Source organism: Eleginops maclovinus, chromosome 9 (genome assembly GCF_036324505.1).
Source record: "Eleginops maclovinus isolate JMC-PN-2008 ecotype Puerto Natales chromosome 9, JC_Emac_rtc_rv5, whole genome shotgun sequence".
NCBI classification, from domain to species: domain Eukaryota; kingdom Metazoa; phylum Chordata; class Actinopteri; order Perciformes; family Eleginopidae; genus Eleginops; species Eleginops maclovinus.
Genome location: NC_086357.1, coordinates 22451586 through 22523057, shown reverse-complemented (window position 1 = coordinate 22523057; position 71472 = coordinate 22451586). Strand labels below are relative to the sequence as shown.

The 71472-nt window shown below is 41.9% G+C and overlaps 4 protein-coding genes across 7 annotated transcripts; 3 read left to right on the top strand and 1 right to left on the bottom strand.

Moving 5' to 3' along the window:
- Positions 1-17957: 17957 nt before the first annotated feature.
- foxq2 (forkhead box Q2) lies at positions 17958-19643 on the bottom strand. The gene is made up of 2 exons (XM_063892300.1): positions 19021-19643; positions 17958-18332 (listed from the first exon to the last, which is right to left on the bottom strand). Exons 1-2 carry the CDS (start codon positions 19504-19506, stop codon positions 17958-17960), a joined length of 861 nt encoding a protein of 286 aa, XP_063748370.1. The 5' UTR covers positions 19507-19643.
- A 5162-nt stretch (positions 19644-24805) lies between these two features.
- Positions 24806-35750, top strand: pias4a (protein inhibitor of activated STAT, 4a). The gene is made up of 11 exons (XM_063891566.1): positions 24806-24912; positions 26567-26948; positions 27066-27150; positions 27255-27296; positions 27528-27618; positions 28725-28853; positions 30323-30428; positions 30590-30663; positions 30840-31000; positions 32018-32169; positions 32379-35750. Exons 1-11 carry the CDS (start codon positions 24886-24888, stop codon positions 32642-32644), a joined length of 1515 nt encoding a protein of 504 aa, XP_063747636.1. The 5' UTR covers positions 24806-24885; the 3' UTR covers positions 32645-35750.
- A 1275-nt stretch (positions 35751-37025) lies between these two features.
- map2k2a (mitogen-activated protein kinase kinase 2a) lies at positions 37026-45744 on the top strand. Its single transcript, XM_063891627.1, has 11 exons — positions 37026-37679; positions 38316-38526; positions 39471-39617; positions 39726-39803; positions 40215-40266; positions 42244-42368; positions 42961-43174; positions 43373-43437; positions 43557-43618; positions 43779-43824; positions 43942-45744. Exons 1-11 carry the CDS (start codon positions 37591-37593, stop codon positions 44050-44052), a joined length of 1200 nt encoding a protein of 399 aa, XP_063747697.1. The 5' UTR covers positions 37026-37590; the 3' UTR covers positions 44053-45744.
- Positions 45745-48392: 2648 nt separating this feature from the next.
- zbtb7a (zinc finger and BTB domain containing 7a) lies at positions 48393-71007 on the top strand. 4 transcript variants are annotated; one of them, XM_063891362.1, is made up of 5 exons: positions 48459-48527; positions 54622-54896; positions 58975-59538; positions 60395-61299; positions 63388-71007. In XM_063891362.1, the coding sequence occupies exons 2-5, from the start codon at positions 54864-54866 to the stop codon at positions 63821-63823; spliced, it is 1938 nt and encodes a 645-aa protein (XP_063747432.1). In that variant the 5' UTR covers positions 48459-48527; positions 54622-54863; the 3' UTR covers positions 63824-71007. The 4 variants fall into 4 exon arrangements, 3 of the variants coding, with proteins under 3 accessions (XP_063747433.1, XP_063747432.1, XP_063747431.1); XR_010166434.1 differs by lacking the exon at positions 48459-48527 and having other exon boundaries at positions 54510-54896; positions 63388-63912; positions 64010-71007; XM_063891363.1 differs by lacking the exon at positions 54622-54896 and having other exon boundaries at positions 48393-48527.
- The last annotated feature ends 465 nt before the right edge of the window (positions 71008-71472 follow it).

Below are 71472 nucleotides of genomic sequence, written 5' to 3'. Positions count from 1 at the left end.
TCAAAATAAAAGTGCATTTATTTAGAAATAGTGGTTTTAATGCAACAGGCCTGTCTCTCAAATATTTAGGACAACAGGTGCCAAATAAGCCTGGCATGCCGTCCAGAAGAGAAATCAATAATTTAAACTGTAAGATGTTTTTGGATACTTTTCTACATATAAATAACTTTAATATAACACATTTATACACATTTTGGAGGAGAGTTTAGCAAGAAAAGCTTCCAAAAAACTCGCGATGTTGTTTAAAATAAGGTGGGACTGGATAATGAAACAATAAGGATAAGAGTTTGGGTTTTTATTTTCTTAATTTATTGTCTACACTTATTTCCTCACAGATCGACATTTTCACGACTGTCATTTTGCTAATTTTTATCTAAGTGTTAGATATGTACGCGGCCTAAAATAAATCAAAAACACCCGCATTGAGACACATTTCAAAATATGTATTATTATTTTTCGTCATGAAGGTAATTAAAAAGCCACAGATATATATTTTGATCCGGACACGCTGTTAGTGAAATCAGCATCATTCCGGTGTGTTCACATGATGTCACTGCAATCAATAGAGCTACTAATCACAAACACATTCAATAAAGCATCGATCCCATCGGGCTGGATTACTAAATGTGAGACGGATTAACTCGTTTCTCTGTTTGTTTCGGGTTCCTCCAACTTCAGCAGGGAAGGCCTCGGAGTGCTTTAATGAGACGGGGGATATTTATTGTGTTGACAGCAAAAAAAATAAAAACAAGACGAGACTTGAAGATCAGGCCTTTCTTTGACTTGTTTAAGTCTTTGCGGAGTTAAAATAAAATAGCCAAGGTGCAAAGGCTTTATTGTCATATGCACTATAGGTGGAATGTAGTTTTGGCAATGGAAATCTTAGGGCTCCTCCCACAGTGCAACATAAATATACACAAGACAAAGAAGTAGTGCAAAAAGAAACAGAAAATAAACCGTGCAAGATGCAAAAATAATATATTAAAATAATGATACCACTTTAATTTATTTTATTAAAATGTTTTTTATCATTTTATTTTGTAAAAAATAAAACCCTGTAAATGTAGTAAACTACTTTACCTACATATTCCAAATATATACATTTTCAAATATTGAAAATAATGTAATATATCTACAAAATCTGCAAAGATGGAAAAAGTTGTAAAATAATTTGTGTGTGTGTGTGTGTGTGTGTGTGTGTGTGTGTGTGTGTGTGTGTGTGTGTGTGTGTGTGTGTGTGTGTGTGTGTGTGTGTGTGTGTGTGTGTGTGTGTGTGTGTGTGTGTGTGTGTGTGAGAGAGAGAGAGAGTTAGCAGAGATTTAAATATTATTGACATCTTAGATTCCAGATAGTGTTTAATTAAGCTCATATTTCTCATATAAATTGCAGGTAAATTAGGACTTAACACTAAAACTTTCCTATTATTTTATTGTATTTGTGACATAGTTGTATTTCATTTTGACAAGTTGTATAATGTGTAAAAATAGGACAAAGCCTGTCTTGTTTAATTGATAGGGAAAGTCTATTGATTTGAGCTGAACAGATGCAAGTGAACCAAAAATGCTTTGGACTCATTTCTTTTTGTGTGTGTGTTTACGATCCATGAGCTCTCTGCTGTTTAACCGACAGTATCATTGCACTAAGTCATGTCATTTCCCAGCATGTGCAGCTATAGGGTGAGATGTATGGAGAGAGTAACACGCAGGATTACTGAGAGAAATCACAACATCAACACCTTTGTGTGTGTGTGCGTGTGTGTGTGTGTGTGTGTGTGTGTGTGTGTGTGTGTGTGTGTGTGTGTGTGTGTGTGTGTGTGAACGCGTTTAATCAAAATCTATTACAAATAACAATAACCCGCAGTACACATGGTCCAAATGTATAAATATGACTATTTTAGATTCTGCGAAAACACACACACGTTTGTACTTCTTGGCTTTTAGGTTCTGGATTACAGCGCTCATAGATTGTATTGAGGATGTATATAACAGCTTTTAGCCGAGGCCCCTAATATCTATACGTTTATTCAGCTTCATAGATTGTGGCTTAGAATGATTATAGATTGTAATGTGCACGTATTATCTCACAAGCTGGTTAAGAGCATTATTCATTGTTCTTCTCCCCCTGCCCTCCTGCTTTTAAACCACACAGCTTTTCCCCCTCTTAAGCACTGCTATCGCTGGATTTATTAGGCTTAAAGAATAGCCTACACATCTTCCTCAAAGGGGATCAGACGTTAAGTGTAGATCAAAAGGATAAGGTCTTAAAAACAGAACAATGCTTTGTGCTCTACACTTATTCTTATTCCCACATGCATGTTAATACAGGGATTGTACACAGACCACTTTAGCAGCTTTTTCTTTTAAATTGTATTCATGCAACTAACAATGATGCTCATGGCCACAGGGGTGTATTATGTTCCCTGCATTTTATTTAGTTTGCCCCAAGATGAAATGCATGTTTTTAATTGAGTGGAAAACAAATAAGGGGTTATCTAAACTCTGCATATATGCAGAAAAAAACAGTGTGTTAATGAGCAAAAACACCCTGGAAGTTTTTCCTTTCTTTTTCGTTAACCTCTGTGATTTTGAGACAGAAAGCAGGAGGCGTATAGATATATTTTGATTGCAGGCTCTTGTATTTTCTCAGAGACGGCTCTCTGTATGAAGCAGTGACACAGCTGCAGGGAAAGTGATGGACTCTCAGTCGGATTTGCAACACAGAACTGGTGACCTACTACTAGTCATCCTGGCTCTGATATCAAACATTTTGCTACACTTGTACATTCTGTTTTTTTAAGCCCCGTATAAATAGTGAAACATCTCTCTGCCAGTATCGTTTTGTTGTCTTGTAAATCTTTTTTTACATTCATCAGGCGAGCAGTAAAACCTCACACACACGGAGTATGAAAGGGAAACATGTATCAGTCAGAATAAATCTGGAATCAAGTACAATTGGTTTTTGCTTAACCCCCCCACCCCCCTACCCACCCACCCACCAACCACCACCCATACATGCCCCCCTTTCCCCACCCCTCCCCTAGTGAAACTCCCACCCTCCATACCCGATAGAGCACCCGTTGCTAGGTGACAGAGGGAGAGATGGATTGAGGAGACATAGTCGATCAATTCTACTGAGAGAGAGAGAGAGGGAGAGAGGAAGGGAGGCAGGGGGGAGAAAGTGGAGGGAGGGAAGGTAAAAGAAAGAGAGAGGAAGGGAGGCAGGAGGGAGAGAGGGGAGGGAGGGAAGGTAAAAGAAATGGGGAGAGAAGAGAGGAGGGGAGGACAGAATGCAAAGTGATTGCAGTTGTACTGAAGCTCCAGTTCGGGCTGAAGACGCTCTTTTGAAACATCTATCTTTGTTAACTGTATCGTGCCTCCCGAAAATAAATCCATCTGTGCAGCTGTCCTCCCTTCCATCTTTGTCCGAGCGCTTTACTCTAATACTTTTATCACTACAAATTACAGTCCGCACAAGCCGTGTTTAATATTCCCTCACTCAGAAGAGAGTTAATTGTATATTGCATGCACTCTTTCTCTCCAGGCTACCTCTCTTTCTCCATTAGTCACTGCTACACACACACACACACACACACACACACACAAACACAAACATGCAGATGCCCGGCAATACCACATGCCCCTCCGTGTGTGTGTGTGTGTGTGTGTGTGTCTGTGTGTGTGTGTGCAGAGCTGGGTGTTGAGCGCATCGACTGAGTATCGATCCCACCACTCACCTCCCTGCAGTCAGCTCTTGTCCTACATAGCATGCCCTGTCTGATTTCTACCTTAATGGCTTTTATCCAGCTCCAATCTTTATTTAAACTGAAAAGTAGGAATTAGCACCCACTTCTATCCTAGTCTCTCTTACTTTTTCTTTTCACTGTCATCTTGGACTGAGTATCAGCAACCATCGGCTCATTGACCCCTTCTCCCTTCCTCCTCTGTCTCTCATTGCATTCCCACTCAGAGATGTGCAGCTCAGTATGTCGCTTGCAGTCTTCCTGGTTTCTCAGTGTTTGGTGCCATATCTTTACGTGAATCATACACGATTAAGATGCTGCATGTAGACCAGCAACTAATAATGATTTCCATTGTCGATTAATCCTTTGAATAATTTGTCCATTCATCGATTAACAGTTAGGTCTATAAAATGGTAGAAATTACAAGCTCAAGGACACGTCTTCAGATGATGTTTTGTCTGACCAACAGACCAAAACTCAATGATGCTCAATACACAACAGAAGAAGCCGCTATTCTGGGGCATTTTTGCTGGAAAGATTGTTAAATTGTTGACTTGTATTTTTCTGCCGATCACTAAATGATTAAAGGATAGGTTTTGCCTTTCTCAAATCCATGTTAGAGTTACTAGAGAACATGGTAGAAAGTGGCTATGAAACAGTCTTAATGTAATGCTGATCCTTCATATGAACTACACAAGCAAACATACACGCAATAAGATCAGCTTTTTAGTCAATCTTAATGACAGTCTCTGGATTCGATTTACCTCACAATCAGAAGAAATTATTTAAGGCACATGTTGGTTCGTATAAAGGCAAAGTTTAGCAATGAAGTTAAGCAGTGAGTTAAGCGGTAAAAGGAAGAAGGAGGAGATAATTCTTTAGAGGATTCATTTTATGACATATTTTGTTATGACTGATAATGAGGCAGGATCAGTGATGATAGAAACCAAAAGAACAGATGAAAGCTAAAAGCAACCCTGATAGAAAACAGGCAAAACAAGACTCAACCCTGGTCTGCCATCCAACAGATGGAGAGAAATATAGGCTTTGAAAGGATTCAAAACCAATCCTGAAGTGGCCCTCATCCTCCCAGACCGGTGTGTAATATGTATATTCCATGAAGAACATGGAAATGTTTATTAACATTGGTGGCTAAAACAAAGCTAGCTAACCCTTTGGCCACCATCAGTTGAATGTAGCTGACATAAGCCAGATTTGTTGAGCAGAGCTAGCACTGCGCTGACTGTATTAGCAGCACTATGAGCATCTTGCACCAGGCAGTGGTTTGTATAAAGTTGAGAGGCTAAACCACCTAATAAAGTCCACTAATGTATGACGGCTTTGCCCTTTCAGTATCCAGTAGAGTAAAAATGGCCTCAGAGCAATTTTGTCCTATAGCTGTTTAAACGAAAAACAAAGTTATATTAGGAAGGAGTTGCCTTGTGCTTTCACTCGCTTTTGCAATAATTGAACTGCAACACTACCAATTTTGTCTGCCAGCTGAAATCTAACAAACGTTCCTTGCAGCTTTTAAAATAGTAATTCCAATGAAAGACTGAAAGGTGACTATGATAATTACTGAAGTCAATATTACCTGAGGGACACAATCCACAGTCCTTACATTGTGCAGAACTGCTTCCTTATGTAAGGCCACAGTGAAAATTCCTAGTACAAAAGGAACAGAGCATTATTTCATTATCTGCATGCTCGTATTGCAACAACAAAGACAAAAGACGTAGGTATTAAGAAAGACTGAGAAATTGTGAACCTATGCTTTAATGGCTGCAGCTCTATCCCTATGCACACTGTACTCCTCTGTTATTTGAGTTAGACATCATCGATCAATTGTAAATGGGGTCATGTGACAATACAAGTTATTTAAGATGTTTATATCCTCATGCCGGATTGTCATGGCAACAGGGCAGACGTCTCAGCCCTGAAATGAGCAGCATTTATTCTGCACAGACTACTTTTCATATTGATGGCCTTTCCTTGTTGTGATCAGCCAGCCACAGCCTGGGGAGGAACCCTCTGCGCGCCGTCATCCCTTTCGATTTGATTTGATTTGTTGCTCATAGAGCGAAGTGATGGGAGAGACTCTTATCTTGGCCGAGCAGAAACAAGCCATACCAAATAAGACACATTGGACTATCTGTGCTGGCACACACAATGGGGATTAATTGATCCCCTAATACCACAGATAAATCAATTCTTTTCTTCCCCCCTGAGCTCTCTGGCCAATTGCACGGCCCAACCATTTGATCAACAGAGCATCTCCAGCCAATAGGGAGGAGGCTCGCAGGTTGACTGACAGCAGGCACAGAGGTGAGCCCGGAAAGAGGTTAGGGAGAGGGAGTCCATCCGAAAACCATCGGCAGCAGCAGGAGTGAAAGTGATGGCTGTGGTGTTGTGTGAGTGATCCACAGAGAGCATGCACAGAGGCAGAACAAAGCTGCAAAAGAAGGTATAAATAGTATCTCTATGAAGTGGGATTTAAGAACATGCACCAAAAGAGCAATATGCTTTATTGCAGATGTGAAAAGCAGACAAAAACAACTCGATATAAATTAAATGTGTCACATTAAGAGTTCCTGTTTTGATGCATTATCAACACGTTTTTTTTGCAGCCAGTCTTCCTGATATACAGCTACATCGCTTGGTCAAGACATCAGCCATTTTCTCACTGTTACCCCATCTTATCTCCACCTTCGTTTGATCCATCTCCATTAGACTCTCTCTTACACAGCCCACCGCCATCATTCTCACTCTTTCACTTCTATCTCTCCCACCCAATCTTTCTCTTATCAGCACCTTGGCATTTCTGTCTTTCCCACAAACACTGTTTTCCTCACACAGCTCATATAATAACAGGCTAAAAATATGCCTTCTCTTTTTTTTTTCTCTCTTTACAGTATTGATTTTGCCCGTAGCATTGTCTATGGAGAGAGAGCGCGAGAAGGAGAAAGACGCGGGGGAGAGAAATGAAGTAGAAACAACTGGAAAAAGAATCACTTTCTACGTATGTGGTAATGCTCTCACCTTTCCTATTTTACTTAAGTGGAGAACCATACACTACTTTATTTCAGTGCAATATCCCTCAGTTGAAGGCTAACTGCATTTACTGGGTTCCTTTCTCAGTTGCTCTCACCACTCAACCTCAGAGAGCAGCAAAGCACTCACACTGTACGCTTTTAATAACAACCCGCTGAAATTAGAGAAACCTTACCATTGCAAACATGCTCCAGATCAGCTTTTCAGGGAAAATGGTTGGCTCTTTTGGCCCTGGTGTGTAATGGGAATGGAGAGAGTTGATCAATAGGCTATTGATCGTAGCTGGCCAGAGTCTGGGGAATTGAGAGTGAGAATAGAGGGGAGTTAGGGTGGGGGTTGGCTCCAGGTTGAATTTTTAAAATGCTCTATTTCAGAGATGACAAATAGTCTATTTGAAAAGGTAGAGACAAAGATGGAGCGAGAGAGAGCATCATAAAGTGATGGAGAAAGAGTCTGTGCTTGTTGTGCTGAGAGCTGAGACCTCCCCGTTTCCCAGAAGTTACAGTATTTTAGACGAGAGCGGCTGAACTACAAAGACAAAGGGAGCAGGGACTTCTCGGGCTACAGTAGCTCCAGTGTATTCTGGCAGCGAGAGGAGGAGGAGGGGAGCTTATTATAACAAAAAAATCCTTCAGATCTAGGAGGCCGTGCAGTACACAGACAAACACTTTGCAGCAGAATCCTGCAGCTGACATCACATTTAACCTCCTCAAATTTGCCCAAGCTACATGCATGCAGATTGAATGTACTGCATTTTACAGAGCACGTCTTCAATTCTGAATTCCTGCCAATATCTGATTTCTTTGGCCATATCTTTAAACCAATTTAAAAAAGCAAGCCATATTCAAAGCTTGGGTTTACCCTCAGTCACCCGCATAACCCTCAAATATAAAGATACTCTGAAAACGCAGCCAATTCAGAACTGGGCACAATTTGACAAAATAAACATGAAACATGAATAAATCTTTAAATTAAAGGGTTAGCTGGGTTGTGAACCCCATAACAGCACACTACTAGCACTTTCCATCTCTTTTTAGACGCTAAAGACGGGAAAAATACTTAGCATGTACGACTAGAAATCATAATCGTTTCAATTGTGACAGGTTGGTGTATATTGGCAGGTATCCAACTTAAATAGGATGTTTTTATATGCCAGTAACACAGTTGAAACAGTTGCCTATGTTAGAAAAAAAGGAGCTGAAACAAAGTAGAACAGTATAATAAAAAGTACAAAACACACTTACCATTTTCCCCGGAGGTAACTTTCATAACAGATCTGTTTCAAATCTCTTTTCATGTCTATCTGCAAAACACAATTAAATCCCTATTTTCCAAATGCCTCTTTCACTTACAAACATCGAACAATATAACTGTGGGCTTTATGTAAAACAAACAGGCGTGTAAATGTGAGGAAACCAGCTGGAAGCATCACTTTTGAAGGTTGCTCCACTCAACTGTAGGCAATGGAAAGCGGTTAGAGTACTAGTCTGTAAACACCCCTGAGAGAAACCTATACCTCAGTAAAAATTCAGCTGTAAATAATGTATTGAATGCAAACTTAAGGTCTAGGGGGAGATATGGATAGGCTCATTACTCTTTTAGTTTGCTGGGCTTTTACGTAGTCCGCACAGCTCTCAACAATCTCCCCCAGATGGTCCCTCTCTGTTTTGATTTAAAGATGCTTTTACCTGCGGATATTGTTATGGATATAGGTATTGTTTTTTATTCTCCATACATCGCCTTGAGGTTTGAAGGCTGTTAACTCATGCACCCACCCACATGCTCTGTGCCCTGTTAAAGCAGGTGTGTGTGTGTGTATATGTGTGTGTTATCTGTGGAGGTGAATATGCGGCCTACGCCTGTGTGCCCTGTCCGGGATGCATTGATCTCGAAGCAGGATGTCAAACATTTTAGCGCTGATCTTGTCCTTGTTATTGCCTCGCACAGCCGGGGTTGTTAATGCATTAAAAATCGTTTGTCCCTATCTTTCCAAACTTATCTCACCCTACTGCCCCGAGCAACACAAGAATACCCCTCACTTGTATCACTCACACCACTCCCGCCCCCCTCCCTCCACCCTCTGTTTCCAACCACCTCCTTCCATCCTGCGTCTCAATCAATCTTTACGACACCCGGTTGCATCTCTCTAATGTTTCCGGACTTGACCGTATCCCCGTTCAAAAATTCTTAATTAAGCCCGTTCTGTATGTTTACCGTTGGGCAAATTACAATCTGACAGGGCTAATAAAACAACATTGGCGAGGGAAGGCCGAGAGGAGCATGTGCTATGACCCTCACCTCTTTCACCTGTTTCTATCTCCACCTCAGCTTATCTCCCTCCATCCCCACCTCTTCATATCTGCCTATTTTCTACTTCACAGGTTTTGAGGAGGAAAGGGAGGGGATGAGAGAGACAGAAAGGCGCTGGTTTGGCACCAGTTGGTCGTGGTCTTATATCCATCGCTGTCAACGTGGCTATTTGTTTTAAATACTCACATGTCATATCTTGGTAATAGCATTCAACATACTTGTTTCTCATCTCTGATTATTAAGATTCATGAACCTGCCTGCCTGCATGTCAACTCTCACAGATATGAGTCATATATCTATGTTCACATCAGCATCTTTCTTCATTTAGGTATTGACTCATGCACTGTTCTCACATTCTGCGATCCATAGCCCACACAGGGTGTATATTATATCTCTATTCCTGCACAGTTTTGTCTGGTCACTTGAGAACTGCCGTTTGCTTTGTGCTAAAGCATGATGGAGAGGCAGGCCATGTCACAAGCATCTCTTCAGCTGCTCGGCTTAATGTTAAGCACTAAGAAGAGCCCATTTAAATGACCTTAGTGTCTACTACACACATAAAGGTATGTAGAACAAGGACGCAAGGAAACCAAATACCAAATGGGAAAAACCAGAACCCACACTCAACACAAATTCTGGGTTTAGTATGGTGGTTGATTTTTGAGTGTCAGCTGTCGATATTCTCCTACAAAAGGAATGGAGAAGCTGCTTACAGCTGCATAAAAAATTACATCAAGTGTGGGTGATCGTCATAAAGCTCCAGAAAGATTAAAGCGGAGACATGATGCTCATTTTGAGGTTCATATTTGTATTCTGTGGCTCTACTGTGACATGTCTCCATGCTTTAATGTTCAGAAAGCTCTTTATTTTTCTCATACTGCCTGTTCTGCAGCCTCTTTTCACCCTCGGTCTGAAACCAGAGCCCAGTCTGCTCTGATTGGTTAGCTAAGATAAGATAAGATAAGATAAGATGTACGTTTATTAATCCCTGTGGGGAAATTCAAGCGTTTATGCAGCAACAGATAGAGATAAGAAAAAACAGAACAGATTGACACAAAGATATGAAATAAAAAAATTTAAATGATGTACAGCTCTGTTGTGATTGGTCAACCTCTTAGAGATGTCCCGCCCCTTAGCCTATCACGTATAATGTGTTGGAGAGCTAGCCAACATAGTGATGTCACTAAGAGCATATTGAGAGCTGCTAAATCTTCCCCAACCCAACCAACCAAATCAAACCAACCATCAAACATACTTTACTAATCCAAACCAAGTCAAAATAAAGCCAAAAATAACTCAACAATAGTTGACCGTACTTAACCATAATGTGTTCTAATTCCCAGTGGAGGAAAGTACCAGTGGAGTGTTAATCATCGATTTGATATTTCACAACATAAGCGCTGCTGAGAAGCATGCATTTACAGACTACAACATATTGTATATTGTTACTTTCTTACTTCTGTAGCTCAGAGGCAAGCGGAGAGATGTGTGCATCTCTGAAGACGTACAAACTGGCAGTTCTACACATATACTGTAAGTGTTGTGTTCAGACTGATGGTAGTAGTGGTTTAGTGAGTTTGCATTAGAGTGACAATGTATGCCGGTGTGTGTGTTCTGCAGTTTGTATGTAGCACCACACCACCTGACAGGTGCAAAGCCCTGTGGGATGGCACTGTTGTATCTTACACTTGGCTGAACATATACAGCACATCAGAGGTGTAACAAATCCATTCCTGACTGCCAGAACCTTTCAGAGAGTTTCTGAGCCTGTGAACAACACATCTTCAGGTTTCCACACCTCAGAGCTGATGTGTGTCAGACAGACAGGAGTGTGTGACTTTGAGGGGAGAGAATGGGATTCGTACGGACGCATCATCACCATGAGTGTGTGCTTATGTTTCTGTGTGAAGCATCCGTGTCTCAATGGCATCTTTAGAGAGGCTAATCAGAGGAGAGGTTGAGGAGAGTGTCAGGCTGGCTCTGGTGAAGAGTCCTCGAGCCCTCTCTCTTTCTGTGTTGACACCTCTTAACCTCAGTCTATCATCTCTCACACTCACACACTCCACTTCTATTGACACTCGCTACCCCGCAGCTCTCCAAAGACCCGAGGAGAATCCACTACAGTGATTGTCCGTGAGAGGGGAGCCTCGGAGCCTGCTGAGAAGAAAGGATTATATAATGCACCGACACAGAGTACAACAAGATGTGAGCAGATTTTAGTGGTCTATTCCTGACTTTCCTGTACGGATGAAAGGGAGGAGGGAAAAATCACAGATAGGATGATGGATCCACATGTTGAACAAAGCTGTCAGCCCCCGACAGAAAATGCTGAATCCTCACATGCATCAATTTGTAAATGAACCTCCCTCTTTGTTTTCTCGCACCAGGAAGTGTGCCGGACCTGTGTGTCCAGCACTGTCACTGGCTAGTATAAGTGGGGTCAGAAGCTTGGGGTCAACTGAGAAGATGTCAAAGGTCATAGAGCAGTGGGTCTTGTTAAAATACCTTTTAGCCTCCTTCAGGGATGTTATGTAATGGCTCTGGGAATACGTTAGGTTCCAGGTTGACTGTTTTGTGGTGGACACTGGATGATATATGTGTTCCTCTTTATGCCAGATGTATATTCATTACCCTTTTTAAAAAATCAGGATGCAAAGGAAGTGCTGGGAGGTCAAGAGGGGTCACATGTAAGAGGTAGCATTTATGTGTTTTGTAGGGGGCATCTTCAAGGAAACGATCATCTTAGATAACACCTCTTACCAAGACAGAAGTGTCTCCTTCGTGTTACTAATTCAAATCTTTAAAAGCTCTTTTTGTATCACCTATTCTCCTCTTGGGTCACCCTGAAGAGGTTGGCGAAAAACTGGGTTGTGCTGATCAATTTATTGGAGACGTTTGAATATCAATTCAACGAGCGTGCTGTCTTCAATCTTAATTTTTAATATGGTGATAATAAGTGTATTAATTTTCATAACTTTCATTCAATAGCCCAGGAAAATGAGCGATGGTGGCCCATTTTTCACGCCGAATATGCATCTCTCTTCTTTGTGTTGCCATTGATCACCACTGTGCAGTTTCTCCTCCTCACTTTCTCCTCCAGTCTCTCCCCTCACACCACTGCACGGTAAAATTCATCCTTATTCCCCATTTCAGCAAGCTAACAGTGCGCACTACCTTTTATCAGTCCAGAACTGTTAAATTAATAAATTGATATTGACGAGCTATCAGCCAGGGAGATAAATTATTTGGGAGCAGAAGGCGAGGGTCACATGACTTTTAGTACCCACGATTCTGTAATTATTCCCCATGAGAAGAACCATGGTGTGGTGCATTGCCCTTCCCCCCTTCGAAATGAACACACACACACACACACACACACACACACACACACACACACACACACACACACACACACACACACACACACACACACACACACACACACACACACACACACTATAACATGAAGAACTATAAATATCCTCACATACAGTTGATGCATAAGGCATGGAATACTGATGGTCATTACTGCTATCATGACCATCATAATGTGGGGTGTTAGCATGCTGGAGATTGCATTTTTTCAACACAATTTACATTGAAGCTGTGATGGACGCACCTGGAACATAAAGCACTATTGAATGCAAATTATATTGAGCATTGCATTGCCGTGGGCATACAACAAGCTACCTGCTAGCCGAGGGTCCACTCTTTCGAATATGCAAATGAGAGGTGCTAACTGGGCGAGAGGTGAGCACTTTAGATGAAGGGGGGCTAGCGAGGATGTCAGAGTGCCAATCATGGAAGTGCTCTTGTTGCCCTCCGGCCATCGCTGACCTTTTGACACTGGCCATGGCCTAAAGATCAGAGGTCGCCATCCAGGGTCAGTGTGGTCACTGCAAGACCCTGGCCACAGATGCATCACCATGGAAACACTCTGCTCTCTATAGGAGGAGAGATGGGGGTGTTTTGCATTCTGTATGCTAAAATCATGCACCATAAAACACACACACACACACACACACACACACACACACACACACACACACACACACACACACACACACACACACACACACACACACAGGTTGAGCAGCACATCTGTGTGTTTCACTGGAAGTAAAGCTATTCCCAACTGGTTTGCAACAAACAGCTGGGCAATGTGGAAAAAAGCCTGGCATGAACACTGAGTGTTGGGAGATGTACTCGATCCTTTACTGAAGTAAAGTCTAAAATTACTCCAATACAATTAAAAGTCGTGATTTTAAAATGTTACTTGAGTAAAAGTGCATCTCTCTTCAAGCATCACAATGTACTTGAAGTACAAAAAGTGCTCATTCTGCACAAGAGCACATTTCAGAATAATATAAATTACAGATGTATTTTCATCTCAATGTACTTACAGAATTAAAAGTCCAAATATTTATTACGCAGAATAATCTTTTCACCGTATTATATTATTATGGTTACTATATGATATAATACATGAAACAGAATTTAAGTATTGTGGTTGGTCAATGTGGACCAAATTTAAATAATTAAAATAGGCTGTAGCGTAGTACAGTACTGCATTATACCATATCAGCATATCATGTGTGTCATTATGTACAAAGTAACTGTGAGTAAAATGATATGGTATCAATAAATGGAAATACTCAAGGAAAATCCAGAAAAGTATTTCATTACAATAAATGTAAATGCACGTAGATACTTTGTACCACTGTGTTTATGTCAATGAAAGATAGAAGTTGGGTAGTCTAAAGTATTCCTATTAAGTGTAAATAATAAATGCTATAGCCTATATCTTAATTTTAATAAGTGACAATGCTTTAAAGAAAACTAGAAAAAACGTTGTCACATCCGCAACACATTTTTTGGCCTGGTCCATCAGTGGCCATATTTTGTCTGCTTGGATAGCTGCACCGTGCTGCCATTCAGGCCAGTTATAGGGGTCAAAGTGTCGCTAGAAGAAGAAACATCTGTATGTTCATGAATTAAACATTTGGTTAGACTCTAGCTCGCCTAAATTAAGGATAAATAAGGCAGCCTATATCTTTATTTCAATAACTGACGATGCCTTAAAGAAAAATAGAACAAAACTTCCACACATGCTTATTATTTTTTTGGTCTGCTACATCAGTGGCCATATTTTATCTGCTTAGATAGCTGCACCTCCCTGCCATTCAGCCCAATTATAGGGGTCAAAGTGTCACTACAAAGGGAGAAGAAATAGAAGAAGAAATATCTTTATGTTAAGCATAAAAACAGTTGGGCAGACTAAGATTCGCCTAAATTCCGGATAAATAATGCAGCCTCTATCTTAATTTCCACTGCCTATGCGTTAAAAGAAAAGCTAAAACACTTCCACTCACATTAAATGGTGGAAACAGTGCTGGATGTATTCGCTTGCACCTTGCGCCATCTAGCGGCCGTGTGAAGCCTCTCCCTCGGTGCTACTGGCCCGGCTCCTACGCACGGGGAAAGAGGGGGGAAAAACCCCACTAGTCTGCTTTTGTCTCCGGGGAACTGCGGTCGATGCCTCGTCCCACCATATGTCTGATCGCAGCTGCCAATCAACAGGTCAACGCGACCCGGGGGAAGCACACTCTGGTGGGGAGAGATCAAACAGCGGACCCCGGGGATGACAGATGCAGATGAAAAAAAAGGCAATAAAACATTGCTTCAAAGATGGCAACGGTGCACTAGGAGGCAAATTATTGTTAACAGTAATCTGCAGAATAGCGCCTCGCATTCTGATCGATTGACTATTATGGAGCCTTTGAAGCCGAGGTAACGCCAGGCTATTGTTCATGGTGAGACACAACCAGAAAATAGCAGCTGGTTTTGATTCAACTATAGCGCTTCCTAAGCCCTAAACACTACATTTACTTCTGTGCAATCATGCTTTCTAATAGACTTAGCAATTTGGACGGCTCCAGGCTTTGGGCCTATTGAGAGTTGTTCACGTTCAGTTGCAGCACTTTAAAAATAAAAACAGTTACAATTTAGTAAAAGAACGTCAAACGAATAGAAGTTTTACATATTTATTTTTCAATCACGTCGTTATCCATTCAAAACTTTTTACCATCTACTTGGAAAAACAAATTAACTTCAATAATCTAATTTTCTCTTCCTCCTTGGTGTAGGCTATGATTTTCTCCAAAGTCCCTGGTTTTTCTACTGTCATCTTGCCTTTTTATTATTCGTAATAATATGTTGTATACTTGTCTACTACATACAATACCGACATGTGTTTTTTTAATTGTTTTTACAATTTATAGCCTACCTAAAATGGCCTTTAAAGCAGCAATAGTATTTTTAAATGAAATATGTTATAGAGGTACATTAGTGCTGGACCAATTGCACTGCAGAACTATTTCTAAATAAATACAAATGGAACAGTTATACAGTAGCAAGTAAGACTTCATTGGTGGTGATGATTTATTACCATTAGATGTTTTAATGTACTGCAGCTCTATTAAATAAAACAATATGCAGTGTGTATTGTTAAAAGTGTGCTTGGACACATAGAAACAAATCTTGTAATACTTAGGCCATACCCAAGATGAAAAACTGTAGCCATTCCATTTTTATTTTAATAATAACTCCTGTTTAGTATATATTGAAAAAATTCAGCCTGGTAAATTTTGAGAATTAAGACTATAAATAAAATCAAACATTCTCTTGTATGTTATTTACCTGTAATATGTGTCGGTGTAACCACAGTGTCACTGAGTCATCCATTTAAAAGAAGACAGAAACAGAAATACTACAGACTCGTTATTCATTTAGGTGTGGGGTTACATATTTTCTACGGCGCTGCTAACTAAACATACATGTCTGTCACACTAAACGAGCCACAAGCTGAAAACCCACTTCTTCTTTTTGTGAGCTGTGTATCTCTTTGATCTACATACCTTTTCATGCTTCATCCTATGTTGTTTTTACTGTCGTAGTCTATAGTCAAATCAATGAGATACATGTAAGCTAACGGGAATCAGCTTTGGAATGCTGCTGTAAATGTGTGGCATTAAAACACGGCCATAATGTTTCATCGCCATCTCAGCAGGACTGATCTTCTTACCTCACTCTCTGCTAATCAGGAGCAAATCTTTGTGCCTTAATCTACGGCCCCCCTGCACCACGCCGCCCATCCCATTAGATTAGCAAATGACATGCACATATGAACACACACACACACACACACACACACACTCACTCAAACACAGCTTGTGACCTCAATCTCATTTTCGTAGAAAGGTAATTAATTAGAATGTTTATTAGTTTGTCGAACATAAGTTGTGTTTTTCAGTTTTCTAACAGGAAAAAAAGTTACATTTTTGACATATTATTTCCAATGTAGACAAAAAAGTATTATAAAGGTCATAATTCAACACAACATACACTAGTTTTGTTATTTGGATGTGTGTGTGTGTGTGTGTGTGTGTGTGTGTGTGTGTGTGTGTGTGTGTGTGTGTGTGTGTGTGTGTGTGTGTGTGTGTGTGTGTGTGTGTGTGTGTGTGTGTGTGTGTGTGTGTGTGTGTGTGTGTGTGTGTGTGTACACCAAACATATGCAACCAAATTAAAGCCTTAAAGCTGGTGAATTGAAGAGGATTTGATGCACAGTGCAATTCATGGGAATTAAGCAAATTAGGTCTCCAATTAGCCGCTGACATTGAAGATTTGGTAGACAAAATTTAATTAGATGGATCTGTCATTGTTCTAATGAGCATCGCCTGGAAAAAAAACCATGAATAACTCCCTCCCTTCCTCCCTCTCTCTCCCCCCTCTCTTAAGCTTTATCCTTCTGACATATTGTTTGTGGGTTTAGAATCTAATTTCATGTCAAATATCGCCTTATTCAAATATTCAATAATTTGCAAATAAGAAGCCCACATGAGCCGAGACAAACAAACTTCAGAAAAGTCAATGTATGACCTAATCCTCTTAGGCTGGAGCACTGTGGATGTAAATGCCAACCTTTGCAAGTCAGAGAGGAATTTCACTATTGATGTGTGAGGACAGGTGGAAATTGACTTCATTCTTATATATGGCAGCATTTTGGAGTCACTTTATAACTGCATTGTTCCTGCTTAAGAGACCGTTTAAATTGTTATTGTAATTGCAGAATGTCTCTCATTGTTTCAGTTGCTTTATGTTTCTGCCCCAGTTTAGAGACCCTAAATAAGCCCTCCCACCTCTCTCCAATAAATCAACGCCCCCTCCTCTCTCTGCCGTCGTCCCTTTCCTCTGCTCCCTTCATCCCTTGACCTCCCGTGGTGCTTCTCTTTCTGCAGCCGCAGTTATGGATTACACTGTGTGATAAGCTTCCTATTTCTTGAAACTATTTGGGATTGCTCAGATTATCTGGCCTCATATCCTTGAGAGTCGGCTTTGGAAAGCCCGATTTTAGTCTCTTAAGGCAAAAGATTTTGCATCCCGACAGCTTTGAGTAATTAGCATCTAACACCGGGTGGTATTTTAGCATTGGGATCACTTTTAGTGGTATCTGCACTGCAAACACACACACACACACACACACACACACACACACACACACACACACACACACACACACACACACACACACACACACACACACACACACACACACACACAGGTGTAAAATTCAATATGATTTAATGAGATTATACCAAAACATTCTGTGTCTAAAAACACAAATACAAATAGAATACAAATAAAAAAGTGCAGCAGCTGCATAAGAGTCAAACATTTTTACCATTGAACTTCCTAAGGAGTCACTTATGTTTAATATAATGCAACATTGTCAAAAATCACCATTTCAACATCTCCTAAAGAAATATTTGTTAAACTCTCTTTCAGTACTCTATTCACATCAGGGTACAGACGCATGCAGGCCCGGATTGAATCCCGCCTGTGGCTGCAGACCGGACCATGGCCAGTAGAATCTGGGGGCCAAGCAGGACAGAGGGATGGTTTGGGTTTGGGGGCAGCACCAACAGGTCGTCCTGTGGGGCCGGGTGAAGGCAGGGTGGTAGGGCGAGCTCAGGGAGGAAAAGGAGAGCTGTCCAACCACCCTGCGTACCCTCCGCCTCGCCTTTCTGCAGTGGTAGTCCCCCTTAGAAAAGTTCTGGTAGTTTGTAGGGTGAATCGCCCAGAAGTGGCCTTTACCGTTGTCGCTGCGTCCGGCTTTGATGAAGCAATCGTTCAACGACAAGTTGTGACGCACGCTGTTTCTCCAGTTTTTATCCTGTTGGAGCAAGAAAAGAAATATAGTGAGGCCAATAACAAAACCAGAAGAGTTAAAACAATGGGTGTCCCCAATTTAAATTAACATAGGTGTTTGTTAAGCAAACTAATCCTACTCAGGATGCCACGGTTCCTGTTGCTGGCAGGATGTGCAATGGCGTGTCAAGACCGTATATGATTGCTGTAAGTCACATCACACCCTCAGTTACCTTTTTAGCACGTCAAAACAACTAACAACTTTAATCCTCTAGGCTACATGCAATCTGTTGTTGCACCTGGTAAACGCAGAGGCGGTTTGCAACCTAGCAACAGGATTACTTTATTTGTGAGTTTGCCAACAAGAAGATCATCTAGTGTCCCCGAGAGCACCTAATTGACTAACTACTCAGACAGATTATGCGTGCCAAGCAGGTTGCTTTACTTTTGAAAATGGCTGCCACGTTGTTCTTCAGCGACTGAGTGAAACGCGCTTCATACTTTTGGCCAAACACTGGTTCTCGGTATCTGTCTTGTGGTCGACTAACAAATAGTCCTAACTGTGACTGGTTGACAAAGCGAGATTCTTTTAAAATTGGCCTACAAACAAAGATCCCTGTATTGTAGCTTTTACATCAACTATCTTGTTCTTGCAGTGCCCTCTATGCCTGCAGAGTAACTATATTATCACAAGAGAATTGACGTGAACATACCTTACTCTTGAAGTAAGGGTAGTGGTCCATGATCCACTGGTAGATGTCACAGAGCAGCAGTTTCTTCTGCTCTGACGCCAGGATTGCCTTGGAGATGAGTGCGATGTACGACTGGTTGGGTTTGTCCTCAGACTTTTCTAGACTTCTATCAGTAGAGGTGGTGGTCGTCACTTCCCCCTCCCCTTCCTCTTGTTGCTCTTCATCCTTTTCCTCTACTTTGACTTTCCGTTCTTCAGTCTCTGACCTTTGTAGTCTCTTCTCAGAGTGGATCCGAACCTCTCCGGGTTTAGGATTCTGATGATCTAGCATGTTGTTCGCTGTCTGCTCAGCTGTACGACTTCCTGTCGCTTCTTCTTTGGAACCTTTGACTCCTTTATTGAACAGAAGGTAATCAATCGTGAAGCTCAGCCCCAGCCTCTCTCTGCCGCCAGCGTGGCTGCTTCTGTCCTCCATTGTCATCTCTGAATTCAGGTATCTTACACTCATTACAGATGATACAAGTGATAAATGAAAAGTCTCTCTTCCCAAAAGTCCTTCTTTGTGTCTAAGTTTCACAGCATGGCTATGTTTTAAATGCTGGACCGTTTATGAACTAACCGCCTCGATTCCATTCACTTCTTTCTTGGAAGTCTTCCTGTTGACAGGATCACAGATAAAGATGAGCCTCTCAACTGTTGTTAACCTTGATGCGCTTACGGGCGACACAACCTCAACTTGTGGAAATGACGTCAGTCAATTAGAATTACGGCCACGTTGTTTAGCAACACATTTTAATGAAAAATGTTGGCCTCAATGATAAACCTACAATTAAAACATATTATTTTCCTAATATCCAACAGCCTTTTCGCTCTTGACTCGAAGAATTGTGCTTCACGGTTGTGAAATGCCTCTATTTATATGACTGTGAATTCATCCCTCACAGAAAGGGGTAAAGAAGGCACACAGGAGGTCCATGTGGGGGGTCTCAAATGAGGCGGATTATTTTTATTAACCTAACCAAATCTTTGTAATTAAGGGAGATTAAACACTTTAAGATTTAGTAAGACATGGTGTGCAGAGGATGGGTGCCGTACATTAAAAGGCTTTTCAGACACCTTTATTATCCTGCTAAAGCTGTTTTGTCTAATGGGACGCTTTGGGGAAACTTCAATTACCATAGAGCAGTAATTAAAGGGCCATGTTATTTGAGTTTCCCTTACAATAATTTATCATGGATAGAACAAAAGTAATTGTTACAAATTAAAGTAATATAAATCCACAAAATCACATGACACTAAAACATGTATTAATTGAGGGGTTTTATTTCTATATTTTCTACTGCCTGATTTAAACATGTTCCATGTAACACAAGAGCAGCGGTATTGTCAAATAAATGATTGACTTGTTTTGTTTGAAACAGCATCATTATTTTAAAAAATAAAGAATAATTCAATGAATGAACAAAATGTTTTATATAGCTCATGTTTACATTCATCTGATTGTATGTGCCTTTCATGTTCCATTTTCAATTCTTAATGTCAATGTTTTGGTAAAATTAGTAATGTGGAAATCCTGACTCAAGGGAAGTTTGCATGAAGTGTTTATAATAGAGAGAACTAAAGCAAGTGAGAACGGTCTATATTTTATTTAGCTTAAATTATATATTTACACAGCCAACTAACGTATTGATCATTATGAAAGCCAGTTAGTTTGGGTGTCAGCGAACGTTAGTTGACATTGTTGAGAAACATGTAGTGTCTGTAAAAATCAGTAATATCTTTTTCTACATTTTTTCATTTTAGCGTCAGACTGTTGGGGAGATATCCTTTTTGAGGCATACTATATAACATTTTCCTTTTAGTTTCAGTACATTTCAGGGTGGCAGCAGTAACAGTCTGGGCAATTTCCAAATTATCCCTTGGCAAACAAACATATAGTGAATATTCATTATCATTAGCAAATGTTTTCCAGCTGTTACAATGATTTTTTAAAAACTTTTGTCAATAAATGTAGGGTTAACTGTAGCATCTACAAGCACTTATTCATTAGTACAAATGAAGCAAATATGTTAGCTGCAGGGGCGTAGCCAACGGACGGTTCCTAGGTCCTAAAGATGCATAAGCCCCCTCAGTTAGGATGGAATTATTTAATTAAATACTAAAAAATAATACGTTATTGTTTGTTAAATTGGTTGATAATGTCACTAAAATATCACCACAAAACGCTCCTTAAATAAAGAAAATGTGTTCGATTTTTTATTTGCTTGTGTGTAGTGTGTTCAACTAACTTCTCCAGCCAGTTGTTTGGAAGGTTATGAAGTTTCGCTTGGACTAGAGTTTACTTTCTTTTCTGTAATCCCTTTGGTGAGTAGCAGCAGCGATGAAGAATTCTATTAAATATTACTTTCAAAAAGCCAGCACTGACACAGAGTGTAGTGGCGTGGTGCTGGCAGCAGATGCTAAAGCTTATTCACAAGCCGTTGACGAGTCCAGCCAGCTAGCTAGCTCTGGCTCTGGTCCATGTCCATCAACCAGAACTCAGCCATCACCCGACACCAACCCGTCAGCTGCAAGTCCTCTGCAGGAGTGCGACCCAACAGCTCAACTCATCCAGACACAGGTTTCTGACCCAGCTGATGAAGGATGCCCATCTACCTCTGGAAGTGACTGCAGCATCGAGAGTGGGAGAATGATAGGGCTGCCATCAGCTCTGTCAGGAGTACATGGACTAGCAACCCAACCACGTCTTAAAACATTCTCTACCAGTGTATCAAGCCGATAGTATGACGAATTCAATTGGATTGAGTACAGTAAGACTAGGGATGCAATATTGTTCAAGGCATGCAGGCACTTTCCTCACAATCATATGCTGGTCATATCTGCACATGGGTATGCTAATGTGGGATTTTTTTTCTCTGCCTGCGGTGGCAAATATCTGTGTGTATGTGTATATTATATGTTTCTGTTAGGCTAAGTGAAGGTTGGACTTTGTGGTGACTTCTCGACTCCTGAACTTTGTGTGTGTTGGATTTAAATCAATCGATCTTAAAGTGTGCTTGATCCAATGACTGTAAAATAAGCTTGATCAATAACAATGTGGTTACAGATTCCATTTCATTAACAACGGTAGATTGGACAGGCTTGGTTATTAAGTACGCTACAGTTGTGATAGGGGTTGTCTGACCTGTCTTTCAGTTTAGCAGTAGGTTATAAAGATTAGGCTTTAGTGAGGTGGACCGTGAGTCGTGCCCGCTCACTTTTGCCGAGGCCCGTCCGAACATTTCTGGCTACGCCACTGGTTAGCTGATTGCCAAATAAACTTAGCTAATGTTAACTAACTAACACACTCACGTGTATATGGGGTATGGTCCATTCTCCCTCCATCGCTTGCTTTTGTGACATTAAAAAGTCTTTAGCAACTTCGAACTCAGCGTCAATTATAGTCGATTGTGACAGGTCGAGAATATGCTTCACAGCTGGTAGGAGGGGCATCAATGACCGCTAGGGGGGGCACGGCCCTCGAAATCCGCGTCATTTCCCGTGTCACTTCTCGCGTGTAGTCGTGAGAAAACGTAGTTTGGAGACCAGACAGACTCCTCGGGGATTTCGGACACAGCCATGGTGACTGATCGTGTGTGTGTGTGTGTGTGTGTGTGTGTGTGTGTGTGTGTGTGTGTGTGTGTGTGTGTGTGTGTGTGTGTGTGTGTGTGTGTGTGTGTGTGTGTGTGTGTGTGTGTGTGTGTGTGTGTGTGTGTGTGTGTGTGTGTGTGTGAGACCCCCTGTCGCCGTTCAATCGCGTAGTGTGCACACCACAACGATTTAAGACTCCCGAGTTAGTTGTGTAGTGTGAACTGGCAAGCGATCGTACGACTTTGAAAGTCGTGTAGTCTGCAAGGCATAAGCTAAAGGAGTCGATGACGTTCAGTAGTTTATTTTGCATGTATACAGTTTTACAATTATCGGACTACATAGAACTCTTACATTTCTATGCTTGAATAAACTTCTGAAATGTTATAATTCGTACTATGATGATGTTTAATTGTCAACAATAAATGTATGTCTTTTTAAAAAATGTTTATCTGAAACAAAGTCGAATTGTTTATGTTGTTCAGGTTATGATATTAAAGTCATCAATCCTGTGAACAACACTTTTGAATTTTGACATAAATTGTGAATTTTACATTTAAACACAGGTAATATTATAACCATTTTACAGTGAAATAAAGCCAAGAGTGATCACATGTTTTTGATCAATTGTGAGGTGTTTTTCAAGATAAGATCAAATAAGATGTAATGGTCCTTCATTAATCCCTGTAGTGAAATTCAGGTGTTAAAGCAGCAACAGAATAAGAGTGAAATACAGGACACTACATATAAGAGTTCACACAAGAATAATACAATTAAATTATATACAATTATATAGGTAACTGTTCAAACAAGATATAACAAAAACAAGGCAAAACTTTCCTCATGTACCTTAAAGGGGTAAATTATCAATGTAAATTATATCCATGTGTCTATACTTAAAATGTGGGATCAAATACTAAATAAAGGTTTAGGTTTAACAGTGTTTGCATGAGTTAATACTGATAGACTTGTTAACAGCGGTGTAGTCATAGAGATTAACCCCCCCCCTAAATAATTATTAGCCTCCACATTTTCAACTCAGGCGTCACATTACCATAACAGTGTATTATTTGGTACAGTATGTGCTTTGTTTAGTGAGTGAATTAATTAAATGACAGTGAGGTCAACTCATGGACCATATTGCCCTCTTCTGTTAAAACAATGCAACATGTCATGCATACACAGCAGAGAGCAGTATCTGCTACCATTTTATTAGGAAGCCTTTAATAAGTAATAAGCTATATTAATAGGTAATATAGGCTTATGGTTATTGTTTTTAATCAACTATATTAGAATTGAGAAATAATAGCCCTTACTATAGAGAACAATGAAGTAATTTAGGTCTGCACTTTTAAACAAAGTTTACATATAAAAAAAGGCCAACTGAATCCCATATTCCATATGTCCTATATATTTTATGTATGAATCATAATCATAGATCCACATCAAGCAGTGCAGTGGCAAAACCAGCTGATCTTTTTTTAATACACAACATTGTTTTTTTGAAGTTTCACATCCAAAGTTAGGCTAAAACCAAACAAAATATGTTATTACATGATTGCAATTCCTTCAATTGATTTTTGTGTTTCCATTTCTTTGCCACATATGAGGGATTTCTGTAAAAGCAGGGCTGGATTACCAGAGGGAGTATACATGTGTCCTTATGATACCATTTTTTCCATTTTGCAAAAAGCTTGACAGAGAATTGTAAATTGGGTTCAGCCAGGGTATTGCTGCTCTACACTTTTACCTGTAGTCGTATATCGGTAATTACACGTTTTAATTCAATTATGAACATACCTTAAACAAAGCAATGCCTCCACATGTCCCGGCTGGACGAAGGACCCGAAACGGAGTATTTTGCTCGGACGGGACTTGAACACACCATGTGACCTCATCCACTTGACACACCATGCTTTACATGCATGTTGAATTTAAGCAATTTTCAACACACACATTCTCAATATCTCAATACTATTAAACAGAAATGTCAAGTGTATGAAACATGATTGACACGTGATATCATTAATTGACTCTGAGGCCTATTGTGGAAATGAGACCTGTCTCTTAGTGTTTTTTAAAAAGTTGCACTGTAACTTTAAAACGTGGTTGTCCCGCCCACTTTGTGTACAGTTCTTCGGGCTCCGGAAAAACACGCACTATGATTGGCTTAGGCAAGCCGTCAATCAAAGCAGGCTCTGTGTTTCATTGGTGAGAGACTAGTCGTCGTCTCTGACTCTCGCGGTACTGCTGCACGAAGATGGCGGCCGAACTGGTGGAAGCGATGGCAAGTAGAGCTCGTTTAGCTTTGGTTTGATGGGAGGGAGGTGCGGGAATGTGGTTTTAGAACTCAACCCGGCTAGGGGAAGCTGTGGGCTTTGTGTCAATATGATTACGAGCCCGTGCTCTTAGAAATGCAACGTATTACATTAACGGCGAAATGAACTAGCTTCTGTTGCTAACGTAGCTAGCCTGCTAGGTTATGTTAACCAGGCAAGTGCGTTGGTTTGGCTAGCCTCACGCTGGCTCTCAAGGGAAGAAATGAATGATGTGACCATAAAAACACTTGAGGGGGTTGCTGCCAGAAATCCTTCCCTGCTCGTTACCATTTGACGTTATTTGGCTTGATGTCTGTTTGTATTCAGCCAGTTAGTTTATGAAGATGTGCACCTGTCAAAATGTCCAGTTGCCATGATTGAATACCGACAGCTCACTCTATAGAGAAGCTAGCCTGCCGATTAGCACAGGCTATATTGTTCAAGTGAGGCTAAAGAAATGGCAACCTTTCTGGCTGCATACAACACGTCCATAAGATGCCTCATGGACAGCCCCGTTTTTGTGCAAATGTAGTTTAGACACAAAGCATTTCTGCCACTGATGCACAGTAAAACAATGTCGGAGAAAGCTAAAACATGTAACATTGCTCAGGTTTTTTACCATAATTTAAAAAAAAACATCCTTCCACATGCAAGCTGTTTTTGTTTTGTTCCTAGTTTTAAAATAGCCGACGCCACTTATTTTGTAAACACTGTAGACATGTTAGTGTAGCTAATCGAAACAGGAACCCATCTTGCCGAATAAACGATATGTATGATATCCATTGGGTTGCTTTATATATCCTTTCATTCATCGAGGAGTAAACTATGGGCTTATGATATTTTGACTTCTGCTCGAAGTTTGATTGTTACTGATCCACAAACGAGTTCTCCCGTAAACAGTCGATGATTTAACAGTAAATCAGATATTATTTACAAACATCGTGTCCATCATTTATGGAGCATATTGTAACATAACTGCATTTTGTGTAATTGTTTTTGATATGTTGATTTATATCCTTAAGCTTAACAGACTTTGGTGGGTCATGCCTTTCACTTTCCAGGCTGTAGCTGTGCCTTGTTGTCAGTGGTCAGATCAAGAAGGACAAGCGAATTTGAGCAAGAATCTAATAGTTTGAGACTTTTATTTCATGTTAATTGCACACAAATTAATTGTAAATAATAATGTATGGAGCCAGTCATTGTCAAAAAATACTATTGTGCTATATATTATGCTATTATACACGATTTTCCACAATGAATTCCTATTTCATTTTGACATTTGTTTTTAAAAGAAGTTGATACATTACTGAAACAATTCACCGAATATTGACATTGATACACTTTAATTTATTTTCCACTTTGGTTTACAAACTTATTCAGTGATTGTTTCTAGCAGAAATAGGTACCTTCATAAGCAGATAATGAATAGTCTACACGCAGAATAACTTAAAATGATTGAAAAAGATACCAAGAGACCAAGAGACCAAATACGTTAGCACTATTGTAGTAAATGTTTTTGAATATCAAGTATCAATTTATGGTATTGTGCTTCAAACATCACTCGTATAAAGACTTTATTGTTCCTGTATTGTGGTTCTCATTTTTATCTTGTCCTCCTTCTAGAACATGGTCAAAAGTTTCCGGGTCTCAGACCTGCAGACATTGCTGGCCTCGATGGGCCGAAGCAAAAGTGGGCTGAAACAGGATCTGGTGGGGCGAGCGCTGAGGCTCGTGCAGACCGAATACAGCCCGGAGCTCCTGAAGAATGTCAGGCAGCTCTACGAGTCGCGCTTCCCCAAAACATCCGGCTGGCTTGCTGCAAGGCGCCCAGAGGGCGTCCCAGTTGCATACTCGTCCCTCAGCTCCTCCCCCACTGCCACCTCTCAGGGCGCAGACTACCTCAACGGCATTTCCAAACAGATAACCACACCTGCAGCGGAGGTCAAGTTGGTGCCACTGCCCTTCTACCAAACTTTGGAGACACTGTTGCAACCAACAGAGCTAAGTTAGTAAACCGTTTGAAGTTTCTGTATTCCTGAATTGAAATCATTTGTTTTGCACCAATGTTATGTCTGCATGTCTTGCAGTTTTAGTGATACATTTTCTATAATAATATTTACAGTTGCTCAGAACAACGAGAAATTGCAGGACAGTCAATGCATATTTGAGTTGACACCGAACCAAGCAGACCAGATCAGAAATGCAACGTAAGAAAACCTTTTTCCCCGCATCTCCATTGTTAACATCAGCTACATTTATAAACTCTGTAACTAATGCTCGATTTAAATGTATGTCCTTTATATGTTCTTAGAGAGCTTCGTCCAGGAATCAGATCAATCCAAGTGGTTCTTAGGTAAGTCCCCACTTATTCCCTTTGAAGACTGAATAGGCAATTCAGATATAACTGGGCTTTAGTATTAATTTCCCCCAAAGATTCTAAAGGGAAAAAAATGTTATGCAATATTTGAAATGTCCCTTTTTTATCATCTTCTTTGAACCTGTATTATCTAAATCATTTATCTGACCTGTACATTAATGCTCGAGTGATGCTAATTTTTCTCTTTTGTATTTGTCTCTGTTACAGAATCTGTTACACAGACTCCATTGGTGTCCAAGAGGACCAGTATCCTCCCAACATTGCTGTCAAAGTCAACCAGTCCTACTGTCATGTGCCGGTGAGTTGATTGATGGCTCTGAGACATGCCACAACTTCAGAGTACAAATCTAACTCCGAGCTTGCCAAATAATTTCTGTCATTCATTTTAAATACAGTGGTTGAGTTACTTTGGGTGTCAAATTCAGGAATACTGCCTGGTCACGGTCAAGCTGGTGTCAGGACGCACCGTAGGGATGAGTAAGTCAACCTAATGGAGGTGGATTTCGAATAATGCAAGGACAAATAAAATCCAGGCACAGGTATTCTTGGTTAGAGTTAAAGTTGTTAATTTGCAACATGGGAAGCAAAAACAACCGAGACAAGTGTTTGCGGATGCATTCTTGTGTTCACAAGGTGTGTCGACTGAAACTCAAACTAGAAAGACAACTGGCAAAAGTCAAATGTTTTGAAGAACAACAAAATGGAAATTCTGACGCTTTTGCATTTTAGCTGTCGGTTGCAGCATAATAACTCAAGTCTTTGTTGTTGTGTTTGAAGTCAAATGTAGAAACAGTTACAGATTTGTTTACTACCTTTCGGCAACAACAAAGCAATGCCAATAGACAGATATGATATCAATTGTGTTTTTATTCAATGTTTTTATAATAACCCCCCAAAGTGGGCAACACGGCAAAAATAAAAATAGTCCTCTTCCTGCCTTTGAATAAGCAATAGCAAGGTAACTGATGAAGAAGTCAGCCGAACAAGACAAAAAAATGTGCTGCTTAATATTGGATATAAAGCATACTTAACAATTAGCTGGGTAAACGTGCCAAAGGTACCCCAATACATTTAAACCTGGCTGATTTTTAAAAAGAGCTTTCCTCGGCCACTGCAGTTCTTATAGTAAAATAACTAAATGTGTTATTGGGACACATCAAATGTGCCATCTAGTAACAGTGGCTCATAATCAGTTGTTATTATTATCGTTAGAGAGCCTGCTTGGCTGGTATGCATTAGATAAACATGAATAATTCAGAGACGCACATGTAGGGAAGAACACAACAACACTGTAGGAGTGACTGAAATGTAACATTCATGTGAACCTTCAACTACCCCAAAGCAACTTGTTTACAATAATATTTGAATTCTTTGAATAGTGATTTGGTATGTGTGTGTTTTCAGGGCTACTACCCCTCTAATAAGCCCGGCGTTGAGCCCCGCCGTCCTTGTCGTCCGGTAAACATCACTCCCTGGTTGCATCTCTCCAGCGTCACCAACAGAGTCACCGTCACCTGGGGAAACTTCGGCAAGGTCAGAGTTTAATCCTGAGTCTTCTGTTTTGGTTTATCATTTCAAGCTAGAACATGATATTTTTTCTTATTTAATCACGTGTGCAACTTAGTCCTGCATGGTATAATTAAAAAAGAAACCTCCTGAGGGCAGAGCGCTACACTACTTTAGCTGCAGCAGGTTCCAGATCCAGATAAGCAGCTGTGTGATGAATACACTTCCTATGTAAACAAATTAGGGATGAGTGATGGGAAAATTGAAATTAAGCAGGTTTTTCTGTGCAGTTTTCTTTATACAAGAGTTTTGGTAATGCCCTAGTCATTATAAATTACAGTAAGCCTGCCCTAAATGCCCCTGAAGAAAATGTAGGCTGCATCAAAGCTCTCATTGGCAGTTTTGTTTGATATTTTGTGCAGTGCACTTCAGGGTTTCAGGCAAGGCAAGGCAAGTTTATTTATACAGCACCTTTCAGCCAACGGCAATTCAAAGTGCTTTACAAAACAAAATAGACAACATTGAATGCAAATGCAGCAGAAACACATTATAAAAATGGAATTGATAAACAGGCAACCAAATGGAGGTGGATTTTGAATAAGGTAAAGAAAAATAAAATCCAAGTACAGATTTTCTTGGTTAGCCAGCTTTGAGTAGGAAACTCTCCTTCCGGCAGTCTTGGTGTTAAATTGTTGATTTGCATCATGGGGAGCTAAACAACCGAGACAAGTGTTTGCTGATGCATTCCTGTGTTCACAAGGTGCGTCGCCGGAAACTCAAACTGGAAAGACAACTGTCCAAAGTCAAATGTTTGGGGAAAAAACACAAAATGGGAATTCTGTCGCTTTTGCATTTAAACTTTTGGTTGCTACATGATAACTCAAGTCTTTGTGTAATTACCATGCAGACATGGGAGAGAGGCGTGTTATTATTGATCTGTTCTGTCATGAAGGTTTGAACACATTTCAGCATCCTCCTTTAACCCACAACATGATCAAAAACCTGCAGTTTTAAATCAACAGCCGCACTAGAAGGGTGTTTCACTTGAAGAGTGTTACTGATTCAAATCAGGCAAAACAACCTTTTTTAGTTTGTTTGAAGTTGAACACAGGCTTAGAGAATTGATCGCTCGGCATACTTAATCAATGTGTCCATAACCTGGTGGGTGGCTCACAAGTGGGAGATTTCAGTCCATCAAAAAGCATCGAGGCATATTTGCATTTCATCTAAAAACCGTTTCTTCTATATATTCCCAGTGTTTAAGGATTCATAACAAAGATCCTACATGTGGTTACCATTCATTATAAGAAATAATTTGCTGCGCTACTTGTGCCCATAAAATGAAAAGAGGATATGTTGTGTTTAATACGTTTACGTGATCAGGACGGTTTCAGAGTGAAGACTTGCCTTGTGTGGGGTAAGTCTCACTTGTTTTTAACTGGCTTCAAGGTTCATATTGAAGTAGTTGCTCACAGCCTGTGAATGTGTGTTTTCAGCGGTACTCTGTGGCAGTGTATCTAGTGAGGGTCTTCACTGCCGCAGACCTCTTCAGCCAACTCAAGCTCTGCTCCGTCGAGAGTGCAGAACGCTGTCGTGAACGCAGTAAGTGTTGCCTCCATACTCTGCCAAGATGTTATGCAAAAGTGACTTTGATTTTTTACACTAGGGAGACTCGAAACTGTGTTGTGAGTTTAATTAACGTTATTATTATTACTGTACAACTACCCTGACACTTCTCTACTTTGTCTATCATTTATGTATAGTCCAAGACAAACTACGCTTTGATCCAGAGAGTGAAATCGCAACCACCGGCCTCCGGGTTTCTCTCATCTGTCCAGTGAGTACACTTCCATAATTCCTGACATGTGAAGATGTGGATATGTTAGGTTTCGTTGTCTTACATGCTTTCTGTTACAGTTCAGCAGTACCAAAGACCCGTTTTAAAAATGTTTGTCCTACTTTGAAGCTTGATCTCTTTAACATGACTTTGTTCTCCCTCCTCCCTCTCCCCAGTTGGTGAAGATGCGTCTCGGTGTGCCATGTCGAGTTTTAACTTGTGCCCACCTTCAGTGTTTCGACGCAGTCTTCTTCTTGCAGATGAATGAGAAGAAGCCCACATGGACTTGCCCCGTCTGTGACAAGCCCGCTCCCTTTGAACTGCTAACTATTGATGGGTAAGGAGACCGAAACATGCTCTGACTTGTCCCGCCCCCGCAGCACCATCTCCCCCTCAAAGAATTCTGGAAATTGACAATTTATGTGTAATTCTAGCAACCTGTGCGTTGAAGTCAATGTGTGGAGAAATATTCAAGCTGCTCAGAAGTGGGTGCATTTTAAGAACAAGTTGAAACCGACCTGTTTTCATTTGCATGAGCGGGTGGTTATCTGCTGTGACTTGTTTTCTGACCTGCCTTGAGGTTTTAAAATCCCAAATATTTGACTTTTTATGAAATTGGCGGCTTATTATTGATTTTACTTGATGTAACAAGGCTATAGATGAGAACCATGTAATTGTGGGACTAAAGATGACTCAACAGTTTTTGGTTCTTACTGTAGTCATTGCTCAAAGTGATTCTCAACACAAATAGTCATTTGTTCTGTCAACAAATGAAAGAACGTGCTTCTCCTACGGTATAGGTGCAAAATATTAAGCAATTACTGGTCTGCAGTGTGTTGGACAGCCTTTGAACAGCATTTTTTTTAATTTTGTATATTTGTATCACTGTAGAAAAGCAGTAAACACAAATAAAGCTGCAGTTTAATTTATAAAAAAATCATTGGTGACAAAATACTTTGATCCCCATCCCTTTGGGCATGTAGTTTCCTGCATATTGTGAGCAACTCACAGGCACACCCTTACTCTCACTCAGACTGAACGCATTGTGTTACGTTTTGGCTCGAGGTATATTTTCATTCCTTGTGTGAAAGTCCCTGCTTAACTCATGTCTAGATTTCAGTCTCAGCAGTTTAATCACTTAATGTTATTGAGCGGTGTTTTGGGGAATAGGCTATTACAGCATTAATATTCAGGTGATATTAAATGGCTTCATTTGTTTTTCTTCATGTATTTTAATTGTGATTTTTAAACTAAGCAATCCAACCCATGCTGACCTCTGCTCAGTGTATTGTGTTCCTGCTCTGGTGTGAAGTTTGTTTTGTGAGGCGCCTCTAACCAGCAGTGTGTGTTTCAGGCTGCTAGCTGAGATTCTGAAGGAGACGAGTGAGGACATTGAGGAGATCGAGTACTTAACCGACGGGTCCTGGCAACCGATCAGTGACGAAAAGGAGAGGGACAGAGAAAGAGAACGCAGCAACACACCAGATTATCCTGTTGTTGATATATGTGAGTGACAAGCCCTGTCAATTTCAAGAGGCCCTACGATGCTTTTCGGGGTTTTCACTTTCCTGTAGTGTGTTACTTACAATCTCAAGTCTAGAAAGGCTAAAATCCAAAAGTTCCCGCAAGAGGGATTTTAATGTTTGGTTTTGACGTGTAGATGTCCGTTAATTAGTGTAGATGTTTCCATTCTAAAATGTCCTTCATGTCTGCAGGCATTCCTGAAGCAAACGGTCATTCACCGGCCCACAGCAGCACCAGCCTGACGGGCAAATCTGGAAGCGGTTCTGTGGCGGGGGGCACAGGAGGACCTGGGGCGCCGGGAGGAGGTGCGGTGGTAGATCTGACTCTTGACTCCTCCTCAGAGGAGGAAGGGGCTGGGGCAGGGGGAGACAGTGAGGACACTGAGGATAGCGCCGACAGTCCCGCCCCGAAGAGGGGCCGGTACAACTACGACAAGGACCTGGTCACTGCCTACTGACCCCACAGCTCTCGCCCCTCATAGACTGACACACACACACAGACAGACAGAGAGGCAGGGGGCTCGAAGGACAGGAACACAGGAATCCACGAGATGCAATGACCCTCCCGTACTCCCAAACGTCGGAGCCTGTTAGCAGCTCTGGTTTCTACCCAGTCAGAAAACACACAGTTCATCATGCACTGTTAAAGAATCTTCAATCTAGAGTGATGAGGATTCCTCTTTGTACTGCTCACCACTGGAAGTTACTCTTTTTGGCCAACCGTCACCTTGCAGTGAATATCTGTACCGTCCCGCCTCTTCCTAAGAGACTGAATGGATCGTGCATCCCTTCGCTCCCCCCCCCCCCTCCTCATCCTATCTCTCTCTCCAGACTATTCCCTCTCTACCACCTCATCTCTCTTTGTATTGACTTGGAATCCCAGGCTCTTTTAGCCATGGGCGTTCGATGTGTACGTCTCAGATTTTTGTCACATTTGTGATGAACGGGCAAGTTGAAAACAGAAGCTCCTCTGCAGTTTTTGGTAAAAAGGTCAGAGACAACAAATGGAGTAAGGGCCTGAAAATGTGCAGAAGGAGAAGGCAGAGATATCAGGAGTGTGATGCAAATTTAAACTTCTCTTATTGTGTTTATTTCTTTTTCCAGAGAATTATTTCAAAGCTTGAAAGGTTTTTTTTTTTCAGGAATATATCCTTTTTAATTATGTAAGGGCAGAACACAAGTGTGTAATGCTTTCCATTTTATTTGTCCTTTTAGCTAAAGAGAACCTACCTCAGTCATAAAAAAAACTTAGCAGACTGATCAGAGCGTAGCTAAGAAAGAAGTGGAGGACAGAAGAATCGATCCTTGAAGCCAATTTTACACTGGAGATAACGTTTTCATACATTGTTCTTTCCTTTCTTCTGTTTTATTCCATCTTTCCATTCAGCTTTGTTCCCTCTGCAGCAACAACACCTTTTGTTAAGGAGTTTGTGGATAGCCAGGCTAAATGAAGGTGTCACTGAGGCAAGTGGTTGTGGGTGGGATTATGCCACTCTGTAAAACACAACTGCAGTTATTGTGCTGTTACAGGATTTATATATCAGCATTGCAAATTGACGTAATTCGTATTAATTAAAAATCTATTTTAAGAATTCACTGACAGGAAATGTTGTGAGGTTTTGGTGCCTTTTTTGGGGGGGGGAGTGGTGACGATTTGATTAAATAGTTTTAAGGCTATATGAGCTCCGACCAGCAGATGAGATCCCAGTCTGACAGATGGTGTTTTTTATTTCATGGAGGATGTTTTTCCAGAAATGGACAGGGATGTAGAATACAGTGTGCGGTCAAGGACATTAATGGAAAAGCAATTGACAGTGCTCTCTGATGCTTTTGGTGCCCTCTGAAAGTAGTATCATATTTATTTAAATGCCTCGCATTTTTTAACAGTTATGTGTAAATCTACACGATATTTGGTGTGCCGAAAGAAGCTATTGGTGGCAGAAAGCAGGACTCCTCTTCTGCTGTGGTGTGAGTGTTATAATTGGTCCAGGCTAATGGCTGGTGCTGGGGATGAACACTCCTTTTTTTTCCTTCCCTCTGAATGCATCCGACCTGGGTCAAAGCACCACTCAGAGTACTTTGCTACGGTGGATTCAGCATGTCTGACACAACGAAACTTAATGAAGTGTCAATAAGTGCAACCCCACCTCGCTTAAAGTCATTGATTGGATTACAAACGGTCTTGTCTGGAACAAGTGGAGCCGCTTCAACCAACAATCCCCTCGGCCTCCGTTCAATGTAGATAAGGTCACATCTATTTGCTGGAGTAGAATTGGTCTTTAATTGCTACATGCTGTAGGCTTTCAAATAATATTCCTCTGCACCTGCACTAGTTTCGTCAGAATGTGATGGCTGTTTCTCAGAAAGATATCCACGCTGAATTTAGGTTGTGCGTGTGTGAAGGAAGGTAATCAGTGTTTGCGCGAAGATAAGAAGAGATGTTGCCATGTGGCTAGAGCTTTATGCACTTTCATCTGATGCTTCATCACAACTTTAAGGCTTATTTATTTCAAAGCCTTCAAGTGGGTATTAATCAAGGATCCCTGACCATTTTGATCAGTTGTCCTCAAACATCTCATGCGTGGGAATCAGAAAATGTGAAAGTGGTTGAGTAGTGACTCCGATGAGTTCTGTATGTTTCCCTCTCTTATCATCACGCTGTCGCAGTTTGATCAGCTGCACAGAATCTGGTTTTCTTTTGCCTTCCTCACAAACGCAGCGAAATGACATTTACTCATTAATGCGGGGCCTCACTGTCGCTAGCGCATCCTCCGATAAGGTTGATGTTGAAAGAATAGGTCGAGTCAAATCTGATCTTCCATTTTTCTCCTCCTTTTGACACACTTTATAGAATCAATATACTGTTGTAATACATCAGTCTGTCCCTGAGTAGGATCTTCTATATAAGGCGCTTTGAAGAGAAATGATGTAAAGAACTCTAATCTGTCTTTAACAAGGCAAACTGTATTTGTAAGTAACTGCTATACATATTAAACAATGACATTGTTCATTTGTTGATAGGTAAAGAAGGTCATTATTTGAACTCGTCTCCTAAACTTTTCTTTTCTTGCCTTTTATGGTTAAAGACGGCAGGTTGATTTTTTTGGACCTGAGCCGGAACGTCTGCAGGTGTTTGGGAGCTGGAGAGAGCTGAGGGTCTGGTCTTTTTGGTAGTGGCATCTCTTCTTATTATAATACTGCATAAGGTAGCATGGGCAGAGGCTTACAATCCATGATGTAAATGTCTTGTTTGTTGTGTTTTTTTACATGTTCATATTAAAAGACAATAAAATTAAAATAATATTTTATTAAGCCTTGAATCGCCTCCAGTTGTTCACAATGGCAACCGACAATAAGAAGCTGTTTATGAGCGCAGCAGCACCTGAAGCTGATGCCACAGAGGACTGGGAGGTGGAGGTCAAGATGTTCATGTCCTGTACCAAATGCTCAGATATGGGGACACATTTGATGCCTGTTGAGGGTAAAACTGTAAAATTTCAAATGATCGTATTCTAACAGCTGTTATTGACGTGTGGAATTAATTAAAATCAATTCTTAAAAACATGTCTGCCGTTGTTTTTGTTTTAGAATGTCTGTATTTATTAGGGTTGGATCCACATAGGTGCAAAACATTACATCTTATTTCCATCATTGAAGGTCTCTCAAAATGTTGGGCCTTCAATAACTTAAGTAAAGTGAAATGGAAAAAACATGTCTAGTCTTAAGTGCTAGGCTAAATACCAATATATTGATATATCATGTATATGTTTTGTATTCATGATCTGAGACTAGATCTCATCCCACCTTTTGTATATTTTATATATGTTGTCTTTGCCTGGTTTTAAAGACTGCATTACAGTAAAGTTACGTGATTTAATGAATTAATCAGACTTGTAGCTTTTCTATTATTTGCCTTTTACCAACTTGGTCACTAAAATTAAATGTAAAGTATAACTACCATTTCCTAGGAGACAATGTATCCCCTCGACGTATATCATAAAAGAGAAGGAGATAAAGTTTAAACCTAAAGATACCACCACAAAAACTCTTTTGTAGAAGTTGTGGGAAATTATTATTTCTATGTTGCAACATGGATGCAAATTGTTTATTCAAAGCTAAGTTAGGGGAAATACATCCGGCTACATACTCAAGATTTATTCAACTCAACATGAAGCACATTACAACCACAACTTTTGGATATTTCACAACCAGTGATAAGAACATGCAACATGTTACACAACTCCTCTCATCACGCGGTAAAGATGTGTTACAATCCCTGCAGCTTCACATAGCACCACTTACATTTAATATTCAACTACGGACATTTGTTCCAGAAGGATTGAGTTCACTTTGGAGTATGTCATTGTGTATTTATGAGTTGATTCATATTTTGTATTAGCCAATAATATGCAAAGCAACTAGAAACTAAAGCTGTCAAATAAATGAAAAAAGTACAATAGTGACTTTAACATAAAGTGGAGTAGAAGAATAAAGCGGCATCAAATGAAATACAAACGTTAAGAACAAGTACCTCAAAGTATTTGAGTGAATTAAGCACATTTCAATACATTCCACATGATATACTATTGCCACTGGGTGGCAGTGATGTACTGCGCAGATTGTTTTCAGACTGCCATTTGAACACATAAAAAGGGTCAGATAAGATATTGTTAAACTGTGATTTAATCTCATTAAAAACAACATACTGGAGCTGTTATCACAAACTGCAGATGTGTTACATCTCCCATGGGATTTCTGCATCTCTCGTATAAACTAGTCAGATGGTCTCAAGTCTCGCGATATTTCGACGGGCTCTGCCTGTCATACACAGGTCTGATGCTGCAGCTGCTGCTTCCTATATTGAAGCACCACCACACACAGCAAAAGCCCTTTCGCTTCAGAGCCCAGTGTCCGGTACTGAAAGACGCAGGAATCTGTAGCTGAGGTCCCGCGGAGGGAAGAAGCCCAGTTGGTGTTTGGGTAAACCCGAGACGGCCCGGTGAGAAGCGAGAGGCACATTTACGACTCAAAGACGCAGGGCACGATTTTTACTGGAACTGGTGCTAGCTAGTAGGAGCTAAGTGGCTAATGGCAAGTAGCAGCAGGTAGATAACCTAGAAGAAAGCTGAAAAATAGAAATGTTTTTACTCCAAAAGCTATAGGTGCACCAGAAAACGAGCTGACTTTTTAAAAAGCATCTCGGTATGACAGAAAAATACCCAAATATCTGACTGACATGCAATCGAAAGTATACTTACTTTGCTAACGTTAGCTAGCCACCAATAGCTGATCCTGTTGCTTTTTTCAGACAAGAGTTTCTCAGCAGGAAAACTATAGTATAGCAGTTTCTCAGCTTTACTGCAGGTTTGTGCATTATTTGAGAAAGTAGTTTGTAATTGTTGAAATGGCTCCGAAAAGAAGACCCGTTCCCCTGAACATAACGCCCATCGGGGAGGGACAGGCCACCTCCAACACCATCGATGCTGCTTCTGAGTGAGTACTGCTGATGTGATTTAAAGAGAAGGTATAATTCATTAGTTTAAAGGTTGTGAATATTGTACAACACTGCATTTTGGAAGTAGTTTGTGACAAACAACACCTGCAATTAGCATTACACCACTTATTTCCAATGTGATGACACCAGTTTGTGTTCTGTTATCTATTTTTATCTGTTTATATTCATGATGATAGATGCCTTAATACAACCCCAATCGTCATGGTCTTAAATGAGGTTGAGTCTTACATTTTTACCAAATAAGAAGTGTATGTAAGTACCTAAAATGAACTCAGATGTGTGTATGAAGAATTGTCACTACACTACAATAATTATGTATTATTTATTTATTATATTTGATGTAGTTTACCTTCTGATGAATGTATTTTTATTTTGTGTCTGGTTGTACGTTATTCTAACTTAAATAACACAATAAACTCAATTGTTATGGTCTGGTGATAACACGATTAGGAGAGATTGTTTATTAATGCGTGTACACTAAAGTGTGTATGTAATCACCAAGCATTGCCTACAATAATCACAACCATTTAGACAGCATGGTTAAATATCCCTTCAGTGTCCTTTATGTCTTCCTTTGTCTGGTTGTTAATCTCTACTGACACATCTCCTCACAGAGCCAACCTTGAGGCCTTACAAAAGAAACTGGGTGAGTTGGACCTGGATGAGCAACAGAGGAAACGACTGGAGGCCTTTCTCACCCAGAAAGCTCAAGTTGGGGAGCTGAAGGATGAGGATTTTGACCCCATATGTGAATTGGGCGCCGGGAATGGAGGAGTGGTCAACAAAGTCCGCCACAAACCCTCGGGTTTGGTCATGGCCCGAAAGGTGATAGCTAACATTGTTTGAATTTTTTGATGCAGGGAGTTGGAGGCAGCTAAATCAAAACACATTCCAGACGTGTTTTAGATTATCATTGCATATCAGGATTGGTGGTTTGCTTTACTACACCCACTTTTACGTAAAGCACACTGACTTTCTGTGAGAGAACACCCAACCCTGTCCCCTTAACCAAAATTATACAAGAATTCACACAGGTCAGGTTTTCTTAACATAAATTAGAATTTTGAAAGGCAGGTCATAAGCTAATATCTAAGCCAATACCACAGATAAATCACCAGTGCCCTAAACATGATAAGTCAGACAGAAATGTAAATACATTAGTACCAGAAATGTGTTTGAGAGAGTAAACTAGCAATGCGTCATAGTTAAAAAATGGTCTCAATTTTATTTTCATCTTGATTGTTTTTTAAACAATTCAACAACAATCCCTCAAATTTTTTTTGGTTAGTCCATTTCCTCCCCTAATTTGGTCATAATGAAAAGGTGTAGTGTTATGTTAACAAGTCAGAAAGTTATTGGGAACGTACAGACTCTGCAGCAGCTCCTCAAGCAAGCACAATCTTGTAGAGACTGTTAAGCCCTTAAGTGTGTAGTGACATGCCAATTTTTTCGCCCCTAACAGTTTTGCAAATCTTGAGAAACAATTTGGAAATATGAAATAACTTGTCTCTGCTATATTGTGATCCTTCTGATTATGAGTGGCGGTACATTTTAAGACGTGTATGTAGACTCACTTTGTCTCTTGTAGTACTATCTCAAAAGTGTTACTACACACAGACAAACCGCATAGAGATATAGTCTGGCTTTATCCACCACCACCTCTGAAATGTGTTCCCATGAGATATTAAGCCATCGGGGAATGATGTGAATGCTTCCTGTTTTGTTTTTGTCAGAACAGCCGTTTATTTTCTCATACTTTCCCTCTTTAGTTGATCCACCTGGAAATCAAACCTGCCATCAGAAACCAGATTATCAGAGAGCTGCAGGTGCTGCATGAATGCAACTCCCCCTACATTGTGGGCTTCTATGGGGCCTTTTACAGCGATGGAGAGATCAGCATCTGTATGGAGCACATGGTGAGACGGCAGGGCCATCTAATCATTGACATAGAATTGATAGCAGTATTTGGTCTTGTAGTGTTTTAATTGTTTTAAAAAATTAAATCTGCCACTTCTCCTCTACAGGATGGTGGATCCTTAGACCAGGTCCTGAAGGAAGCCAGACGAATCCCAGAAGAAATTCTGGGGAAAGTTAGCATAGCTGTACGTATCACACTTATTCTGTTGAATTTAAACATGTATAGTTAAACATGTTTGTCTGTTTCTGTCTTTCTAAGTTTTAATTTTAAGTTGATCATTTTGAAATGGGTTACAGTTTAAATGTTGCATGGAATTGAGAATTGTTAAAGCCTGTTGCTATACATGTTTTTGCAGATTGCACTGTTTATCTTGTCTCTTTTGGTGTTTCTTAACTAGCGTCGTATAGTCATGCTTGAGTCATTTCTGTAATTTACCCAAATAACTAAAGTCTGTAAACGGATAATAATGTTGGTTTTTTTTCAAAATTTTAACTGGATAACTGCAAGAAGCGTATCTCTTAATGTGTTCCATATACCTTCGATTTGGCTCTTATATACTTTTTTGTCATATGTTTAATTTATGTTTCCTCTCCAGGTTTTGAGGGGATTAGCCTACCTGCGGGAGAAGCACCAGATCATGCACAGAGGTAAGGAGGCTCACTTGTCCCAATAAATTACAATTACTCTCAAAATCCCTGCAGCAACATTTTCATATTACTGCAGAACAAGAGCTTCAGAGTGCAGTTAAGAAAATTAAATAAGTGATTACACTATTTCTGAGTTGTGCGGATGAGGAATGATGTGGATATTAAAGTCTCAGTGCCTTCAGAATGAATAATGCTAAAACCACGTTGCCTTTTTCAAACCGAAGAGTGTTTGACTTCAGAAATCCCGGGAACAAGATCACAAAAAATGTCGATGGATTTACTCCCAATTATATTTTATGACATAGCGGTGAGTGAGCATGACACTCTAATAGTTTTTCACTACAGGCTCACAACTGTGTATTATGTGGTCTAGGAAGACCGTTAAGCTAATGATTTTAATTAATTGTATTTTTGATCATTTAAATTCTCAAAGTAGGATTTTTATTGCCAAATTGTAATGAGCACACTGACTTCTTATAACCTCGCCGCAGTAGTTAATCAGTACCAGAGGGTATAAGACGAAAGCAAATTAGCCTGTTTTTAATTAATTCTTCCTATTATTGGGATATACCCTTTCTTGGCAGATATTTAGTTAAATAAAAAAGGGAATTTACTATATATTGATATGGCACAAAAGCAATCTTATTTGGATAAAATACATTGTAGATGTGTTAATGGAGTTTTGTTGTGGCGTGATATAGAGTTTCACCCTTTGTGTTAGTGGTGGCTACGTTTTACTAATGCTTGTGAAGCAACCAGCTGAGATTTAGGCCCTGTCTAAGCCTGCTTAGAAACAGGCGCAAACACTTAGGTATAATTGCTATTTCTGAATGTCTATGAACATTTTGTTTTTAGTTAATACCCCACAGTAACTACACTGTCTCCAGTTGTCCGTGTCCTTTTTCCATTACATTTTTTAAATGAATTGTCTTCATGCTTTTTCCTCCATATGCACTGCATCAACACACTTAGCATGCTCACCACAAGGCAAGCTTTTGTTTCACAATATCTCAAGTTCCTCATCATATAAATTTGAAGCATTGCGACAACAATCCTTGGTAAAACCCATTATTTTTGCATTCAAATAAAGAGACACCATAGCAGAGTCTAAGGCAGCCAGTTTTCCATAGCACACCAGAGAGCAACAATGGGTGTGATTTTGAAAAGCACTCTTACATTCAGACCTGCATAGTGCAGTCTCCCTGCGCTAAAGGGTCGGTGGTAGTAGGACAGTTGTCTGTGAGCTCAGGCGGTAATTACAGCCTCTCAGATGTGATTATACAGCAGCCGCGCCCTGCTGACCCCTCCCTCCGTGTCTCCCTCCATCCTTCTCCCGCTCTTTCATGCCATTTCTTTGAGACACTCTTCACATGTCCTTGGTAGGTGGGGGGGGGGGGGGGTTGTCACACCACAGAGGACAGATTGCAGGGCTGAGTCTTTACCCCATTATTTCGCAGGATGTTTTTCAGTGATGAGCGGTATATGTGGAGCACCGAGTCTTGTTTATAACGGACTCAGCTTTAGATGTTACAGTTTTCTCTTCTGCTCGATTAACACGGCACCGCAGATAAAGCGTGCGTGCTGTGCAGGCGATCCGCAGGCCTCATGGCAGACGGTAGCTGTTGTCTAAATGTTTGTTTCGAAAGTCATAATATGTAGCAAAAATATTCTCATTTCATTTAAATACATATATCTTCTATCTCTGAGAACACTACTGTTATGAGATGGAACATCTTTAGCGTCCCTGGAGATTTTCAGACGTAAACTTATGCTTGCATGAAAACATATGCAATTAACAGTCAATACTTTATACACATTTCCCTATTATATTCCACTCGCCTCTCATCCTGATGTCTAGATAAAATGGTAGCACTACGTCGAGTATGGACAACATATGAGATGTGAATGAAGACGCGTTTTAATTATTTTAAATGTAACGTACATTTGTCTATTCTTCACGTCCCCTCTGCCACATAGATGTCAAGCCCTCCAACATCCTGGTCAACTCTCGCGGGGAGATCAAGCTGTGCGACTTCGGTGTGAGTGGCCAGCTCATAGATTCCATGGCCAACTCCTTTGTTGGAACACGCTCCTACATGTCGGTGAGTCAGCTCCACAGGCCTGCGCCCCCACCCCTTTTCCCCTGGCCCTATCCCCACTTTCCTTCTCCTCTTTTCTCACATTGCTCTTGTTCTCAAGGCCCCGCCCTCTGCCTTTCCTTACCCTGGCCCTCCCTCACTCCCCTGCCAAGAACCGAGGGCTGTGCCCAGGAAAGGGTTCTTTGGCAACGAGTGAGGCAACTGTGCTCGCTCTTTCTCGTCCTTCTTTCCCCCTCATACTCTTAGACACCTGGTGGGGGCAGTGCTGAAAGCTGCCTGTCTGTCCCATCCTGTACCCACAAAACACCAGTGCTGTAGAGACCTTTGATCGTAAATCCCAACACACACCTGTCTTTACTCATCCTTCTACCTTAAGCGGTCCAAAGCTACTTTTCATTTCCTGCCAAACCCACCCATCCTCTGTCCTTTTGCCCTTACCACACCCCAACTCTTCTTGCCATACCGGCCCCCTCCCATTATCCATCCCCACCACTTCCTGTGTTTTTCCCACCCAGCCCTCTGCCCAACCCTCTCTCCTGCCTGACATCTTGGCTCTCCCCGCTCCCCTCTGACGTAGATGTGTGTTTCTCAACAGCCGGAGAGACTGCAGGGCACACACTACTCGGTGCAGTCTGACGTGTGGAGCATGGGTCTGTCCCTGGTGGAGCTGGCAATTGGCCGCTACCCCATCCCCCCTCCAGACGCCAAAGAGCTGGAGAACATCTTCGGACGGGCCATTATGGACGGGGCCGAGGGAGAGCCTCACACCAACATGCAGAGGCCCAGACCACCAGGCCGGCCCGTGAGCGGTAGGACACACAGAAAACATTTCCAAACTCGCATTTAGATATTAACCAGCTAAGCATTGTCAGCATTTTACACTCATGTTTTCAGGATAAAGCTTTTAAATATCCTTGAATAAAATAACTCGCTTATATTATGACGGAAATGTATTTGTTTGAGAAAGTGTATTATAATTGTTTCCATGTAATGATGCTACTCCACAGGACATGGGATGGACAGTAGACCAGCCATGGCCATCTTTGAACTTTTGGACTACATTGTGAATGAGGTGTGAGAAAGCACTGATGAACACACATTTTCATCTCTCTTTACACAACAATCTCTCATTGTATGTTTACATAAATTGTACAGTTTTTTTTACCCTTTTTGATTATTGTCTCTCTTCAGCCGCCACCTAAACTGCCACTTGGGGTTTACACCAATGACTTCCAAGACTTTGTGACAAAATGGTGAGCATCGACAATGACATTTGTAGAGTGAGCAACAGACAGAAGTTGGTGTTGACTGAAATTAGCTGGAAGCCAGTCAGTGTTTGAAAACATTTCACTGACGGAAACAGGTCTGTAGTCTCTCATGAGAGTAATCTGTTGGTGTCATTTGTGTCTGCAGTTTGATCAAAAACCCAGCTGAGAGGGCCGATCTGAAGATGTTGATGGTGGGTACCTGAGCTTGAATTATTATTCATCTCATAGTTTGATTACCTGGTTATTTTTCTGTGCTAGTGATGCTAGCAGTACAAGCAATGGTTTTCCTTCCTGTTTGATTTTTTCAGAGTCACACGTTCATCAAACGCTCAGAAGTGGAGGAAGTGGACTTTGCCGGCTGGTTGTGCAAAACCATGGGCCTAAACCAGCCTAGTACTCCCACCCGCGGCACTGAGTGACCCGGGCCCCCCACTGCACTGACACTCCCTGGGGTCTTGCTTGCATACACGTACACAAGCCATCACTCACATTGGCACTTTTCCCCTCTTGCTCATGGGTGAAATGGGGTTGCCCCCCCCCCCCCATTTATTTCCTCACCAGCAGCAGGGCCCTTTGAGTCATTGTACTGTAAGACCACAGCTTCACCATGCCAGTGTCAAAGGGTAGCCGTAGTTCACTTTTCAACACAACTACAGAGGACGTAAAGCACTGAGGGGGCTGCCAATGTGTCATCTGAAATTGCATTGATTGACAAAATTATTTTGTATTGTTGAATATTCTGTATTAATCTTTTCTATGGCAACAGTGGATGGCTTATGGGGGTTGTATTTTAATAAATGACCTGCTGTAGAGATTTCAAAACAAAGAAATCCAAACAAATCACCACCTTGCAAATTCTTAATTTGTTTTATTGATTTCAAAACAAAGAATGCTGCTATGCTGATTTAAATCCTGCTATACTGATTTAAATTCCCTTTGTCATAATTCTATATACTAAAAGCGTTCTCTGCAGAGACCATGCGATTACCAATATGTAATTTATAACATGTATTAGCAGAGTGCAGGACAAATCGGTGTACACAGTCATTTTCACTCTTCAGTAAATGACTGTTCGCTCTAAAGATCACTTTGTGAAAACTGTCACAAACCAAAGAGAGAATTTATGACTAAAAGTTGTTCAATGGCTGATCAGTTTTCTTTTTCGTATGCACATTCAAGAACATCATATCAGTGTACTTTGAATGTTTTCATTTATTTCCTTCAGTGATCTACACTCTGATTGTTTCCTCAACATACATGCCCATCCCACACTGTCTCTCTCAAACAGGAGGAGGCGCTATGCTGTGGAGGCCTGATTTATGCCATAATGTCGTTATTGACATTGAGGAAAAACAAAATGTATTCATGGGATGATATAGCATGGTTTATTATCTTTCTAATAATGTGTATTTTATTTCCCAAGATCATGATAGAGGTTGATTATCTGGTGTTTTTATCAAAAGCCTGATTCTCTGCAATGTCAATATGAAATTTCAATCATGTTGATGGAATTTAACTATTTTTTCCTCTTTGTTGTTGGGTCTGTCCTTTCCCCTGAAGTGTATTTGGTTATGTTTTCACTGTACTGCTACGTGTGGCGCTCCAAGCTTTTTCTTGGGACACTCCAGCCTAGAGGCATGCTTTTGGGAAAAGACGTGGGTTGAAATACATTTGAAAACCTCCCTGTGATTTAACCGAATTAATTGTGGAAAAAATAAAACCCAAAGTTTAAGTGGAACTTCAGATGTTTCCAGTACTGCAGAGGGTATGACTGAGCATTTTAACCTAGGTCAGTGTTGGTCACATGGTGATGGTGGTGTTACTTGCTAGCCTGCCGTTTTGCTAGAGCACTTGTATTCTCTCTGCTTATGGCTTCCCTTTCTTATTTCCCCAAAAATGTGCATTTGTTTAGAGCAAAATGAATGCATTGTCACTTGTATGTGTACAAAGCTATATACAATAATTACAGGAGTACTATTTTGCAGTCTTAATATACAAAATTTTGATTTATGTAAATGACAAGGGAGAAGAGTCATATTATAATATAAAAACGTGTTGGATATGGTTATAATGTATAAAAAAGATTAAAATAAAACTTATTTGTGAATGTACTGTAAGTTGTTTTCATTCATGACAACTATTGATATTCACTCAGTCATTTCCATGTAGCTAAGTCTATGAATGACTTACCTGAAATTGTGACGATACATTTACATCCCCTTTCAAAAAGGAATATTTACTGCACAGACAACCATGAAGAAACACATACTGTTACACATTTGCAAACTACATTTTTAACGAGATTTTCTATTTTATAATATTTTTCTTGATTCATGATTATGATACATAGAAATGGTTGTCATTCGGATTAATCTACTTTGATTCTATTCATCTAAAATGTGATCTCGTCTGATTGGCTGACAAAATCGAATCCGTCGAAGTATCAGCGTGCAAGGTAAAGGAAACCGTCGCAACCTGGGTACCAGTTAGCGAAGTTTACAGCTCGTACCAGTTAGCTAGCTTTCACTAAACGGACTACACATAGTGTGGAAGACGGAGGACGACCATGTCTGGCTTTCTTTTGGTAATTAATGTTTTGTTTCCATTACATGTATATAATTTTTCTTTGGCGCCAATGCAGTTTACCATCAAATTAAGCTAACGTTAGCTTATAGCCGTCACAGGCACATTGAAATCACAGGGGCGGCAAGAACTACAAGTAAAAGTCCTGCAATCAAAATGTTACACATTAATAATGCATTCATATGTACATAAAGATTATTATTTTTTAAATGTACGTTTTGCTGTAGCCTGTCTAGCTTGTGAATTTCACCAGGGCATCAATCCCATGTCCTTGGTGAGTTGGCTAGGCCTATATTTTGTATTTTCAATCAGAACAAAGATACTAGTAGATAAAGTTATCAGGTACATTTGGTCAACAACAATTCCCCTCGGAATTGTTATTCAGTAAATGTAATTAGTTACTTTCCACCACTGATTAATGACTCTTTCAGTCATCAAACACTGATTTGAAAACGGGGATTCTTGTTAGGCCTAATTTAGGCCAAACGTCCTCTTTTGCCCGGACATGTCCTCTTTTTACGTCCTGTCCGGAGCGTCCGGGGGGGTTTTATAAATTCATGAAAACGCCCGGTTTTCACTGTTGGGACCATTAAAAATTGACTGGCGCTTCCCCCCACCCCCCAACAATCGCAAGTGGGGGGTTTTTATAAATTCATGAAAACGCCCGGTTTTCACTGTTGGGACCATTAAACGTGTACTTAAATTGACTGGCGCTTCCCCCCACCCCCCAACAATCGCAAGTGTCCTCTTTTCCGCCACCTCAAATCTGGTCACCCTACCTAACTGCCTCCTTCTTTGAGCCAGTTTTATTCAAAACCATAATTCCGATAGTAAGGTCAAACACACATTTGACATGGGGTGTCTGGACTTAAAGAGGAGCATTTTGTATTTGACTGAAAGACAACATAGCCACAAAAATGTCTGGCATCACTTTAGACTCCAATAGGCTAAACTAATTCTGAGTATGGGTAGTTTGGCCAAAACTGAATAGAGGGCAACTTTCGTAAATATTGTGTTTTTATGTCAAAGTGTATGTCCTGCTGTCTTCATGTGACTTAGGATGTAACTTATCCACCTGCATCCTCTTCATTTAGCTTTGCAAATTATAGCAAGTGATGGCACCAAACCTCCAAATACGGCAATTTATGTGTGTCTCTTCAGTTTGAGAGCTGTGACTCCCTGTGCTTAAACAGAGACAGTGACTATAGTGCCCTCTAGGCAGAGGGTGTGTCACTACCTCACCCTGCCAAAAGCCCCTGTCAACCTGCATGGTTATCTCTGCATTGCAAAGCCAGTGTCAAGCCATGCTGCACTTTGGGACATGACCCCTCTGAGACTGGAGCCAAAGAGAAACAATTCACACGCATCATCCTTGTAAAAAGTAAGTTTTATGTAGTAATTGTGTTCATTAAATGACTTACAGACCGTGTTTTCAGAGGTGTGTTGGGATGGTTTAATGTGCAGAATCAATTGAATACTTCTTGTGCTAAATCCCACTCCATGGCACAATGGCTGGCTTGCACTTACTGAGGGGGCGTGGGGGTGGGTGGTTGAAAGTGGCGCAACATTAAGTGCAGTTGCTCTAATTTTCCCATGGGAACGATTTCCTGAACTGAGTAAGTCATTTTTCAACTAACTAATGTCTTCTCTGATGCCTCACCTGTTGGAGCTTGGTAGGTATTATGTGCAGAGACCAGGTTGAGCCAGAAAGTACATGAAGGGGGTGCTGGCAGCCCCTACTGTATGTGCTGGAATGTGCCATGGCTTGCTTTTGGGGTGGGACACCATGACCTCAGGCAATAGGATGGGTGGGTGCGACTCTACTCACATTGAAAAGGAAAGGAGCAGTGAGAGATGAGACGGTTGAGAAGAATTGACACAAACTACAACTCTTAAACTAACATTTGAGTGTCCAGAGATGCACACATTGGCTTACATTCATGTTAAAACCACAGAGAGGGAACAGCATGGGTTAAAGATTTGTGTCGTCTCTGTTGGAGTTTACGACTTTGACAACTGTCCACTTTTGAGCGCAAATACATTTCCACTTTACTTTTGCTTTACATAGGGAGGAGGGAGAGGAGACGGAGGGGGAATGCTGTTTCTTTAAGAGAGAGGGAGTGAGAGTGAGTGAGAGAGAGAGAGAAAGGGAGGGACCTCTTTGCCCTCCAGAAACCAGGAAGGGAATTGAGTTGATCTGCTGCTGCTTGGTTAGCGCATACGGGGCTTTAAGCTGCACAACAGTGAGAGGGAGAGGAGGAGAGGAGAGGGCTGAGCTAACCCACAACAAGCTTCACCACGGCCATCGCAGGTGAGCTAAAGACACCCTGCCATCCCTGTGCTGACTGCCCCGGGCCTGGCGACCAGGGGGGAGCAGGGCAGAGGAGGAGAGGAGAGAGGGAAGAATGAGGGAGGGGGACAGAAAGGAGAGCAGGGTGGGGGGGTTGGCCGGAGAGGAGAGGTGGGTCGCAGCAGTAGTCCCTAGTCAAGGTTCCTCTTTTTTTAAATCCTGTTAAAGTACTTCCTCTGTACTGCTTTTTACCTCTGTGGGAATCTTCAGATAAAGTTTATAGGATGTGTTCAAGGCATTAACTTTTCAGGCAGGTGGAAGCACTTAGAGGAGGAGGAGGGGGAAGGGGGGGATGGGGGCTCGAGAGAGGAGGTGGGGGGTACTGGACGAGGGTTAGGAGGAACCAAAAATAATTGTATTGGACAAGGTATAAGCCATCACAACAACTTTTCGGGACAGCAGCGATTGAAATGCTCAGTGCGGGACAAGTTGTGTGCTGTGTGCGCAGGGCATGTTGTAGTGCCATTAGGCTGTTTGTAATAGGAATAAGTCATAATTTAGGTCAGGAGTTTTGAAATGTCACTAGAGTGTGAGTCAATAAAGGAATCCACCTCTGTTGTTGCTGCTTTGACAGTTGAATTTTCTTTTTTTTTTCATACGAAGCTCAGCCCCGTTTGATGGCTGGTCTGTACTTTAATACCTGGCAGCCTGCTAGCAACATACTGTAGTGTATAATTCAGCCCTGAGTGCTTACGTTAGAGCAGGCTTGGAGATAGTGGGGGTGGTGGGGGCAGAGAGTGCTGGGACTCGTAGTCCGCAGCAGGGGCTGTAAAGCAGGTCGAATAAGGTTTCAGAACACTATATCCCAGAGTGCTTTGCCCATGGCCATCCAGGAAAGGGAACAGCTGCCAGCCTATCCCGACAAGGAGGTGTGGTGAGTGAGCAGCTGTCAAGCCAATGAGAGCAAGGGATGCAGAAGAGCCGAGTTGTGGGCTGAAAAGGAAGGGGGGCTGAAGTGGTGGTGGTGGTGCTTTTGGGGCGGGGGGGTGGTTAGGTGTCTGTTAGTGTAGGATCAGGCAAGGGCTTGTCTGTATGACTAGGGCCACTTGCAAGTTTCCTGTCTGGTAAAGCTCCAGCCCTGCCCAGAGACGGAGGCAGCAGTGCTGGCCAGCAGGCAGGGGAGGCAGATAGGACCCTGGAAACATTTTATGCCTATTTGGTAAGCACTCCAGAAACATCCACATGCACACACACTGTCTTCAGACTGTGACTGAAAGGAGAAGAGAAGTGAGCAGAGGAAATAAATACCATAGCGTGTTGTGTGTGAAGTGAGAGAGATGGGGCTTGATAGAGTTCAGAGTTCTTGACCCACTTGCAGATAAAGGAGGGATCGGCAAATAGGTCAGTGCTGAGTGTAAGTGCTCAGTGCTCAGAGAAATAGTTTTTGTAGTCAAGTTTTCATCCACCTCAGAATGACTTCCTAATTAGGGGTATTCATTGTGCCTATAAGTGTTGTTTCCATCCTGTTAAAGCAGCATATTCGTATAGCCTATGTGTCTACTGTTGTGATTAAATGGCATTGTTGCTTTTATCTGTTAGAAGATCCACATTGACAGTTGCGCATCCTGTACGGCTTGTGGTGGTAGAGCAATTCCATCAAAACCACTGCATCACGTGTTTATTACTGACATAGCACAGGTGCGTGTTGTGTAATAATCTTTTGAGAAACCAAAGTAAGTGACACCTCTTCTTATTGAAGGGAAGAATATGTGACACATTTTGCGACAACTGACTTTCACTGAACTCACCTAGCCAAATCCATGCAAGGTTATTATATAAATCCTAAACTTTAGTAACTTTGGGAACTATGCTGGACAACTTGATGATTGATTTCAATTTTTCCCAGCCACTTACACCATGGTCAATCTCATGACAGTTTTTTCCCAGTCTACTCACCCCCCTCCTTCCCAACATCTTGTTGATTCTAATCTCGCCTGTCATGTCCTGTTATCTTGTGGCTCATGGTTTAAAAACTTCACAGTAACCCTGAATGTCTTTGCTCGATAACCAGATGCCTATTTTTTGGCTTTGCATACTTGTTGAACCCGTTTTCTAAACGTGTGGGCGCGGAGAGGGTACAAGAAGAGCATGGTACATGAAGACGCCCAAGTGCTGGGAAAGTGTTTGGAATGCTTCTAAGAAGCAGGCAGCAGGCAAGGTTGATGGCATTTTTTATTCAGTTCAATGTCCCAGATTAAATTACTTACAGTAAATGTTTTACAGATGCTACTCTACACTTCTCCCTAGATACTACTATGGAAGAAAACTATGTTCATTCAAGTAAATTCCAGCAAGAGGTTAAACTAGGACGCCATATGTGTTTTTGTGTGTGTGAGGGTGTGTGCTAATGTGCATGCATTGCACGCATGCGTGTGCGTCTGTGTTACCAACAATAGACTCCAGGGGAATTGCAGGGGACTTCAGTGGCTGTGGGCAGGTCCAAGACACCACCCATCAATTTGGCGGTGAGGCTGAATACAGTTTGATATTCCTGTATGTTTGTGCCTACACCACTATGGCCTGAAACGAGCAGGTTCAGACAGACTGAGAAGACAGGTTGCGTGATGTCGCCGTGGCAGTTTGGGGCTTTATTTTACAGTGAAATGTTGGCTGTATACAATGCACTACATGTAACAGTAATTAAATTTGTTCAATGTTTATTCATGTGGTAAAATGATGTATTGTGACCCATATGATGGTATTAAAACTAGAGTTGTTTTGAACTTCATTCCAAACAACATCATATGTTGGCCGCTGTTCTATCCATACTCATTTAAGTTAAAACAGTTTGTAAACTTTCATCTGCCTCCTGCTCGGTGAATGCAGCTTCACTTCCCCCTTAATGTTTGGTTCCCCTGGTCAGCTGCTCAGTATACCACAGCTTCCAGCCCGGCGAGGCAGACAGACAGACCCTTCTCTGTTGTTTTTCTGTTGTTGTGCTGAAGTCTAGGGGGAGTAAAGGGGCTTCTTCTGTTCTCTTCTGGGACATTTATTATGGAGAGGCCAACACAACCTGATCAAATTAGTGGGAGAGGAAGAGGCATGTTGTTCAGGGTGGGGATGAAACTAGACTTACACTTTCATAAATTGAGATCATTTCTTTTGTTGATATGTTAATAGAAGGTTTTTCCATTTTTACTATACTGTCAAAACAGGAGTAAGTATAGTAAGTATAATTGATTGTTATATTGACATTAAACACAGTAGTGCACATGTACCAGATCTTGTTCTAATCAAGCAGAAAGGCCAGCTGATCAGGAAGCGGATATGTGACCAATTTGACACTGGTCTGCATGTTGATTTAGTGAATTGGTTTGGGATGAAACAGGAGAATAGATGGGTGGGTTGCATTGGACGGACGGTTAGCAAGGCACAGGAGGGTGGGTCTAAGATGTGTTGCCCTCTCAGCAAAGGAAAGGGGAAGTGGACGATGTGGTGGGTGCTGTGCAGTGCAGAGTCTGAGACAGAGATGGAGCAATGATGAAATGAGAGCGACAGATGAGAGGAAGAGAGAGAGAGCGGGTCAGACAGTAGGGACAGAGAGAGCGAGCAAGCCGAGAGCTGGTCATCTGATAACAGAGCAGGATCTGTTACACGCCTGTCACAGACTCACAGGAAGTCCTCTTTTCCCAGTTGGGCTGCGCATGCACAAAGTGGTGCATCCAGGGCATGTTGGGCCTGCGGACTCAACAACCCCGCTGGAGTTCTGCAGGACAAGGCTGTTAGTGCCGTCTGAAGCCATGTGTTAGATTTTGTTCCACTTCCTGGTTGGCAGCATGGCAGTGTCAGAGCATGTTACACAAGCTTAAAGGAACTCAGACCCTGGATGTGGTTTTCTGACACTGCAGCTTGTGAAAGCCTACTGTCCCAAGACATGTGCTATAGGAGTCATAACTTCACGTTGAAACATCGTCCAAAAGACAATATTTGACTGGCATGAAATTAAAAAGTGTAGTTAAAGTAGTATAGCTGTGTTTATATTGATATATTAATCTTAACTTATCCAAAACAAAAGTTATGAAATGTATTATCGAATGATTTGGTTGTGTAGTAAACCCCCCAAAAATCCCAAAACCTTTAAAGGGCTATACAACTCATTTATTAGATGCTGTACATACAATCATTCATTTTTGCTGATAGCACTATACTCAACGGCCCTGTCATTTTTCATGATGTGCATTTCAGTGGAGTGGCATTGAACTGATTACATTAATAATAATATTATCATCTCATTTCTCTGTTGTGTCAAAAACTATTCTAAAATGTTAAGTCTAATGTATAAAAGAGGTAATTCACACTGTTGTATTTAATCAACAGTCTTTTTTCCCAGCCTATGGCAATACAGTTGATCCAACTAATACAAACAATTAGGAAAACAAAAAACAGACACGTTTACAACAGTGTGAGAGTTTGCACGAGTGATTACCAGCACATACACTTTTCACTTTTCCAGTCCCCTTGCTATCTGGCAAGGCAAACATAGACCTTTATAACATCATAAAACCCCTGCCTGCTTCCTTACATTATACTTTGCCCAACTTGTGGGTGGTTACCTTCCCTCTTATTGAAGCAGGTTACACCAGGTAACTGAATTAGATCTCTCTGGGTTTATCATTGACATCTGAGCCGGATTCCTAGGCACCATGCGCCCAGGAGTTATGATTAAGCTTTAGAGTTTTACGCCCTGCCTCGCCCACTACCTTTTCATGGCTTTGTGTCTCTGTATTGGCTTTACTTCCTTGCTAGTTTCTAGTAAAAGCATCAGGCCGAGAGCAGCCTATGCAGTTTTATCAGTCACTTGCCCTCTTCCTGCTTCGCTCCCAAAATGACCAATCAGGTTTCCTTCGACTACCGGCAGCAATGAGTCACTTGGCTGTGGCACTTGCTCAAAACCTACTCTTCCAAGTAACTGCCACCCCCTCCCCACTCCGATTATCTTGTATTATGTTGGTCCGACCTTGAACCCACTTGATCTGACTGAAGTGATTCCCTTGCAGCAGGACGGGCTAGACAGGTTTGTTGCCATAGAGCTGAGAAAGTTGGTCGTATGAGGACAGGGGAAGAAAGTCAAACCATAAAGAAAAGTTCATGGAGGCATAGACAAAGGGCAAAGACAATTCTTCAACTTGTTTAATAACCAGATTTCAGATGTTTTCAATTATTTATTTTGCACTTGCTGCTCTTAATACTTACACTTGCATGCATGAAGTCCTCCCTGGAGTAAAATGTGGAGTAACCTCAAAATGATTGTCTTGTAAAAGCTAGTAACACTTCACGAGGTGTTATAAAAGGAACAACTGCTCAGTTACTGAAAGGTGGCACAACCTGTACTCCATTAACATTTATGGGATCAATGATTCAGTTAGTTTAGCTCTGATTGCCCTTGCTTGAAGTTTGATTGCTGAGTAGTTTTGAACTGTGAATTATTTTTTATCAGCCAATCCCTGTTTGCATGCCAGAGTTTTTGAAACTGAACGTTTGAATAAAAGGAAACCTACGCGAGGATATTTGCTTAAACATATACCCACGGTAAAACAATCGTTTCTGTAAAATACAAACATTAAGTTCAGTACCCATTGGAATAATTGATGTTTATTTGTTGGTAGTTTGGTTGTAACTGTGGGGTTTGTGTTTTTCATGAGGTCGAAAAAAACGTAAGAGATGCCATTAGGCTTAGGTATTTACTTAGTTGTCTATCTTAGAAACATCTGAGGTTGCACAGGGTTAACAGTTTGTTCCTTTGTATTTAGGAATGACTGGTATGTGTCAGCCAAAGACAGAGATACTTTCGGAGTGGAAATTCTGCAGTCCTTAGATCATACATATTACGCATGAAAAAAAACTCACTTTCAACTACTGCAAACATGGCCTCATGTCAACGTGTTGTTCGGTGAATGACAAGCAAAGTGGGTGTGACTGCCTAGCATGCCTAGTAAGAACACACACAGCACAGTCATCTGAAGCAACAGCTAAAAGGAAACTGCTTTACAGGAGACCGTTGTGGGTTGTTTCGTTCCTGAAGTGTAATTTTGATATCTGTCCTTGCTTTGTGTAGATACACGAGAACGGGGATAAGGGCGTTACGGATGACATGGAGGAGAAGAGGCAGTGATGGGATGGGTTGGTCTTCTGTTTAAGCAGTTGTTTGACTTGCAAAGCAGGCCTGGTTGCTCTCTGACTGGGCATTGAGAGAGGGCCTTCCCTGGAAGTGGAACACCAGGTACACAGACAGCTGCGGCGCTGCTTTGTGCTGGGTTGCGGGCCTTGTCACCCACAGGCATGAATTAATGATAAGGAATGTTTCAAGCCATGAGGAGGTGTCCAGATCAGGTTTGTTGCTCTGTGTTTCCTCTTTCTTAGTTCTCTTTGCTGGGTTATTCGGGGACAGGTAGCTCTTGCATGCAGAGTACTCCCTCCCTGCTCTGTTGGCACTACATTGCATTTGTGCAGCAGTGTGTGTGTGTGTGTGTGTGTGTGTGTGTGTGTGTGTGTGTGTGTGTGTGTGTGTGTGTGTGTGTGTGTGTGTGTGTGTGTGTGTGTGTGTGTGTGTGTGTGTGTGTGTGTGTGTGTGTGTGTGTGTGTGTTTTATCTCCTCTCAGCTCAGCGTCTTTACCCCACAAAGCCGTGACCCGGGGTCAGCTATATGTACGGGGATAACGCGCTACACAAGCTTGTAGCAAAGCCAGGTCTAATGCAGGTGCAGTGTGTCTGTGTTAGAGGAACGCGGTAGCTCGGGTCTACATGGGCTCACAGAGATCTATTTCCTCTGTGAAGGACGTGACCAGTAGCCTTGCGATTGCCCTTTGTCTTGCTCTTTCTTCCATCTCACTCTCACTCTGCTCTCTCTTCCTCTCTCCCTCCTGTGCCATCTCTCTTTGTCTTCGCCCTCGCCTCCCTCCTCTCTGTATATTCAGATGAGCACTTGGATAATAAAATGTGCTCATGACAGTCCGTTTTCATCTGCGCTCTGGGGACATTAGCAGTGTTAGCAGATGCTTTGTGGTGAGTGCCTATCTAAACTTACTTTAGTTAAGGCAGGTGTACATTAACAGGTCACCCTTAATCACACAAGCAATACTCAATATTTTTTAAATACAAACTTAATTTTTATCCTTATGTTTTGCTGAAATGAAATCATAAGAGGACCTATTTGGAGGATCATAATAAGTTTGAACAAACGTCTTCCGCCTCTGGCTTCACGTTACAGTCACTCGTGGGCAGACATAGCTGACTTGTCGCCAGATCTGAAGGTGTGGAGGAAGAAATCGAAACGCAGGGTGAACATGGGAGAGGGGAGAGGCATCCAGGTTAGGCAGGTTTGATAGTGGGGTGTAACGTACAGACATACCAGGAGGGCTGATCTGAAGGAATGCCATTTGAATGGTTCGCTTTTACAGAGAGCAACACACTCAATGCACCCCCCCCTTGCTGGGTCTCCCTGGCAGATGGAGAGGTGGTGAGGGGGGGTTAGCTGGGGTGGGTGTCCTATATGTCCGCTTATGTGCGTGTGTGTTTTGGCCGTTATTGATGTCTCCCTGATGTTCCAGTATTTGCATGTGTGACTGTGTTAATAGAGAAATCGAGGATGGCTTGTTTGGCTGAAACCCCCTTCCCACTGCGCAGGCTTCAGTCGATCATTTTAATCTCCCCCCACACGTGAGCGAGGGGACAGCCTTTCCTGAAACTTGGCACACAGTACAGGGTGGGGTAACCAGCTCAGACCGGATTGACAACCTCCCTTTTTAATACGGTTGCCTCGCAGCTTGTTGCGTGTCCTCTTCCTCCTCTTGTGGAGTTTTTCCACAGGGTCTGCTCTGGCAGCGCCCCCCCTCCTCTCTTTTCCTCCACCTCCCTCGCTAACCTCCCCAGCTTTCGACTGACACTGAATGAACAAGCTGCACAGTCCATCTCCCAGCATGCACTCTGATCCCCACTGTCCTCTGCCTGTCTGTCCTCCACAACTTCTCACTTGGTTTCTTGCACACACACCCGTAGATTAAGGGATATAAACAAGGAAGCAAACATATAAATAGTACATAAACATATCCAACTAGTCATTCAAACACTCATGGGCTGTGGTCGAGTCATAAAAAACTGTACAGTCTTTCTTGATGGAGACTTGAAAATATCCATGAAAGACATGAAGGGAAATTTATCAAATCATCTTAAATATAAAATGCATATAAAAGAGTACAATTTAAGTCCAAAACTGAATCACAATTCTACGAAAGGATGTTTTTCAAATGTATACATGTGCACAATTAAACAGCAAAAGCGGATGTCATGGACGGCCGAATTGTGCGTCGTCTTTCTCTTTTTGTATAGGATGGTCTACACTATGCTAAAGCATATAGAAACGAAGACTTGAAGCCCCTGTTGTTAGCTTTTAGATTATTCAAGATCTTGTCATGGCTGCAACCCTAAATGCTTCCAGGTCACTCACTCAGTTCCTAACTGAGTGTTAGTTCCTTACTGAGTGACAGTTCAACCACAGCTAGGTTTTTTATCAAGCAAAATGCCTGGTCAGATGCATTGAAAGTTATTGTGAGCTACTATTTATTCAGTGCCACCAGAAACATATTTTACATATTGTCCCACGATGTAGTTAACCTGGAAACTCCTGTTGTACCATAACATTTGCTTTAAAACCAGTTTTAAGCAGTGGTAATGTGGCACTGTGGTTTTACTGTATGGCTTTGATCCAGTGATCTGGGACACTTGGTCAAGACTCTTGAGTCATGTGAATGGGAGTGTTTGAAAGGACTGTTTTTTGATACTATATTGCGTGAGATATTTCTTCCAAAAAAGACTAAGTACAGTGTTCAAGATATCTGGCAACCTCTCACTGTGAAGTTCAGTTTTAGGTCAGGAACTCGTTAGGCATAAAATTAGTTTTTAAAAGCTTAATCAGTTTTTTTGAGTATAACAAACACATCATGGGGAAATGTTTTTATAAGGCTAAGGAATAAAGACGAATATTTTAATATAACTGTGTCAACGCGTTGATGTGAAAATCAGCCAAGAAGTTTCTCTATTGGCAAGATACTTATGAGTAAACATGGCATGTTTGGGAGGATTATTTTATAATTTAGTAACAAAGTCAGTACGCAGTTCACCTGGTTGAAGGTCATTAGCATGCCATAATAGCATAGAGCGAAGCAAAACACTCTACCAAATGTAAATGGGTCATATGACCTTGCACACTAATTATCCATCAACCACCTATATGTAGACTGGTATGCTGCGTGGCAGGTTATAGCTGTGTCTCATCTATTGCAGTTGTTGCCTTGATTTTAAAGATTGACGTATTTAATCTTTTTGTGGTCTCTCCTTTTTCTCAGTTGTGGCATTTTGTTTTGACATGACCTCCATCAACATGCTCATTACCAAACTTGTTTTAGAGCTTGTAACAATAGTAATTGGCACACAACCTGATGTGACCCGGCTTCTTCAGAGTGTGTTTGTTTGCATTTTGTCTGTACGTTGTGCACTGTGCACTAATCTCTAGTGAAAGATGGACTGTATATGCAAGACATGTATACTACTACCTTTGTATCCTCTTGTTTCTTACTGTGGGACTCCTTTTGTATCGTCACCTCATTTGGTTCCTCATTCTTTGTATGTGTTATGAGACAGGCCCTCTTTAGATCTATACAATATTACTTATGAGCAGGGGGTGTTACATCTGTAGGATCGTAAGTCCAGAATAACAAAACTATATGTGAGCTATGGTCTTAACAATAGTTGCCGAGTATCAGCGCTGCAGAACACAAACACACACACACACACACACACACACACACACACACACACACACACACACACACACACACAGATAAGGATCCCAATCACTGGTTATTGGGCTGACAGTTTGAAAATGTAAACATATCATCAAAACTAAGGATAATCCTGCTCGGATCAGTTCAGACTAATCATAATGAGACTGCTTCAAAGGGACTGTTGCTCCAGAGAGCAGCCAGAGTTGGTGATTGTGGAAAGACTTTTTTTTAGTTATACTGTAGAGTACAAATCAAGTGTTTTTTTATGATGATCAGCAGGGTATGAATGCTGCCCTGATTGCATGTTTCATAGTTTAAATCGACATTGTCCTAAACATCTGTTTACCAAATATAAATATGCCTACATTTTTCATTTTGCACAACTAAGTTTGAACTGTAAAATAGATGGAAACATCACAATTGAAGTAAAATCTTCACTTAAAATTGTCCTCTATCAAAGTTTTGTGCTTACTGGTTCTCGAGCATTCCTGTGTATATTTCTGACTGGTAAATCAATTAATCAATACTGCTCTCTGTTTCTTTATGAAGAATGTCATGAACTGATTTGTTATTTCCTCTGTGTCTTCCTCCCTCCATCCCATCCCTCTATCCAACTCTTCTCTCCGCAGACAGGGAGACGGACAGACGGCAGGACGGATACACGGGTGGGGGCTGTGCTAGGCGGCTCGGCGGCAGGCTGGTGGAAAATGTCGTCAGGAGCCGGTGGGAGGGGTGGAAGGCGGCTCAGAGGGACAGCAAGCAGCGGTGGTGGAGGAGGGAGAGGAGGTGCAGGAGAAGCAGAGGAAGGCCCTGTTGGGATCCCTTTCCCCGAACACAGCGCAGACATCCTGGGCAGCCTGAACAAGCAGCGGCTTAGCGGCCTGCTGTGCGATGTGCTCCTGGTTTCCCAGGAACAAGAGTTCCCAGCTCACCGCTCCGTCCTGGCGTCCTGCAGCTCCTACTTCCACAAGCTCTTCACTTCAGGGGCCACCGCTGACCAACAGAACATCTACAACATCGACTTTGTGGTGGCGGAGGCCCTGGGGGCGCTGTTGGACTTTGCCTACACAGCGACATTGACAGTCAGTCACAGCACTGTTGCTGACATCCTCGCTGCTGCACGCCTCCTGGAAATCCCACCGGTCCAGGACGTCTGTACACACCTGCTGGACACCAAAGTGCTCTCCCCGCCGGTACAAGACCTTTTAGAACTAGAAGTGTCATTTGTTAAAGTCAAATTTAAGCGTTTGGTTGAAATGTTGGTTGGATTAGTGACCCCATAATACTATGTAAGTGTTGGATTAATTTAAAGCACAGATGTGTTGTTTTTGTTCTCTTGCTTCAGCCACTTGAGGTGTCTGGTCATCAAACCAACACCTTCATTAAATAGTCAGCATAGTCAAGCTTACATCATAGCCTTTATCAGTCTCTCCCACCATGCCAAACACACTCCCACAGCCTTCGGGTTCAGCACTTTCTCATTGCAAACCAATAGTGTGAATGGAAGACAGCGTGCTATTATGCCAACTACAGACACAGCATATCGCAGCTACTCTTCAACATTATCAAGTGTAGCTGTGAAATGCATGTGCTCATGGTTAAAAGAAACCCCTGATCGTGCATTCAGTATACCCGGATAGTAATCTGCCTGATGTAGATTTAGGGTTTTTGTTGTCAGCCTTCACCTTAGCCAGCAGCTCTATAGCTCATCACTCAGTTGGTCGACAAACATTCACCACCCTTTAGCAGCAACACTTTTTGCAATATGAGGATAACATTTGGGACTTTGTTAGGATGTGTGTGTGTGTGTGTGTGTGTGTGTGTGTGTGTGTGTGTGTGTGTGTGTGTGTGTGTGTGTGTGTGTGTGTGTGTGTGTGTGTGTGTGTGTGTGTGTGTGTGTGTGTGTGTGTGTGTGCTCTTGTTTTTATTTTGTAGTTACTTATTTATTATTTATATATAAGTATTGTATTTTTCTTTTTTTCTTGGAACTTTTCTGACTTTAAATTTGACCTGTACTCACTCTCTATGTTCCCTGTCATATTTCACTAGGCGGGCAGTGAGCGAAGAGATGCAGATGAAGAGGATGAGGGGAAGGGGAAGGGCAGAGGAGGCAGAGAGCAGGGGAACCAGGTTCGGGCCCAGGAGTTCCTGGAGTTTTACCTGAGAGGGGCCCAATGGAGCAGCAGCTGCAGCACGCCAGAGCTCAGGGACCTGCCCACACACCTGCACTTTAACCACGGTAATGGAGGGACCCCCAGCAACGGGGCTCCTGCTGGCCCCGGTGAGTACTACTCCTCCCTGGCCCTCGCCTTGGCCCAGGCCCCCACACAGGAGCAAGACGAAGACGACGACGAAGAAGAGGAAGATGAGGACGGGGAGGCGCTACAGGGGAACGGAGCAAGCCTTGGGTCCGCTTACTACCCTCCATCCCAAAACGGCCACTTCTACCTCCCCCCTGAGTCTAGGCTGGGGCAGGAGCCAGAGATGGAGGAAGGGAGCAGGGAGGCGTTGGCGAGGGAAAGGGGGTCTGCCAGTGCCCTCCTGCAGCATATGATGGACTCCATCGAGAGGCAGAAGGAGCGCGCAACTACCGGGGAGGAACAGGGAGATGGGGACGACCCCGACATGGAATTTTACTTGAATTATTTTAACAGCACGCAGCACGAGGATCCGGTTTCTGCTGCTGTATCACAGGGAGTGCCGCCGCTCTGGTTATCACGGGGCAGAACAGGCCAAGACAGAGCAGGAGGAGGAGAGAGGGGGGTGGGAGAGAGAGGCAGCGGGGGCGCAGGAGGAGGAGGAGGAGGCGAGAGGAAGATGCGCTCTAAGGCCTTCCAGAAATGTCCCATATGCTCCAAGGTCATTCAAGGAGCAGGCAAGCTACCCCGCCACATCCGAACGCACACAGGAGAGAAACCTTATGAGTGCGCCATCTGCAAAGTGCGCTTTACCAGGTAAGCCCAATTAATGAAGCGACTACTCCATGTCACATGTACTAAAAGTCTGGGACTTGGCACTGTAGACAAATTGGCCCAGCAGTGGGAAACACCTCCAGGCCGGGAGTATTAGCACTAACCAACTTAGCTTTGCATTAAGGAGGCAGTGGGAATCCAAGTGTTTACATTGATCATGGGCTGACTGAGTGTCCTTAAACAGGGTTATACAATCTCACATTGTAGACAAATGCTAAGCAAAATGACACGTAGAATAGTCCAGCGCTGGGAGAGGGTCATATGGTTATACAAGTCTGTTTTATTGTTACAGCGTTCATGGCAAAGTCCTGGAATTTAAACGTAGGGGTCCTATAAAAGCAGGGTGAGCCATGGTGGTGTTATCTAGTGAAGAGCTGCTATAAAGTGCTGTGTTCTGATACAGAGGGGGATTACAGGCCCTGGATGGTGCTCTTGATGTTCCAATGCAATAATTTGAACTTTTGATCTTTGGTTAGGTTGATTATCGCCCACGGCAGAGTAGATACACCACACCCCTCCTCTCTCTGTCACTCTTTTACCCCTCTAATGAAATCTGCCCTGTGCCGCTCAGAAACATGTGGCTAGTCTACAGCAGCGGAATTCAGTGCACTTGGTTTCCCTGTATTCAGAAGTCCGGCCTTTTCCTTGAAATCATGCCTTTAATTAATTAATCAGTGGACTTGTGCTGGAAATAGATGCAGTTGGCTAGAAATACCCAGAACCTCTGCTGGCATGGCAGGTAGGGAAGACCAATCTGAATTTGCCTTCTAGCTAAATTCGACCTGCAGTGGGACGGGGTATTGTAATCTTAATCCTGTTTGATCAGGGTTAAGAGTGTGCCTCGCACGGTAATAAATCACTCCTGTCCTTTAAATAATTCACCACTGTCAGCGTGCAGCTTTTTTTCCGAGGCTTTGGCCCGTGTGTATATGTGTGCATTCATGTGTGTGTTCCTCCCGTACATATTGCTTTTTTCCTTTTTTGATTTGGGCTACCATTTGTAAAAACCCTTAAAGGTCGCAGTGGGTCTGTTTGCTTGAATGACAGCTAATCCACTTACATAGCGTGTGTGTGTGTGTGTGTGTGTGTGTGTGTGTGTGTGTGTGCGCGAGTGTTTTCCAATAGAGTTGTCTTAACTACGCTTGTTTGTTTAGGAGCCCTCTGCCCTCAGTGCAGAAGGGTTAGACGATTAAAGAGCTCAGGAGCTGGAGAGATAGTAAGGACTAAAGGGGGAGGGAGGGACAAGAGTCACATCAAGGCCAAGGCCGTCTGATAAAGTCTAGTGGGCAGCAGTGAACCATCACAAAGTAAAACATGTTCCAGGGTGTAATCATATCAATTAACAGAAAGAGAAGTCAAGGCTAGTGATGGACTTGTAGAGTAAGCCTTCCCCATGAGATGTTGGACTTAGAAGTGACAACTGCTCTAATACAAAACTAAATCAAATTAAAGCTTGTGGGGAAAGAACTAGGCTGAGAAACTGATAATATTTCACAGACTCATCTATATTTCAGCACTCCTCCAAGATAAATGACAAAATGATCTTGGAATTGCTCTTCTGTAGAGTACATTCAAGTCCTTATTTTATATTTGCAAAAGAGATGTGTTTTGTTATCTGTCAATTGATATGATGTCATCCCCAAAGAGGAGTTAACAAACAATTATAAAAATGCAAACTGACACAGTGAACGTTGAGCTTTCTCGTCAGTCCACAGTTGGCTCTTGTGTGCAATTACTCAGATAAAGATGTAAAGTTTACGGCTTGTCTTCAGTTGGCCTGGCTGCCCTCACAGAATAATCCACATTGGAAGACATCCAAAAGATGTCTATTTAATAGGAAGTAAAACCATCCAAAGCATATTAACACGTATATTCACGACTGTATGAGGATATGAGAATGAATGATATGTTATTAGGAGTTAAATGATGTATTTACGTATCCTGATAAGTGTCTGAGGCTGAAAATAAGAGTGTTTTATGTTCTGCAGCAATGAGTTTGAGCTGATCCTCTATTGCATTGTATTTAGTTGTCTTTGTATTCTGATGGGATTTTGTTTATAATTTTCCCAGGCAGGACAAGCTCAAGGTTCATATGAGGAAGCATACAGGAGAGAAGCCTTACCTGTGTACGCAATGTGGAGCCGCCTTTGCTCACAACTACGACCTGAAGAACCACATGCGCGTACACACCGGCCTGCGCCCCTATCAGTGCTCCAGCTGCTTTAAGACTTTTGTCCGCTCGGATCACCTGCACCGCCACCTCAAGAAGGACGGCTGCAATGGCATCCCCTCTCGTCGAGGTCGAAAGCCTCGGGTGAGAGAGCCGGGGCTCATTGACGCTCCCCTGAGCCTGCTGAGCCCCGGATCCGACACGGGCCCCGGGCCTCGCACCATCAGGGGACGGCGGCGCTCGGAGGCATCCTCAGCAGCAGAGATGGAGGGGGCTGCAGAAGTCCATGCACACAGTCCTCAACTGCAGGAGTTGGCAGGGGAGGCAGGGCCCTGAGAGGGACCACAAGGACACTGCTGGACACCGTCACTCTGCACCGCCTGTGAGACAGGCCAGTGAACAGAGAGCAGAAAAAACATGCAAAGGCAAACTTAAAAAAAAACAACTAACTATTCCTCTATAAACCAAATCAGGGTGTCACAAAAATTCTAATCTTTATATTTCTTTCTCCTTTTACTTTAGGAAATGGAATAGACTTGCAAGCACTTGAGTCGGTTTATCTGTTAAAGAGCAAAGAACGCTTCAATTCATGCACCCATCACGTCCACTTTCTGGGCCATTTCATTCTTTATAATATTAAGGTTTTTGTACATTGGCATATGTGCTTAGGCAAATGTATGATAGCTAAAAAGAAACTCTGAGCAACTATGCAGTTGATTTCAATTTTTATTGGTTTTGTCCTCACAGCCTTCAAGCTCTAAGCAAGGTGTCTATCAAGCACCTTCTGGCTGCTGTACGGGTGAAGCGAGGACAAATCCTCCCAGTGAAAACAACTCTTTTTCTATTCTTTTGCAGGTGTGAAATGTACAGTTACCATAGAAACAACATTGCCACAATATGGCATATGCAAGGAAAGCTCACCACAATTTTGATGCAACAGTTTTCTCTCTTTAAATGTTCCAGAAAGAATCAGACCAGGGTTTGATTGAAGTGTTACTTACTCTATAAAATGCGTTTTAAGAATCTATGTTTTTGAAAAACAAATTCACATTGAGTCAAATCCAATTTAATGGGGGCTCTTCAATTGCAGGACTAGGGAAAATGAGGGGTGGAGGGTTTGTGTTTTTAAAGCACTACCAATCGTCAATGTATCTGTTGGCTTGACTACGTTGCCTCTTATCCCTCACAAACCTGCAATTTCAGCATTTCTGTTTTCCCTTTTGATTTTGTCTTAATTTGTTGGGTCGTTTTTTCCTTTCTGTTGACTGCTTCGGGTACTTGACACTTTATAATTGTATACATGTATATACAGCAGGTGGTGATATGACATTAGTCCCCTCTTAATGCTGAGGTGTACCAATCGGGTTTTTCCTCTTAGGCTTGATGTCATATTTCTCACAGAGTGAAGCTTGTGGGTGAACGAAAAAAAACCCTGTATGAATGTCTGATAAAAAAAATCACCCATTTGTCCTAAACTTTAAACACTTGACTTGTATAGTTTCTGCCCAAAGGACGTGGAGGTCGGATGAATGAATGTGCTTAACTTTGTGCAGTTTTTTTCGGATTCTGTCCTTGTGTGACAAGGCGCGGGTAGCATTTAACCAACCGCAGGTTAAAGGAATGGCAGGGAGCCCGAGCGAGAGAATGACAAAGAGTACGAAGAAGAGATAGATGAGCACCTTTTTTTCTATGTTTGCACAGCTTTACTAAAGATATCCAACAGAGCGAGAGAGAGAGAGAGAGAGGTATATTTAAAGGAAGAGGGCTGGTGTGAGAGGAGGTATATGTATCATGCTTATTCCAATCCTATGTGCCCGAGGGACCACACAACCGTGAGGCAACCTGTATGATGAAGAGAGCAATAAATACCTGTCCAAGTTGGGAGGCCAAATAGGAGCTCAGCTGCAGCTGGATGATGGGGGAGGGGAACAAGGGAAGGGGAGGGGGATCTCACAATGTCTGTTGCATTCCAAAAAATAATCTCCCCCAGCTCAGCCACGTTTCCAGGCGGGAGGGGATCAAATCAGGCCTTTTCTCTCCCTCTCTCTCCCTCTGTAGTCCTCTAATGCCCCCGAACTAGCCTGAAGGGGATATTATTATATTAGAGCCTGGTGTTACTGTGGGGAGGACGCCTGGTGCGGGCAGTTTAGTGTGGGAGTGTGTGTTGTATGTTTGTGTACATGTGTGTGCGTGGCAGCTGGGGTCGCTCTGGCCACATCATCACTGTGTGAGTCAGCCACGGCCTGTTCAAACATGCACCCTGAGCTGCCAGCCCCAATGCACTTTTTCTGTCTCACACACATGTTCACACACACACACACTCAGATACTCAGCTCACTGGGTCCAGGTATCCCGTGGAGAAGCGGAAAACACCAGCGCTGACATATCTGTTTGAATATTGTAAGTGACTCCATACATCTGGATTTGTTAGTCTTAGTATATCTTAAGCTGCGTTTTTTGTTCTCGGAATCCAATGTTATTTTCCAAACTGGCACATTGAGCCTTTACGTCAAGAAGAAAAAATTCATGTGATTTAAGGTCCCCGCCCCCGCCCTGTAATATCTGCAGTAGAGCTGCAGCTCAGCAATCGGCCCTTTGCACCTTAATTGGAAAGACGCAGGTTATAAATGCACTTTGTTACTGAGGAGGGCACTATTGTCAACAAAACGGGTACTCTGAAACAAACCAGTTGCAAAAGAGATAAGTCCTTTTTTCTGTACGTGGTGGTGAGGTCGAGCTCCTCCACTGGTTCTGATCAGGTTTTGACGACAAGCTGCCATAAAAAATAGAAATATACGAGATCAGAGCTCTCAAAGAGTTGTTCTGTCCACCCTTAAGAAAAGACTAAATGAATCCATGTAACTGATACCACTTGAAGTTAGTTGTTGCTGAAATCTAGTAAGTTGTCTTTATGTCTTAATGTAAAGGACGGGGCTAGAAAGAGGAGAAGAAGAAAGGGCACTGCGTGTGTGTGTGTGTTGGCATGCATTTTTGTTTTGTGCATGTGTTGCTGGCTGGCAGGCCGGAGGGTCTCGGGACAAGCTTGGATAAACAAACTTTGCGTCTGCCCCATCTGCTCACCAGCTCCTCTCATAACTACACGTGTTCTCCGAGGAACCGCAGTGATAATAGGTGCACGGTACCACAGAAGCAAATCTACCATACTGTTAAAACTACTCGATGGATAATTGCTTGTTTACATCACGGCTCTCTTGGTGCAGATTTGCAAAACTCTTTGTTTACCCTTGTTGGTCATTGGCAGTGGTTGGCCGGTCCTGAGAGTCCTACTTTCTATTTTGGTTCTCCGTTATGATTAAGATGGGGTTCATTAATGCACAGTTTGACTCCTATAGGCGGACAGTGCAAGATATATGTGATCTTTATGTAGGATTGGGTATGGACCGCGTAAACCAGCTTTGTCTTGATGTGAAGGTGAAGCTGTTAGCCATCTTAAACATTGGTTTCTCTGAACCTCAAAAGTCTTATACGTTTTGTTAATTAACCAAAGCCCTCAGTCTTAGTCCACTGTAGACTAGAGATATGTCTAATTTATCTCCCTGGCTAAGCCACACACTGATGCCCTCCTCTTGAATACATACGCAGAAATGTGTGTGAAATCATACAGATATTTACTTGAGTTTGCTTTCTCTCGCTCTTTGTATCCTTGTGGACAGTAGAATCAGAGGTTTAAAGATGTATAGTTTATTTCTGTCTGTCTACACTTAAGATAACGTGTTGTGCTACTTTTTTTTTCTAACAATTTTACATGGCTGTGCGTGTGTGTATGCGTGTGTGTGGGTTGGGGGTCATAGTTTTGGGTTGCTGTGCCAGGAGGGTTGGGGAAATGGGTGCTTGGGTGGGGTTATGGATATAAAGCCTGATAGCACTGGAAATGGTGCTTTAGCTGAGAGAGCAAACGTTTGCACTAATGTTAAATGTCCTTATCCTGCGTATGGGAGACGGGCAGGAGACCTCAGAAAGGCCTGCGAGTTTCCATGAGTACAGAGCAGTGTGGTTAATACTCAATGGTCTCATAGAGTCCATGCAACCCCTCCATAGAAATAATAATGTACAGTATATTAAGAAATATACAGACGTCCAACAAATACCAAAGGAGAAGAAATGGCTTGCGATGAAGTCATTGGACATTAAGCTACCAATCTAATGTTGGATTTCTAGAGTTTTATTGTTAGATCTGAAGGCTCTTGAAAAGAGACCTTCTGATGGACACTTTGGTGTGATAACAGCAACAAATGTTTGCTGTTAACATTAAGAAATATTCCAAATATACAACATTTAAGCACTTAGCAAGTAGCGAAGCCTCTCCGAAACATTGGAAAGATTTGAGTTGGTCCTGGTCTGTTGGCTGAGATGTACTGTGTGCAGGTGCAAGAGATATTTAATCAAGTAAATTCGAGATGGGATTTTATCAAGTTCATGTTCAGTCAACTGATGAAAAATAATATGAAATATATTGTTATTGTTGAACACTGTTATTTTGATCCTTGCTGAAATGTTCAGTTTACTTTCTGAAAAAGGTTGAATTGAATTCAAATATTCTAAGCAGACTGGGACTCCGGTGCCTTGTCTGAGCAGCACTAAGCTTTTCCTATTTCATGTTATGTTTCCAGACAGTTGCATTGTGCAGCGTGGGGCCGAGGCTGACTCCCACCAGGTGGACATTGCAAACATCAAGGGCCACATTGTGCCTTACGTGGGCAGGACCCGACAGAACTCACAACCTAATTTCATTTCTTTGTTTCCATAACTAAAAACTTTTCTTCCCACTTATTAAAACCAAAATGCTGATTGGCCCGGTAGTAAAATTGATCATGTATCTGTTTAAGCTTTACTTGAATAAATGAATACGAATAGCCACCTCTTCAGAGCTCCGTCTCTGTCAGCCTCTATGGATCCGCCCCGGTGCGTCCCCAGCCTCGGCCCCACTAAGGTTACTCTGACCCACGCTCTACTGAGACACTCTCAGAACTTTAATGCAAATGTTTTTCCAAATTGACCTTGATATGTTTTTCCTATGCTGTTATCAAAGAGTTTTCGGGAATCTATCTGAGAAGGCCATAAAACAAAGACGACCAACAACTATGATAACAATTATAACTGTAAATAATCGAGCGAGCAGGGCGGGGTGACTGTTAACATTCAGATTTGTGGTGGCCGACGGTGGACTATTTGCTTTGCTTCGTCATTTTCCTGCACACCTGATTTCTCTGTTTGTTTTCCATCAGGCTCTTGATGCACAGCAAGCTGAGCGCAGCATATGTAGTACGGCACTATGCTCAGCGTGGCTCTGGCACTTACACAGACAGCCCTGGGTTCTTCAGAGAGGCAGGCTGCTGTCTGTTGGCTGCTCTCGGCCGGGTGGGGACAGTTTGCTCTTGGAGTCTCTCAGTCTCTGGGGGATACAAAGGTTGGCATACAGGGAGGAGGATTAAATACGGGTGGTAGGGGAAGCTGGATGTTGTTTTTCAGGGATGAGGTTAGAAAGCCCGGGTGACGGACTGTTTGCTGAGCAATCGTCCTCTTAGCTGGTAGGAATGCATGGCCACAATATGATAAGAATTGTAACCCAAAGGAGGTCACCACAGATTCACAGAATGTTGCTGATCTCTTTTGTCTCTATGTAAGTACTACTCAGGTGGAAAATACACTGCTATGCATTGGGTTTCAATGTCTGCTAAGTTCACGGTATGTCTAATCAACCCTCCAAGTTTCTTCTGTGTTTGCCTTTCATGTTCACCAATATTTACCATAACAGTTCCCAGAAAGATGAGAGCAGGAACAGTTCCCCCATTGTAAAGTGGCTGTGACCAGCCTATTCCTCCATCTAATATTGATCCTGTGAATTGTTTGTTGGAGGGAAGGAAGGCACTGGAGATTCCCTCTTATAAGTCAGTAACATTTTTGAAAAGAGATAGCACGGGGGAGTGTATGTTCTGCTTCTCTCTTCTCCCCTCGCTCCCCCTCTCTCTGGACTCAGAGTCTACATCTTTGCTGCCGACCGGCCTTTGATCAGAGATCACACGTCCTCAGCAGGGGAACCTGCGGGAGAGAAAGGGAGAGGGGATAGGGTGAGATATAGTTTCAATCACCTAAACTAATTTAGGAAACATTCCACAGCTTCAGACTGTGATTCCAGCTTTTTTTAGGGTTTTTGGCCGGTGTGAAGGATGTGTGTTGCAGACGGCAGGAAGAAACGGTCAACATTTTTAAGTTGGCTGTATCAGTCTGCCTGTCTAGCCTCCGACACGTAGACAGACAGACAGCCATAAGGCCCCCAAGTGTACCGCTATCCAACTGCCTTTTTAAGCTTCTGCGATTGTAACAAAAGCACTTTTGCGAAAGGCCATCCTGAAATGTGTGCGCTTTTATTCGATGGTTATCACTATTGTTATTTTGTTGTTCCTGTTGATGTCTTTTTTTTCTATTTCTCAGTGGCAATGATTATTTAAATGCAAAAAAACCAATTTGATGAAAATGAGAAAATAACTTGAATATTTGGTATTGAAGGTGGTTTTCAAGCTGCCGCCTCATCTGGACACAAACAACACATCTCTGTTAAACTACCAACATACCTGTTTATATGCAGCTTATTGCATAGTCACACAAACGTGGGGCTGGGGTTGGGGGGGGTACTGGACAGACCTCCCCTCACCTGCTCTCTGCTTACCGTCTCAGATCTTGTTGGGAGAAAGGTCATTTGATCTCATTTTGGGAGACTCCTTTTCTTGAAAAAGAATCCTGTATAACAGTTGCAAAGCTTTCTGAGAAGGCTAGCTGTGCTGAATGTTAAACATGTGGTGTGTATCCACTGCAGAACTTTTTTATCTGCAATAATGCTCTGTCTGTAGTTAGAGGCTGGATCTGGTATCCATATAGAGCTTAAATGATTATGAAAGACGGATGAAACGGCCAAAAGACCATCATGCACTTTTGGAAATCAGTACGGAAATGTTTTTGGCCTTAACATCTTTCTCAAATCAAGAGGATCTCAGTAGAAATGATAAACATTTAATGAATCCATTCAGTAAATTGTATGACTTGGGAGAGAAACTATTTATAACAGATTGGTGTGTAACTGTGATCATCATGATGATCCTTTACAGAGGGATATGCTTTCTGATGTACATTTAAAAATGGCAGAATGTGTCCCATCTCTAAAACCAGGACATTAATCACAAATGCACACGCTCACATCCGGAAGGAAACGCCGCTCCACTTCTCTCTCTCTCTCTCTCTCTCTCTCTCTGTGTGTTTAAACTTGCTGTTGCACATGTGACCACACCCCGCTCTGTGTATCACAACAAGTGCATCCCAAAGGCAGAGCACCTGCTGCGGCATCACTAATTGAATGGAGCGCGGCCAGAGAGTGCAGAGGCCGCTTTCTTCCCCATGTGATTCTGTGGTGTTGACTTTTTAAATAACCCCCTTTCTCTCCACAATGTTTTTTTTCTCTTAGCGTAGCAGTCTGTCAGTCCATATCTGTTGGAAGCTGCAGGGGAGGGGGGCGGGGGGGGATATTGGTGATTTTCTTTTGGGGGGGGGGGGGGGGGGAGAATTTGCACTTTTTGGCAATGAAAATAAATTGTATTGCATATGAGACCACTAAATCCACACAGTCTAAACCATATAATTCCATTTTGTGTCATTTTTATTTTTTTCTGTTCTTTTTTTTTTAATATATCCAAAAATGTCTGGCATCTGGTTGTCTGGTTTAAAGAATATAAAATCTTTCTATTAAAAACAATGGTTGCAAATATTTGACTGGATAATTTTGTCTCTTATTCCGACCGATCGAACAATAAAGTCATATTTGTTTTAGTTTCTGTTAGTAGCATTATCTGTAATCAAGGATGTACAATGGTGTATCATGTAACGAAATAACCCTGTTAAATATATATATATATATATATATATATTATTTTTAATTTATAGAGTTACAAGGGTGGTCAAAATAACAGGCAACG

Bases quoted from the DNA above. Each gene is read 5' to 3' on its own strand.
- pias4a (XM_063891566.1), top strand. From the start codon at position 24,886: ATGGCGGCCGAACTGGTGGAAGCGATG. The intron at 26,949-27,065 runs GTTAGTAAACCG...TAATATTTACAG, and splicing joins GTTGCAACCAACAGAGCTAA to TTGCTCAGAACAACGAGAAA. The intron at 32,170-32,378 runs GTGAGTGACAAG...TCATGTCTGCAG, and splicing joins TTATCCTGTTGTTGATATAT to GCATTCCTGAAGCAAACGGT.
- map2k2a (XM_063891627.1), top strand. From the start codon at position 37,591: ATGGCTCCGAAAAGAAGACCCGTTCCCCTGAACATAACGCCCATCGGG. The intron at 38,527-39,470 runs GTGATAGCTAAC...TTCCCTCTTTAG, and splicing joins GTTTGGTCATGGCCCGAAAG to TTGATCCACCTGGAAATCAA. The intron at 40,267-42,243 runs GTAAGGAGGCTC...TCTGCCACATAG, and splicing joins GCACCAGATCATGCACAGAG to ATGTCAAGCCCTCCAACATC.
- zbtb7a (XM_063891362.1), top strand. From the start codon at position 54,864: ATGTTTCAAGCCATGAGGAGGTGTCCAGATCAG. The intron at 59,539-60,394 runs GTACAAGACCTT...ATATTTCACTAG, and splicing joins CCAAAGTGCTCTCCCCGCCG to GCGGGCAGTGAGCGAAGAGA. The intron at 61,300-63,387 runs GTAAGCCCAATT...TAATTTTCCCAG, and splicing joins TGCAAAGTGCGCTTTACCAG to GCAGGACAAGCTCAAGGTTC.
- foxq2 (XM_063892300.1), bottom strand. From the start codon at position 19,506: ATGAGTGTAAGATACCTGAATTCAGAGATGACAATGGAGGACAGAAGC. The intron at 18,333-19,020 runs GTATGTTCACGT...TTGCTCCAACAG, and splicing joins ACCCTTACTTCAAGAGTAAG to GATAAAAACTGGAGAAACAG.